Below are 72,089 nucleotides of genomic sequence, written 5' to 3' on the forward strand. Positions count from 1 at the left end.
GATCACATGGCTGATCATGCTCTGATCACGTGGCTGATCATGCACTGATCACGTTGTTATCATGCACTGATCACATGGCTATCATGCACTGAACACCAGGCTGATCATTCAGTGATCACGTGTCTGATCATGCACTGATTACGTGACTGATCATGCACTGATCACGTTGCGTATCATGCACTGATCACATGACGGCGCATGAACTGATCACGTGGGTATTATACACTGATCAAGTGACAGATCATGCACTAATCACGTGACTGATCATGCACTGATCACATGGTTGATCATGCACTGATCACGTGTCTTATCATGCACTGATCACACGGCTGATCATGCACTGATCACGAGGCTGATCATGCACTGATCACGTGGCTGATCATGCACTGATCACCTGGCTGATCATGCATTGATCACGTGACTGATTATGCACTGATTGGGTAGTTGTCATGCACTGATCACATGACTGCACATGCCATGATCACATGACTGATCATGCACTGATCACGTTGCGTATCATGCACTGATCACATGACGGCGCATGAACTGATCACGTGGATATTATACACTGATCAAGTGACAGATCATGCACTAATCACGTGACTGATCATGCACTGATCCCGTGGCTATCATGCACTGATCGCATGGGTGATCATGCACTGATCTCGAGACTGATCATGCACTGGTCACGTGGCTATCATGCACTGATCACTTGGCTGATCATATACTGATCACGTGACTGATCATGCACTGATCACGAAGCTGATCATACACTGATCACGTGACTGTGCATGCACTGATCACATGGCTGATCATGCACTGATCACGTGGCTGATAATGCGCTGATCACGTGGCTAATCATGCACTAATCACGTGCTTACCATGCACTGATTAGGTGGCTATCATGCACTAATCACGTGGCTGATCATACACTGATCACGTGACTGCGCATGCACTGATCACCTGACAGATCATGCACTGATCACATGGCTATCATGCACTGTTCACGTGTCTATCATGCACTGATCAAGTGACTGATTATGCGCTGATTGCGTAGCTGTCATGCACTGATTACATGACTTCGCATGCCATGATCACGTGACTGATCATGCACTGATCACATGGCTGATCATGCACTGACCACGTGGCTGATTATGCATTGATCACGTGACTGATTATGCACTGATTGGGTAGCTGTCATGCACTCATCACATGACTGCACATGCCATGATCACGTGACTGATCATGCACTGATCACTTTGCGTATCATGCACTGATCACATGACGGCGCATGAACTGATCACGTGGATATTATACACTGATCAAGTGACAGATCATGCACTAATCTCGTGACTGATCATGCACTGATCCCATGGCTATCATGCACTGATCGCATGGGTGATCATGCACTGATCTCGAGACTGGTCATGCACTGGTCACGTGGCTATCATGCACTGATCACCTGGCTGATCGTACACTGATCACGTGACTAATCATGCACTGATCACGAAGCTGATCATACACTGATCACGTGACTGATCATGCACTGATCACCTGGCTGATCATACACTGATCACATGGCTGATCATACACTGATCACGTGGCTGATAATGCGCTTATCACGTGGCTAATCATGCACTAATCACATTGCTTACCATGCACTGATCAGGTGGCTATCATGCACTGAACACGTGGCTGATCATACACTGATCACGTGACTGCACATGCACTGATCACCTGACAGATCACGCACTGATCACGTGGCTATCATGCACTGATCACGTGGCTAATCATACATTGATCACGTAACTAATCATGCTCTGATCACGAAGTTGATCATACACTGATCACGTGATGGTGCATGCACGGATCACGTGGCTGATCATGCACTGATCATGTGGCAGATCATGCACTGATTGCGTGGCTGATCATACACTGATGACGTCCCTGATCATGCACTGATCACGTGGCTGATCATACACTAATCACGTGGCTGATCATACACTAACCACGTGGCTGATCCTGCACTTATCACGTTGCCGATCATGCACTGATTACGTGGCCGATCATACACTGATGACGTCGCTGATCATGCCCTGATCACGTGGCTGATCATACACTAATCACGTGGCTGATAATACACTAATCACGTTGCTTATCATGCACTGATCACGTGGCTATCATGCACTGATCACGTTTCTATCATGCACTGAACACGTGGCTGATCATACACTGATCACGTGGCTGCCTATGCACTAATCACGTGACTGCACATTCACTCATCACGTAATTGAAGGCAATAATAATGTGGCTATCATGCACTGAACACATGGCTGATCATACACTGATCACGTGACTGCACATGCACTGATCACGTGGCTGATCATACACGGATCACGTGGCTGATTATGCACTGATTACGTGGCTGATCATGCACTGGTCACGTGGCTATCATGCACTGATCACCTGGCTGTTCATACACTGATCACGTGACTGATCATGCACTGATCACGTGCCTGATCATGCACTGATGTCGTGACTGATCATGCACTGATCACGTGGCTGATCATGCACTGATCACGAAGCTGATCATACACTGATCACGTGACTGTGCATGCACTGATCACATGGCTGATCATGCACTGATCACGTGGCTGATCATGCACTGATCACGAAGCTGATCATACACTGATCACGTGACTGCATGCACTGATCACATGGCTGATCATGCTCTGATCACGTGGCTGATCATGCACTGATCACGTTGTTATCATGCACTGATCACATGGCTATCATGCACTGAACACCAGGCTGATCATTCAGTGATCACGTGTCTGATCATGCACTGATTACGTGACTGATCATGCACTGATCACGTTGCGTATCATGCACTGATCACATGACGGCGCATGAACTGATCACGTGGGTATTATACACTGATCAAGTGACAGATCATGCACTAATCACGTGACTGATCATGCACTGATCACATGGTTGATCATGCACTGATCACGTGTCTTATCATGCACTGATCACACGGCTGATCATGCACTGATCACGAGGCTGATCATGCACTGATCACGTGGCTGATCATGCACTGATCACCTGGCTGATCATGCATTGATCACGTGACTGATTATGCACTGATTGGGTAGTTGTCATGCACTGATCACATGACTGCACATGCCATGATCACATGACTGATCATGCACTGATCACGTTGCGTATCATGCACTGATCACATGACGGCGCATGAACTGATCACGTGGATATTATACACTGATCAAGTGACAGATCATGCACTAATCACGTGACTGATCATGCACTGATCCCGTGGCTATCATGCACTGATCGCATGGGTGATCATGCACTGATCTCGAGACTGATCATGCACTGGTCACGTGGCTATCATGCACTGATCACTTGGCTGATCATATACTGATCACGTGACTGATCATGCACTGATCACGAAGCTGATCATACACTGATCACGTGACTGTGCATGCACTGATCACATGGCTGATCATGCACTGATCACGTGGCTGATAATGCGCTGATCACGTGGCTAATCATGCACTAATCACGTGCTTACCATGCACTGATTAGGTGGCTATCATGCACTAATCACGTGGCTGATCATACACTGATCACGTGACTGCGCATGCACTGATCACCTGACAGATCATGCACTGATCACATGGCTATCATGCACTGTTCACGTGTCTATCATGCACTGATCAAGTGACTGATTATGCGCTGATTGCGTAGCTGTCATGCACTGATTACATGACTTCGCATGCCATGATCACGTGACTGATCATGCACTGATCACATGGCTGATCATGCACTGACCACGTGGCTGATTATGCATTGATCACGTGACTGATTATGCACTGATTGGGTAGCTGTCATGCACTCATCACATGACTGCACATGCCATGATCACGTGACTGATCATGCACTGATCACTTTGCGTATCATGCACTGATCACATGACGGCGCATGAACTGATCACGTGGATATTATACACTGATCAAGTGACAGATCATGCACTAATCTCGTGACTGATCATGCACTGATCCCATGGCTATCATGCACTGATCGCATGGGTGATCATGCACTGATCTCGAGACTGGTCATGCACTGGTCACGTGGCTATCATGCACTGATCACCTGGCTGATCGTACACTGATCACGTGACTAATCATGCACTGATCACGAAGCTGATCATACACTGATCACGTGACTGATCATGCACTGATCACCTGGCTGATCATACACTGATCACATGGCTGATCATACACTGATCACGTGGCTGATAATGCGCTTATCACGTGGCTAATCATGCACTAATCACATTGCTTACCATGCACTGATCAGGTGGCTATCATGCACTGAACACGTGGCTGATCATACACTGATCACGTGACTGCACATGCACTGATCACCTGACAGATCACGCACTGATCACGTGGCTATCATGCACTGATCACGTGGCTAATCATACATTGATCACGTAACTAATCATGCTCTGATCACGAAGTTGATCATACACTGATCACGTGATGGTGCATGCACGGATCACGTGGCTGATCATGCACTGATCATGTGGCAGATCATGCACTGATTGCGTGGCTGATCATACACTGATGACGTCCCTGATCATGCACTGATCACGTGGCTGATCATACACTAATCACGTGGCTGATCATACACTAACCACGTGGCTGATCCTGCACTTATCACGTTGCCGATCATGCACTGATTACGTGGCCGATCATACACTGATGACGTCGCTGATCATGCCCTGATCACGTGGCTGATCATACACTAATCACGTGGCTGATAATACACTAATCACGTTGCTTATCATGCACTGATCACGTGGCTATCATGCACTGATCACGTTTCTATCATGCACTGAACACGTGGCTGATCATACACTGATCACGTGGCTGCCTATGCACTAATCACGTGACTGCACATTCACTCATCACGTAATTGAAGGCAATAATAATGTGGCTATCATGCACTGAACACATGGCTGATCATACACTGATCACGTGACTGCACATGCACTGATCACGTGGCTGATCATACACGGATCACGTGGCTGATTATGCACTGATTACGTGGCTGATCATGCACTGGTCACGTGGCTATCATGCACTGATCACCTGGCTGTTCATACACTGATCACGTGACTGATCATGCACTGATCACGTGCCTGATCATGCACTGATGTCGTGACTGATCATGCACTGATCACGTGGCTGATCATGCACTGATCACGAAGCTGATTATACACTGATCACGTGACTGCATGCACTGATCACATGGCTGATCATGCTCTGATCATGTGGCTGATCATGCACTGATCACGAAGCTGATTATACACTGATCACGTGACTGCATGCACTGATCACATGGCTGATCATGCTCTGATCACGTGGCTGATCATGCACTGATCACGTTGTTATCATGCACTGATCACATGGCTATCATGCACTGAACACCAGGCTGATCATTCAGTGATCACGTGTCTGATCATGCACTGATTACGTGACTGATCATGCACTGATCACGTTGCGTATCATGCACTGATCACATGACGGCGCATGAACTGATCACGTGGGTATTATACACTGATCAAGTGACAGATCATGCACTAATCACGTGACTGATCATGCACTGATCACATGGTTGATCATGCACTGATCACGTGTCTTATGCACTGATCACACGGCTGATCATGCACTGATCACGAGGCTGATCATGCACTGATCACGTGGCTGATCATGCACTGATCACCTGGCTGATCATGCATTGATCACGTGACTGATTATGCACTGATTGGGTAGTTGTCATGCACTGATCACATGACTGCACATGCCATGATCACATGACTGATCATGCACTGATCACGTTGCGTATCATGCACTGATCACATGACGGCACATGAACTGATCACGTGGATATTATACACTGATCAAGTGACAGATCATGCACTAATCACGTGACTGATCATGCACTGATCCCGTGGCTATCATGCACTGATCGCATGGGTGATCATGCACTGATCTCGAGACTGATCATGCACTGGTCACGTGGCTATCATGCACTGATCACTTGGCTGATCATATACTGATCACGTGACTGATCATGCACTGATCACGAAGCTGATCATACACTGATCACGTGACTGTGCATGCACTGATCACATGGCTGATCATGCACTGATCACGTGGCTGATAATGCGCTGATCACGTGGCTAATCATGCACTAATCACGTGCTTACCATGCACTGATTAGGTGGCTATCATGCACTAATCACGTGGCTGATCATACACTGATCACGTGACTGCGCATGCACTGATCACCTGACAGATCATGCACTGATCACATGGCTATCATGCACTGTTCACGTGTCTATCATGCACTGATCAAGTGACTGATTATGCGCTGATTGCGTAGCTGTCATGCACTGATTACATGACTTCGCATGCCATGATCACGTGACTGATCATGCACTGATCACATGGCTGATCATGCACTGACCACGTGGCTGATTATGCATTGATCACGTGACTGATTATGCACTGATTGGGTAGCTGTCATGCACTCATCACATGACTGCACATGCCATGATCACGTGACTGATCATGCACTGATCACTTTGCGTATCATGCACTGATCACATGACGGCGCATGAACTGATCACGTGGATATTATACACTGATCAAGTGACAGATCATGCACTAATCTCGTGACTGATCATGCACTGATCCCATGGCTATCATGCACTGATCGCATGGGTGATCATGCACTGATCTCGAGACTGGTCATGCACTGGTCACGTGGCTATCATGCACTGATCACCTGGCTGATCGTACACTGATCACGTGACTAATCATGCACTGATCACGAAGCTGATCATACACTGATCACGTGACTGATCATGCACTGATCACCTGGCTGATCATACACTGATCACATGGCTGATCATACACTGATCACGTGGCTGATAATGCGCTTATCACGTGGCTAATCATGCACTAATCACATTGCTTACCATGCACTGATCAGGTGGCTATCATGCACTGAACACGTGGCTGATCATACACTGATCACGTGACTGCACATGCACTGATCACCTGACAGATCACGCACTGATCACGTGGCTATCATGCACTGATCACGTGGCTAATCATACATTGATCACGTAACTAATCATGCTCTGATCACGAAGTTGATCATACACTGATCACGTGATGGTGCATGCACGGATCACGTGGCTGATCATGCACTGATCATGTGGCAGATCATGCACTGATTGCGTGGCTGATCATACACTGATGACGTCCCTGATCATGCACTGATCACGTGGCTGATCATACACTAATCACGTGGCTGATCATACACTAACCACGTGGCTGATCCTGCACTTATCACGTTGCCGATCATGCACTGATTACGTGGCCGATCATACACTGATGACGTCGCTGATCATGCCCTGATCACGTGGCTGATCATACACTAATCACGTGGCTGATAATACACTAATCACGTTGCTTATCATGCACTGATCACGTGGCTATCATGCACTGATCACGTTTCTATCATGCACTGAACACGTGGCTGATCATACACTGATCACGTGGCTGCCTATGCACTAATCACGTGACTGCACATTCACTCATCACGTAATTGAAGGCAATAATAATGTGGCTATCATGCACTGAACACATGGCTGATCATACACTGATCACGTGACTGCACATGCACTGATCACGTGGCTGATCATACACGGATCACGTGGCTGATTATGCACTGATTACGTGGCTGATCATGCACTGGTCACGTGGCTATCATGCACTGATCACCTGGCTGTTCATACACTGATCACGTGACTGATCATGCACTGATCACGTGCCTGATCATGCACTGATGTCGTGACTGATCATGCACGGATCACGTGGCTGATCATGCACTGATCACGAAGCTGATTATACACTGATCACGTGACTGCATGCACTGATCACATGGCTGATCATGCTCTGATCACGTGGCTGATCATGCACTGATCACGTTGTTATCATGCACTGATCACATGGCTATCATGCACTGAACACCAGGCTGATCATTCAGTGATCACGTGTCTGATCATGCACTGATTACGTGACTGATCATGCACTGATCACGTTGCGTATCATGCACTGATCACATGACGGCGCATGAACTGATCACGTGGGTATTATACACTGATCAAGTGACAGATCATGCACTAATCACGTGACTGATCATGCACTGATCACATGGTTGATCATGCACTGATCACGTGTCTTATCATGCACTGATCACACGGCTGATCATGCACTGATCACGAGGCTGATCATGCACTGATCACGTGGCTGATCATGCACTGATCACCTGGCTGATCATGCATTGATCACGTGACTGATTATGCACTGATTGGGTAGTTGTCATGCACTGATCACATGACTGCACATGCCATGATCACATGACTGATCATGCACTGATCACGTTGCGTATCATGCACTGATCACATGACGGCGCATGAACTGATCACGTGGATATTATACACTGATCAAGTGACAGATCATGCACTAATCACGTGACTGATCATGCACTGATCCCGTGGCTATCATGCACTGATCGCATGGGTGATCATGCACTGATCTCGAGACTGATCATGCACTGGTCACGTGGCTATCATGCACTGATCACTTGGCTGATCATATACTGATCACGTGACTGATCATGCACTGATCACGAAGCTGATCATACACTGATCACGTGACTGTGCATGCACTGATCACATGGCTGATCATGCACTGATCACGTGGCTGATAATGCGCTGATCACGTGGCTAATCATGCACTAATCACGTGCTTACCATGCACTGATTAGGTGGCTATCATGCACTAATCACGTGGCTGATCATACACTGATCACGTGACTGCGCATGCACTGATCACCTGACAGATCATGCACTGATCACATGGCTATCATGCACTGTTCACGTGTCTATCATGCACTGATCAAGTGACTGATTATGCGCTGATTGCGTAGCTGTCATGCACTGATTACATGACTTCGCATGCCATGATCACGTGACTGATCATGCACTGATCACATGGCTGATCATGCACTGACCACGTGGCTGATTATGCATTGATCACGTGACTGATTATGCACTGATTGGGTAGCTGTCATGCACTCATCACATGACTGCACATGCCATGATCACGTGACTGATCATGCACTGATCACTTTGCGTATCATGCACTGATCACATGACGGCGCATGAACTGATCACGTGGATATTATACACTGATCAAGTGACAGATCATGCACTAATCTCGTGACTGATCATGCACTGATCCCATGGCTATCATGCACTGATCGCATGGGTGATCATGCACTGATCTCGAGACTGGTCATGCACTGGTCACGTGGCTATCATGCACTGATCACCTGGCTGATCGTACACTGATCACGTGACTAATCATGCACTGATCACGAAGCTGATCATACACTGATCACGTGACTGATCATGCACTGATCACCTGGCTGATCATACACTGATCACATGGCTGATCATACACTGATCACGTGGCTGATAATGCGCTTATCACGTGGCTAATCATGCACTAATCACATTGCTTACCATGCACTGATCAGGTGGCTATCATGCACTGAACACGTGGCTGATCATACACTGATCACGTGACTGCACATGCACTGATCACCTGACAGATCACGCACTGATCACGTGGCTATCATGCACTGATCACGTGGCTAATCATACATTGATCACGTAACTAATCATGCTCTGATCACGAAGTTGATCATACACTGATCACGTGATGGTGCATGCACGGATCACGTGGCTGATCATGCACTGATCATGTGGCAGATCATGCACTGATTGCGTGGCTGATCATACACTGATGACGTCCCTGATCATGCACTGATCACGTGGCTGATCATACACTAATCACGTGGCTGATCATACACTAACCACGTGGCTGATCCTGCACTTATCACGTTGCCGATCATGCACTGATTACGTGGCCGATCATACACTGATGACGTCGCTGATCATGCCCTGATCACGTGGCTGATCATACACTAATCACGTGGCTGATAATACACTAATCACGTTGCTTATCATGCACTGATCACGTGGCTATCATGCACTGATCACGTTTCTATCATGCACTGAACACGTGGCTGATCATACACTGATCACGTGGCTGCCTATGCACTAATCACGTGACTGCACATTCACTCATCACGTAATTGAAGGCAATAATAATGTGGCTATCATGCACTGAACACATGGCTGATCATACACTGATCACGTGACTGCACATGCACTGATCACGTGGCTGATCATACACGGATCACGTGGCTGATTATGCACTGATTACGTGGCTGATCATGCACTGGTCACGTGGCTATCATGCACTGATCACCTGGCTGTTCATACACTGATCACGTGACTGATCATGCACTGATCACGTGCCTGATCATGCACTGATGTCGTGACTGATCATGCACTGATCACGTGGCTGATCATGCACTGATCACGAAGCTGATTATACACTGATCACGTGACTGCATGCACTGATCACATGGCTGATCATGCTCTGATCACGTGGCTGATCATGCACTGATCACGAAGCTGATTATACACTGATCACGTGACTGCATGCACTGATCACATGGCTGATCATGCTCTGATCACGTGGCTGATCATGCACTGATCACGTTGTTATCATGCACTGATCACATGGCTATCATGCACTGAACACCAGGCTGATCATTCAGTGATCACGTGTCTGATCATGCACTGATTACGTGACTGATCATGCACTGATCACGTTGCGTATCATGCACTGATCACATGACGGCGCATGAACTGATCACGTGGGTATTATACACTGATCAAGTGACAGATCATGCACTAATCACGTGACTGATCATGCACTGATCACATGGTTGATCATGCACTGATCACGTGTCTTATCATGCACTGATCACACGGCTGATCATGCACTGATCACGAGGCTGATCATGCACTGATCACGTGGCTGATCATGCACTGATCACCTGGCTGATCATGCATTGATCACGTGACTGATTATGCACTGATTGGGTAGTTGTCATGCACTGATCACATGACTGCACATTCCATGATCACATGACTGATCATGCACTGATCACGTTGCGTATCATGCACTGATCACATGACGGCGCATGAACTGATCACGTGGATATTATACACTGATCAAGTGACAGATCATGCACTAATCACGTGACTGATCATGCACTGATCCCGTGGCTATCATGCACTGATCGCATGGGTGATCATGCACTGATCTCGAGACTGATCATGCACTGGTCACGTGGCTATCATGCACTGATCACTTGGCTGATCATATACTGATCACGTGACTGATCATGCACTGATCACGAAGCTGATCATACACTGATCACGTGACTGTGCATGCACTGATCACATGGCTGATCATGCACTGATCACGTGGCTGATAATGCGCTGATCACGTGGCTAATCATGCACTAATCACGTGCTTACCATGCACTGATTAGGTGGCTATCATGCACTAATCACGTGGCTGATCATACACTGATCACGTGACTGCGCATGCACTGATCACCTGACAGATCATGCACTGATCACATGGCTATCATGCACTGTTCACGTGTCTATCATGCACTGATCAAGTGACTGATTATGCGCTGATTGCGTAGCTGTCATGCACTGATTACATGACTTCGCATGCCATGATCACGTGACTGATCATGCACTGATCACATGGCTGATCATTGCACTGACCACGTGGCTGATTAATGCATTGATCACGTGACTGATTATGCACTGATTGGGTACTGTCATGCACTCATCACATGACTGCACAATGCCATGATTCACGTGACTGATCATGCACTGATCACTTTGCGTATCATGCACTGATCACATGACGGCGCATGAACTGATCACGTGGATATTAATACACTGATCAAGTGACAGATCATGCACTAATCTCGTGACTGATCATGCACTGATCCCATGTCTATCAGTGCACTGATCGCATTGGGTGATCATGCAACTGATCTCGAGACTGGTCATAGCACTGTCACGTGGCTATCATGCACTGATCAACTGGCTGATCATACACTGATCACGTGACTAATCATGCCCTGATCACGAAGCTGATCATACACTGAGTCACGTGACTGATCATGCACTGATCACCTGGCTGATCATACACTGATCACATGGCTGATCATACACTGATCACGTGCTGATAATGCGCTTATCACGTGGCTAATCATGCACTAATCACATTGCTTACCATGCACTGATCAGGTGGCTATCATGCACTGAACACGTGGCTGATCATACACTGATCACGTAACTGCACATGCACTGATCACCTGACAGATCATGCACTGATCACGTGGCTATCATGCACTGATCACGTGGCTAATCATACATTGATCACGTAACTAATCATGCTCTGATCACGAAGTTGATCATACACTGATCACGTGATGGTGCATGCACGGATCACGTGGCTGATCATGCACTGATCATGTGGCAGATCATGCACTGATTGCGTGGCTGATCATACACTGATGACGTCCCTGATCATGCACTGATCACGTGGCTGATCATACACTAATCACGTGGCTGATCATACACTAACCACGTGGCTGATCCTGCACTTATCACGTTGCCGATCATGCACTGATTACGTGGCCGATCATACACTGATGACGTCGCTGATCATGCCCTGATCACGTGGCTGATCATACACTAATCACGTGGCTGATAATACACTAATCACGTTGCTTATCATGCACTGATCACGTGGCTATCATGCACTGATCACGTTTCTATCATGCACTGAACACGTGGCTGATCATACACTGATCACGTGGCTGCCTATGCACTAATCACGTGACTGCACATTCACTCATCACGTAATTGAAGGCAATAATAATGTGGCTATCATGCACTGAACACATGGCTGATCATACACTGATCACGTGACTGCACATGCACTGATCACGTGGCTGATCATACACGGATCACGTGGCTGATTATGCACTGATTACGTGGCTGATCATGCACTGGTCACGTGGCTATCATGCACTGATCACCTGGCTGTTCATACACTGATCACGTGACTGATCATGCACTGATCACGTGCCTGATCATGCACTGATGTCGTGACTGATCATGCACTGATCACGTGGCTGATCATGCACTGATCACGAAGCTGATTATACACTGATCACGTGACTGCATGCACTGATCACATGGCTGATCATGCTCTGATCACGTGGCTGATCATGCACTGATCACGTTGTTATCATGCACTGATCACATGGCTATCATGCACTGAACACCAGGCTGATCATTCAGTGATCACGTGTCTGATCATGCACTGATTACGTGACTGATCATGCACTGATCACGTTGCGTATCATGCACTGATCACATGACGGCGCATGAACTGATCACGTGGGTATTATACACTGATCAAGTGACAGATCATGCACTAATCACGTGACTGATCATGCACTGATCACATGGTTGATCATGCACTGATCACGTGTCTTATCATGCACTGATCACACGGCTGATCATGCACTGATCACGAGGCTGATCATGCACTGATCACGTGGCTGATCATGCACTGATCACCTGGCTGATCATGCATTGATCACGTGACTGATTATGCACTGATTGGGTAGTTGTCATGCACTGATCACATGACTGCACATGCCATGATCACATGACTGATCATGCACTGATCACGTTGCGTATCATGCACTGATCACATGACGGCACATGAACTGATCACGTGGATATTATACACTGATCAAGTGACAGATCATGCACTAATCACGTGACTGATCATGCACTGATCCCGTGGCTATCATGCACTGATCGCATGGGTGATCATGCACTGATCTCGAGACTGATCATGCACTGGTCACGTGGCTATCATGCACTGATCACTTGGCTGATCATATACTGATCACGTGACTGATCATGCACTGATCACGAAGCTGATCATACACTGATCACGTGACTGTGCATGCACTGATCACATGGCTGATCATGCACTGATCACGTGGCTGATAATGCGCTGATCACGTGGCTAATCATGCACTAATCACGTGCTTACCATGCACTGATTAGGTGGCTATCATGCACTAATCACGTGGCTGATCATACACTGATCACGTGACTGCGCATGCACTGATCACCTACAGATCATGCACTGATCACATGGCTATCATGCACTGTTCACTGTGTCTATCATGCACTGATCAAGTGACTGATTATGCGCTGATTGCGTAGCTGTCATGCACTGATTACATGACTTCGCATGCCATGATCACGTGACTGATCATGCACTGATCACATGGCTGATCATGCACTGACCACGTGGCTGATTATGCATTGATCACGTGACTGATTATGCACTGATTGGGTAGCTGTCATGCACTCATCACATGACTGCACATGCCATGATCACGTGACTGATCATGCACTGATCACTTTGCGTATCATGCACTGATCACATGACGGCGCATGAACTGATCACGTGGATATTATACACTGATCAAGTGACAGATCATGCACTAATCTCGTGACTGATCATGCACTGATCCCATGGCTATCATGCACTGATCGCATGGGTGATCATGCACTGATCTCGAGACTGGTCATGCACTGGTCACGTGGCTATCATGCACTGATCACCTGGCTGATCGTACACTGATCACGTGACTAATCATGCACTGATCACGAAGCTGATCATACACTGATCACGTGACTGATCATGCACTGATCACCTGGCTGATCATACACTGATCACATGGCTGATCATACACTGATCACGTGGCTGATAATGCGCTTATCACGTGGCTAATCATGCACTAATCACATTGCTTACCATGCACTGATCAGGTGGCTATCATGCACTGAACACGTGGCTGATCATACACTGATCACGTGACCTGCACATGCACTGATCACCTGACAGATCACGCACTGATCACGTGGCTATCATGCACTGATCACGTGGCTAATCATACATTGATCACGTAACTAATCATGCTCTGATCACGAAGTTGATCATACACTGATCACGTGATGGTGCATGCACGGATCACGTGGCTGATCATGCACTGATCATGTGGCAGATCATGCACTGATTGCGTGGCTGATCATACACTGATGACGTCCTGATCATGCACTGATCACGTGGCTGATCATACACTAATCACGTGGCTGATCATACACTAACCACGTGCTGATCCTGCACTTATCACGTTGCCGATCATGCACTGATTACGTGGCCGATCATACACTGATGACGTCGCTGATCATGCCCTGATCACGTGGCTGATCATACACTAATCACGTGGCTGATAATACACTAATCACGTTGCTTATCATGCACTGATCACGTGGCTATCATGCACTGATCACGTTTTCTATCATGCACTGAACACGTGGCTGATCATACACTGATCACGTGGCTGCCTATGCACTAATCACGTGACTGCACATCACTCATCACATAATTGAAGGCAATAATAATGTGGCTATCATGCACTGAACACATGGCTGATCATACACTGATCACGTTACTGCACATGCACTGATCACGTGGCTGATCATACAACGATCACGTGGCTGATCATGCACTGATTACGTGGCTGATCATGCACTGGTCACGTGGCTATCATGCACTGATCACCTGGCTGTTCATACACTGATCACGTGACTGATTCATGCACTGATCACGTGCCTGATCATGCACTGATGTCGTGACTGATCATGCACTGATCACTGTGGCTGATCATGCACTGATAACGAGCTTGGATTATACACTGATCACGTGACTGCTTGCACTGATCTCGATGGCTGATCAGGCTCTGATCACGTGGCTGATCAGTGGCACTGATCACGTTTGGTTATCGAGCACTGATCACATGGCTATCATGCACATGAACACCAGGCTGATCATTCAGTGATCATCGTGTCTGATCATGCACTGATTGACGTGACTGATCATTGCACTGATCACGTTGCGTACGTCATGCACTGATCACATGACGCGCATGAACTGATCACGTGGGTACTATACATCTGCATCAAGTGACCAGATCATGCACCTAATCACGTGACTGATCATGCACTGATCCCGTGGCTATCATGCACTGATCGCATGGGTGAATCATGCACTGATCTCGAGACTGATCATGCACTGGTCACGTGGCTATCATGCACTGATCACTTGGCTGATCATATACTGATCACGTGACTGATCATGCACTGATCACGAAGCTGATCATACACTGATCACGTGACTGTGCATGCACTGATCACATGGCTGATCATGCACTGATCACGTGGCTGATAATGCGCTGATCACGTGGCTAATCATGCACTAATCACGTGCTTACCATGCACTGATTAGGTGGCTATCATGCACTAATCACGTGGCTGATCATACACTGATCACGTGACTGCGCATGCACTGATCACCTGACAGATCATGCACTGATCACATGGCTATCATGCACTGTTCACGTGTCTATCATGCACTGATCAAGTGACTGATTATGCGCTGATTGCGTAGCTCTCATGCACTGATTACATGACTTCGCATGCCATGATCACGTGACTGATCATGCACTGATCACATGGCTGATCATGCACTGACCACGTGGCTGATTATGCATTGATCACGTGACTGATTATGCACTGATTGGGTAGCTGTCATGCACTCATCACATGACTGCACATGCCATGATCACGTGACTGATCATGCACTGATCACTTTGCGTATCATGCACTGATCACATGACGGCGCATGAACTGATCACGTGGATATTATACACTGATCAAGTGACAGATCATGCACTAATCTCGTGACTGATCATGCACTGATCCCATGGCTATCATGCACTGATCGCATGGGTGATCATGCACTGATCTCGAGACTGGTCATGCACTGGTCACGTGGCTATCATGCACTGATCACCTGGCTGATCGTACACTGATCACGTGACTAATCATGCACTGATCACGAAGCTGATCATACACTGATCACGTGACTGATCATGCACTGATCACCTGGCTGATCATACACTGATCACATGGCTGATCATACACTGATCACGTGGCTGATAATGCGCTTATCACGTGGCTAATCATGCACTAATCACATTGCTTACCATGCACTGATCAGGTGGCTATCATGCACTGAACACGTGGCTGATCATACACTGATCACGTGACTGCACATGCACTGATCACCTGACAGATCACGCACTGATCACGTGGCTATCATGCACTGATCACGTGGCTAATCATACATTGATCACGTAACTAATCATGCTCTGATCACGAAGTTGATCATACACTGATCACGTGATGGTGCATGCACGGATCACGTGGCTGATCATGCACTGATCATGTGGCAGATCATGCACTGATTGCGTGGCTGATCATACACTGATGACGTCCCTGATCATGCACTGATCACGTGGCTGATCATACACTAATCACGTGGCTGATCATACACTAACCACGTGGCTGATCCTGCACTTATCACGTTGCCGATCATGCACTGATTACGTGGCTGATCATACACTGATGACGTCGCTGATCATGCCCTGATCACGTGGCTGATCATTACACTAATCACGTGGCTGATAATACACTAATCACGTTGCTTATCATGCACTGATCACGTGGCTATCATGCACTGATCACGTTTCTATCATGCACTGAACACGTGGCTGATCATACACTGATCACGTGGCTGCCTATGCACTAATCACGTGACTGCACATTCACTCATCACGTAATTGAAGGCAATAATAATGTGGCTATCATGCACTGAACACATGGCTGATCATACACTGATCACGTGACTGCACATGCACTGATCACGTGGCTGATCATACACGGATCACGTGGCTGATTATGCACTGATTACGTGGCTGATCATGCACTGGTCACGTGGCTATCATGCACTGATCACCTGGCTGTTCATACACTGATCACGTGACTGATCATGCACTGATCACGTGCCTGATCATGCACTGATGTCGTGACTGATCATGCACGGATCACGTGGCTGATCATGCACTGATCACGAAGCTGATTATACACTGATCACGTGACTGCATGCACTGATCACATGGCTGATCATGCTCTGATCACGTGGCTGATCATGCACTGATCACGTTGTTATCATGCACTGATCACATGGCTATCATGCACTGAACACCAGGCTGATCATTCAGTGATCACGTGTCTGATCATGCACTGATTACGTGACTGATCATGCACTGATCACGTTGCGTATCATGCACTGATCACATGACGGCGCATGAACTGATCACGTGGGTATTATACACTGATCAAGTGACAGATCATGCACTAATCACGTGACTGATCATGCACTGATCATCATGGTTGATCATGCACTGATCACGTGTCTTATCATGCACTGATCACACGGCTGATCATGCACTGATCACGAGGCTGATCATGCACTGATCACGTGGCTGATCATGCACTGATCACCTGGCTGATCATGCATTGATCACGTGACTGATTATGCACTGATTGGGTAGTTGTCATGCACTGATCACATGACTGCACATTCCATGATCACATGACTGATCATGCACTGATCACGTTGCGTATCATGCACTGATCACATGACGGCGCATGAACTGATCACGTGGATATTATACACTGATCAAGTGACAGATCATGCACTAATCACGTGACTGATCATGCACTGATCCCGTGGCTATCATGCACTGATCGCATGGGTGATCATGCACTGATCTCGAGACTGATCATGCACTGGTCACGTGGCTATCATGCACTGATCACTTGGCTGATCATATACTGATCACGATGACTGATCATGCACTGATCACGAAGCTGATCATACACTGATCACGTGACTGTGCATGCACTGATCACATGGCTGATCATGCACTGATCACGTGGCTGATAATGCGCTGATCACGTGGCTAATCATGCACTAATCACGTGCTTACCATGCACTGATTAGGTGGCTATCATGCACTAATCACGTGGCTGATCATACACTGATCACGTGACTGCGCATGCACTGATCACCTGACAGATCATGCACTGATCACATGGCTATCATGCACTGTTCACGGTGTCTATCATGCACTGATCAAGTGACTGAATTATGCGCTGATTGCGTAGCTCTCATGCACTGATTACATGACTTCGCATGCCATGATCACGTGACTGATCATGCACTGATCACATGGCTGATCATGCACTGACCACGTGGCTGATTATGCATTGATCACGTGACTGATTATGCACTGATTGGGTAGCTGTCATGCACTCATCACATGACTGCACATGCCATGATCACGTGACTGATCATGCACTGATCACTTTGCGTATCATGCACTGATCACATGACGGCGCATGAACTGATCACGTGGATATTATACACTGATCAAGTGACAGATCATGCACTAATCTCGTGACTGATCATGCACTGATCCCATGGCTATCATGCACTGATCGCATGGGTGATCATGCACTGATCTCGAGACTGGTCATGCACTGGTCACGTGGCTATCATGCACTGATCACCTGGCTGATCGTACACTGATCACGTGACTAATCATGCACTGATCACGAAGCTGATCATACACTGATCACGTGACTGATCATGCACTGATCACCTGGCTGATCATACACTGATCACATGGCTGATCATACACTGATCACGTGGCTGATAATGCGCTTATCACGTGGCTAATCATGCACTAATCACATTGCTTACCATGCACTGATCAGGTGGCTATCATGCACTGAACACGTGGCTGATCATACACTGATCACGTGACTGCACATGCACTGATCACCTGACAGATCACGCACTGATCACGTGGCTATCATGCACTGATCACGTGGCTAATCATACATTGATCACGTAACTAATCATGCTCTGATCACGAAGTTGATCATACACTGATCACGTGATGGTGCATGCACGGATCACGTGGCTGATCATGCACTGATCATGTGGCAGATCATGCACTGATTGCGTGGCTGATCATACACTGATGACGTCCCTGATCATGCACTGATCACGTGGCTGATCATACACTAATCACGTGGCTGATCATACACTAACCACGTGGCTGATCCTGCACTTATCACGTTGCCGATCATGCACTGATTACGTGGCCGATCATACACTGATGACGTCGCTGATCATGCCCTGATCACGTGGCTGATCATACACTAATCACGTGGCTGATAATACACTAATCACGTTGCTTATCATGCACTGATCACGTGGCTATCATGCACTGATCACGTTTCTATCATGCACTGAACACGTGGCTGATCATACACTGATCACGTGGCTGCCTATGCACTAATCACGTGACTGCACATTCACTCATCACGTAATTGAAGGCAATAATAATGTGGCTATCATGCACTGAACACATGGCTGATCATACACTGATCACGTGACTGCACATGCACTGATCACGTGGCTGATCATACACGGATCACGTGGCTGATTATGCACTGATTACGTGGCTGATCATGCACTGGTCACGTGGCTATCATGCACTGATCACCTGGCTGTTCATACACTGATCACGTGACTGATCATGCACTGATCACGTGCCTGATCATGCACTGATGTCGTGACTGATCATGCACTGATCACGTGGCTGATCATGCACTGATCACGAAGCTGATTATACACTGATCACGTGACTGCATGCACTGATCACATGGCTGATCATGCTCTGATCACGTGCTGATCATGCACTGATCACGTTGTTATCATGCACTGATCACATGGCTATCATGCACTGAACACCAGGCTGATCATTCAGTGATCACGTGTCTGATCATGCACTGATTACGTGACTGATCATGCACTGATCACGTTGCGTATCATGCACTGATCACATGACGGCGCATGAACTGATCACGTGGGTATTATACACTGATCAAGTGACAGATCATGCACTAATCACGTGACTGATCATGCACTGATCACCATGCACTGATCACATCATGCACTGATCATGATCATGCACTGAACGTGATCATGCACTGATCTGATCATGCACTCAGTGATCATGCACACGTGACTGATCACTGATCATGCACTGATTGACTGTGATCACATGACTGATCATGCACTGATCACGTTGCGTATCATGCACTGATCACATGACGGCGCATGAACTGATCACGTGGATATTATACACTGATCAAGTGACAGATCATGCACTAATCACGTGACTGATCATGCACTGATCCCGTGGCTATCATGCACTGATCGCATGGGTGATCATGCACTGATCTCGAGACTGATCATGCACTGGTCACGTGGCTATCATGCACTGATCACTTGGCTGATCATATACTGATCACGTGACTGATCATGCACTGATCACGAAGCTGATCATACACTGATCACGTGACTGTGCATGCACTGATCACATGGCTGATCATGCACTGATCACGTGGCTGATAATGCGCTGATCACGTGGCTAATCATGCACTAATCACGTGCTTACCATGCACTGATTAGGTGGCTATCATGCACTAATCACGTGGCTGATCATACACTGATCACGTGACTGCGCATGCACTGATCACCTGACAGATCATGCACTGATCACATGGCTATCATGCACTGTTCACGTGTCTATCATGCACTGATCAAGTGACTGATTATGCGCTGATTGCGTAGCTCTCATGCACTGATTACATGACTTCGCATGCCATGATCACGTGACTGATCATGCACTGATCACATGGCTGATCATGCACTGACCACGTGGCTGATTATGCATTGATCACGTGACTGATTATGCACTGATTGGGTAGCTGTCATGCACTCATCACATGACTGCACATGCCATGATCACGTGACTGATCATGCACTGATCACTTTGCGTATCATGCACTGATCACATGACGGCGCATGAACTGATCACGTGGATATTATACACTGATCAAGTGACAGATCATGCACTAATCTCGTGACTGATCATGCACTGATCCCATGGCTATCATGCACTGATCGCATGGGTGATCATGCACTGATCTCGAGACTGGTCATGCACTGGTCACGTGGCTATCATGCACTGATCACCTGGCTGATCGTACACTGATCACGTGACTAATCATGCACTGATCACGAAGCTGATCATACACTGATCACGTGACTGATCATGCACTGATCACCTGGCTGATCATACACTGATCACATGGCTGATCATACACTGATCACGTGGCTGATAATGCGCTTATCACGTGGCTAATCATGCACTAATCACATTGCTTACCATGCACTGATCAGGTGGCTATCATGCACTGAACACGTGGCTGATCATACACTGATCACGTGACTGCACATGCACTGATCACCTGACAGATCACGCACTGATCACGTGGCTATCATGCACTGATCACGTGGCTAATCATACATTGATCACGTAACTAATCATGCTCTGATCACGAAGTTGATCATACACTGATCACGTGATGGTGCATGCACGGATCACGTGGCTGATCATGCACTGATCATGTGGCAGATCATGCACTGATTGCGTGGCTGATCATACACTGATGACGTCCCTGATCATGCACTGATCACGTGGCTGATCATACACTAATCACGTGGCTGATCATACACTAACCACGTGGCTGATCCTGCACTTATCACGTTGCCGATCATGCACTGATTACGTGGCTGATCATACACTGATGACGTCGCTGATCATGCCCTGATCACGTGGCTGATCATACACTAATCACGTGGCTGATAATACACTAATCACGTTGCTTATCATGCACTGATCACGTGGCTATCATGCACTGATCACGTTTCTATCATGCACTGAACACGTGGCTGATCATACACTGATCACGTGGCTGCCTATGCACTAATCACGTGACTGCACATTCACTCATCACGTAATTGAAGGCAATAATAATGTGGCTATCATGCACTGAACACATGGCTGATCATACACTGATCACGTGACTGCACATGCACTGATCACGTGGCTGATCATACACGGATCACGTGGCTGATTATGCACTGATTACGTGGCTGATCATGCACTGGTCACGTGGCTATCATGCACTGATCACCTGGCTGTTCATACACTGATCACGTGACTGATCATGCACTGATCACGTGCCTGATCATGCACTGATGTCGTGACTGATCATGCACTGATCACGTGGCTGATCATGCACTGATCACGAAGCTGATTATACACTGATCACGTGACTGCATGCACTGATCACATGGCTGATCATGCTCTGATCACGTGGCTGATCATGCACTGATCACGTTGTTATCATGCACTGATCACATGGCTATCATGCACTGAACACCAGGCTGATCATTCAGTGATCACGTGTCTGATCATGCACTGATTACGTGACTGATCATGCACTGATCACGTTGCGTATCATGCACTGATCACATGACGGCGCATGAACTGATCACGTGGGTATTATACACTGATCAAGTGACAGATCATGCACTAATCACGTGACTGATCATGCACTGATCACATACATGGTTGATCATGCACTGATCACGTGTCTTATCATGCACTGATCACACGGCTGATCATGCACTGATCACGAGGCTGATCATGCACTGATCACGTGGCTGATCATGCACTGATCACCTGGCTGATCATGCATTGATCACGTGACTGATTATGCACTGATTGGGTAGTTGTCATGCACTGATCACATGACTGCACATTCCATGATCACATGACTGATAATGCACTGATCACGTTGCGTATCATGCACTGATCACATGACGGCGCATGAACTGATCACGTGGATATTATACACTGATCAAGTGACAGATCATGCACTAATCACGTGACTGATCATGCACTGATCCCGTGGCTATCATGCACTGATCGCATGGGTGATCATGCACTGATCTCGAGACTGATCATGCACTGGTCACGTGGCTATCATGCACTGATCACTTGGCTGATCATATACTGATCACGTGACTGATCATGCACTGATCACGAAGCTGATCATACACTGATCACGTGACTGTGCATGCACTGATCACATGGCTGATCATGCACTGATCACGTGGCTGATAATGCGCTGATCACGTGGCTAATCATGCACTAATCACGTGCTTACCATGCACTGATTAGGTGGCTATCATGCACTAATCACGTGGCTGATCATACACTGATCACGTGACTGCGCATGCACTGATCACCTGACAGATCATGCACTGATCACATGGCTATCATGCACTGTTCACGTGTCTATCATGCACTGATCAAGTGACTGATTATGCGCTGATTGCGTAGCTGTCATGCACTGATTACATGACTTCGCATGCCATGATCACGTGACTGATCATGCACTGATCACATGGCTGATCATGCACTGACCACGTGGCTGATTATGCATTGATCACGTGACTGATTATGCACTGATTGGGTAGCTGTCATGCACTCATCACATGACTGCACATGCCATGATCACGTGACTGATCATGCACTGATCACTTTGCGTATCATGCACTGATCACATGACGGCGCATGAACTGATCACGTGGATATTATACACTGATCAAGTGACAGATCATGCACTAATCTCGTGACTGATCATGCACTGATCCCATGGCTATCATGCACTGATCGCATGGGTGATCATGCACTGATCTCGAGACTGGTCATGCACTGGTCACGTGGCTATCATGCACTGATCACCTGGCTGATCGTACACTGATCACGTGACTAATCATGCACTGATCACGAAGCTGATCATACACTGATCACGTGACTGATCATGCACTGATCACCTGGCTGATCATACACTGATCACATGGCTGATCATACACTGATCACGTGGCTGATAATGCGCTTATCACGTGGCTAATCATGCACTAATCACATTGCTTACCATGCACTGATCAGGTGGCTATCATGCACTGAACACGTGGCTGATCATACACTGATCACGTGACTGCACATGCACTGATCACCTGACAGATCACGCACTGATCACGTGGCTATCATGCACTGATCACGTGGCTAATCATACATTGATCACGTAACTAATCATGCTCTGATCACGAAGTTGATCATACACTGATCACGTGATGGTGCATGCACGGATCACGTGGCTGATCATGCACTGATCATGTGGCAGATCATGCACTGATTGCGTGGCTGATCATACACTGATGACGTCCCTGATCATGCACTGATCACGTGGCTGATCATACACTAATCACGTGGCTGATCATACACTAACCACGTGGCTGATCCTGCACTTATCACGTTGCCGATCATGCACTGATTACGTGGCTGATCATACACTGATGACGTCGCTGATCATGCCCTGATCACGTGGCTGATCATACACTAATCACGTGGCTGATAATACACTAATCACGTTGCTTATCATGCACTGATCACGTGGCTATCATGCACTGATCACGTTTCTATCATGCACTGAACACGTGGCTGATCATACACTGATCACGTGGCTGCCTATGCACTAATCACGTGACTGCACATTCACTCATCACGTAATTGAAGGCAATAATAATGTGGCTATCATGCACTGAACACATGGCTGATCATACACTGATCACGTGACTGCACATGCACTGATCACGTGGCTGATCATACACAGATCACGTGGCTGATTACGCACTGATTACGTGGCTGATCATGCACTGGTCACGTGGCTATCATGCACTGATCACCTGGCTGTTCATACACTGATCACGTGACTGATCATGCACTGATCACGTGCCTGATCATGCACTGATGTCGTGACTGATCATGCACTGATCACGTGGCTGATCATGCACTGATCACGAAGCTGATTATACACTGATCACGTGACTGCATGCACTGATCACATGGCTGATCATGCTCTGATCACGTGGCTGATCATGCACTGATCACGTTGTTATCATGCACTGATCACATGGCTATCATGCACTGAACACCAGGCTGATCATTCAGTGATCACGTGTCTGATCATGCACTGATTACGTGACTGATCATGCACTGATCACGTTGCGTATCATGCACTGATCACATGACGGCGCATGAACTGATCACGTGGGTATTATACACTGATCAAGTGACAGATCATGCACTAATCACGTGACTGATCATGCACTGATCACATGGTTGATCATGCACTGATCACGTGTCTTATCATGCACTGATCACACGGCTGATCATGCACTGATCACGAGGCTGATCATGCACTGATCACGTGGCTGATCATGCACTGATCACCTGGCTGATCATGCATTGATCACGTGACTGATTATGCACTGATTGGGTAGTTGTCATGCACTGATCACATGACTGCACATGCCATGATCACATGACTGATCATGCACTGATCACGTTGCATATCATGCACTGATCACATGACGGCGCATGAACTGATCACGTGGATATTATACACTGATCAAGTGACAGATCATGCACTAATCACGTGACTGATCATGCACTGATCCCGTGGCTATCATGCACTGATCGCATGGGTGATCATGCACTGATCTCGAGACTGATCATGCACTGGTCACGTGGCTATCATGCACTGATCACTTGGCTGATCATATACTGATCACGTGACTGATCATGCACTGATCACGAAGCTGATCATACACTGATCACGTGACTGTGCATGCACTGATCACATGGCTGATCATGCACTGATCACGTGGCTGATAATGCGCTGATCACGTGGCTAATCATGCACTAATCACGTGCTTACCATGCACTGATTAGGTGGCTATCATGCACTAATCACGTGGCTGATCATACACTGATCACGTGACTGCGCATGCACTGATCACCTGACAGATCATGCACTGATCACATGGCTATCATGCACTGTTCACGTGTCTATCATGCACTGATCAAGTGACTGATTATGCGCTGATTGCGTAGCTGTCATGCACTGATTACATGACTTCGCATGCCATGATCACGTGACTGATCATGCACTGATCACATGGCTGATCATGCACTGACCACGTGGCTGATTATGCATTGATCACGTGACTGATTATGCACTGATTGGGTAGCTGTCATGCACTCATCACATGACTGCACATGCCATGATCACGTGACTGATCATGCACTGATCACTTTGCGTATCATGCACTGATCACATGACGGCGCATGAACTGATCACGTGGATATTATACACTGATCAAGTGACAGATCATGCACTAATCTCGTGACTGATCATGCACTGATCCCATGGCTATCATGCACTGATCGCATGGGTGATCATGCACTGATCTCGAGACTGGTCATGCACTGGTCACGTGGCTATCATGCACTGATCACCTGGCTGATCGTACACTGATCACGTGACTAATCATGCACTGATCACGAAGCTGATCATACACTGATCACGTGACTGATCATGCACTGATCACCTGGCTGATCATACACTGATCACATGGCTGATCATACACTGATCACGTGGCTGATAATGCGCTTATCACGTGGCTAATCATGCACTAATCACATTGCTTACCATGCACTGATCAGGTGGCTATCATGCACTGAACACGTGGCTGATCATACACTGATCACGTGACTGCACATGCACTGATCACCTGACAGATCACGCACTGATCACGTGGCTATCATGCACTGATCACGTGGCTAATCATACATTGATCACGTAACTAATCATGCTCTGATCACGAAGTTGATCATACACTGATCACGTGATGGTGCATGCACGGATCACGTGGCTGATCATGCACTGATCATGTGGCAGATCATGCACTGATTGCGTGGCTGATCATACACTGATGACGTCCCTGATCATGCACTGATCACGTGGCTGATCATACACTAATCACGTGGCTGATCATACACTAACCACGTGGCTGATCCTGCACTTATCACGTTGCCGATCATGCACTGATTACGTGGCCGATCATACACTGATGACGTCGCTGATCATGCCCTGATCACGTGGCTGATCATACACTAATCACGTGGCTGATAATACACTAATCACGTTGCTTATCATGCACTGATCACGTGGCTATCATGCACTGATCACGTTTCTATCATGCACTGAACACGTGGCTGATCATACACTGATCACGTGGCTGCCTATGCACTAATCACGTGACTGCACATTCACTCATCACGTAATTGAAGGCAATAATAATGTGGCTATCATGCACTGAACACATGGCTGATCATACACTGATCACGTGACTGCACATGCACTGATCACGTGGCTGATCATACACGGATCACGTGGCTGATTATGCACTGATTACGTGGCTGATCATGCACTGGTCACGTGGCTATCATGCACTGATCACCTGGCTGTTCATACACTGATCACGTGACTGATCATGCACTGATCACGTGCCTGATCATGCACTGATGTCGTGACTGATCATGCACTGATCACGTGGCTGATCATGCACTGATCACGAAGCTGATTATACACTGATCACGTGACTGCATGCACTGATCACATGGCTGATCATGCTCTGATCACGTGGCTGATCATGCACTGATCACGTTGTTATCATGCACTGATCACATGGCTATCATGCACTGAACACCAGGCTGATCATTCAGTGATCACGTGTCTGATCATGCACTGATTACGTGACTGATCATGCACTGATCACGTTGCGTATCATGCACTGATCACATGACGGCGCATGAACTGATCACGTGGGTATTATACACTGATCAAGTGACAGATCATGCACTAATCACGTGACTGATCATGCACTGATCCCGTGGCTATCATGCACTGATCGCATGGGTGATCATGCACTGATCTCGAGACTGATCATGCACTGGTCACGTGGCTATCATGCACTGATCACTTGGCTGATCATATACTGATCACGTGACTGATCATGCACTGATCACGAAGCTGATCATACACTGATCACGTGACTGTGCATGCACTGAACACATGGCTGATCATGCACTGATCACGTGGCTGATAATGCGCTGATCACGTGGCTAATCATGCACTAATCACGTGCTTACCATGCACTGATTAGGTGGCTATCATGCACTAATCACGTGGCTGATCATACACTGATCACGTGACTGCGCATGCACTGATCACCTGACAGATCATGCACTGATCACATGGCTATCATGCACTGTTCACGTGTCTATCATGCACTGATCAAGTGACTGATTATGCGCTGATTGCGTAGCTCTCATGCACTGATTACATGACTTCGCATGCCATGATCACGTGACTGATCATGCACTGATCACATGGCTGATCATGCACTGACCACGTGGCTGATTATGCATTGATCACGTGACTGATTATGCACTGATTGGGTAGCTGTCATGCACTCATCACATGACTGCACATGCCATGATCACGTGACTGATCATGCACTGATCACTTTGCGTATCATGCACTGATCACATGACGGCGCATGAACTGATCACGTGGATATTATACACTGATCAAGTGACAGATCATGCACTAATCTCGTGACTGATCATGCACTGATCCCATGGCTATCATGCACTGATCGCATGGGTGATCATGCACTGATCTCGAGACTGGTCATGCACTGGTCACGTGGCTATCATGCACTGATCACCTGGCTGATCGTACACTGATCACGTGACTAATCATGCACTGATCACGAAGCTGATCATACACTGATCACGTGACTGATCATGCACTGATCACCTGGCTGATCATACACTGATCACATGGCTGATCATACACTGATCACGTGGCTGATAATGCGCTTATCACGTGGCTAATCATGCACTAATCACATTGCTTACCATGCACTGATCAGGTGGCTATCATGCACTGAACACGTGGCTGATCATACACTGATCACGTGACTGCACATGCACTGATCACCTGACAGATCACGCACTGATCACGTGGCTATCATGCACTGATCACGTGGCTAATCATACATTGATCACGTAACTAATCATGCTCTGATCACGAAGTTGATCATACACTGATCACGTGATGGTGCATGCACGGATCACGTGGCTGATCATGCACTGATCATGTGGCAGATCATGCACTGATTGCGTGGCTGATCATACACTGATGACGTCCCTGATCATGCACTGATCACGTGGCTGATCATACACTAATCACGTGGCTGATCATACACTAACCACGTGGCTGATCCTGCACTTATCACGTTGCCGATCATGCACTGATTACGTGGCTGATCATACACTGATGACGTCGCTGATCATGCCCTGATCACGTGGCTGATCATACACTAATCACGTGGCTGATAATACACTAATCACGTTGCTTATCATGCACTGATCACGTGGCTATCATGCACTGATCACGTTTCTATCATGCACTGAACACGTGGCTGATCATACACTGATCACGTGGCTGCCTATGCACTAATCACGTGACTGCACATTCACTCATCACGTAATTGAAGGCAATAATAATGTGGCTATCATGCACTGAACACATGGCTGATCATACACTGATCACGTGACTGCACATGCACTGATCACGTGGCTGATCATACACGGATCACGTGGCTGATTATGCACTGATTACGTGGCTGATCATGCACTGGTCACGTGGCTATCATGCACTGATCACCTGGCTGTTCATACACTGATCACATGACTGATCATGCACTGATCACGTGCCTGATCATGCACTGATGTCGTGACTGATCATGCACTGATCACGTGGCTGATCATGCACTGATCACGAAGCTGATTATACACTGATCACGTGACTGCATGCACTGATCACATGGCTGATCATGCTCTGATCACGTGGCTGATCATGCACTGATCACGTTGTTATCATGCACTGATCACATGGCTATCATGCACTGAACACCAGGCTGATCATTCAGTGATCACGTGTCTGATCATGCACTGATTACGTGACTGATCATGCACTGATCACGTTGCGTATCATGCACTGATCACATGACGGCGCATGAACTGATCACGTGGGTATTATACACTGATCAAGTGACAGATCATGCACTAATCACGTGACTGATCATGCACTGATCACATACATGGTTGATCATGCACTGATCACGTGTCTTATCATGCACTGATCACACGGCTGATCATGCACTGATCACGAGGCTGATCATGCACTGATCACGTGGCTGATCATGCACTGATCACCTGGCTGATCATGCATTGATCACGTGACTGATTATGCACTGATTGGGTAGTTGTCATGCACTGATCACATGACTGCACATTCCATGATCACATGACTGATAATGCACTGATCACGTTGCGTATCATGCACTGATCACATGACGGCGCATGAACTGATCACGTGGATATTATACACTGATCAAGTGACAGATCATGCACTAATCACGTGACTGATCATGCACTGATCCCGTGGCTATCATGCACTGACGCATGGGTGATCATGCACTGATCTCGAGACTGATCATGCACTGGTCACGTGGCTATCATGCACTGATCACTGGCTGATCATATACTGATCACGTGACTGATCATGCACTGATCACGAAGCTGTCATACACTGATCACGTGACTGTGCATGCACTGATCACATGGCTGATCATGCCACTGATCACGTGGCTGATAATGCGCTGATCACGTGGCTAATCATGCACTAATCACGTGCTTACCATGCACTGATTAGGTGGCTATCATGCACTAATCACGTGGCTGATCATACACTGATCACGTGACTGCGCATGCACTGATCACCTGACAGATCATGCACTGATCACATGGCTATCATGCACTGTTCACGTGTCTATCATGCACTGATCAAGTGACTGATTATGCGCTGATTGCGTAGCTGTCATGCACTGATTACATGACTTCGCATGCCATGATCACGTGACTGATCATGCACTGATCACATGGCTGATCATGCACTGACCACGTGGCTGATTATGCATTGATCACGTGACTGATTATGCACTGATTGGGTAGCTGTCATGCACTCATCACATGACTGCACATGCCATGATCACGTGACTGATCATGCACTGATCACTTTGCGTATCATGCACTGATCACATGACGGCGCATGAACTGATCACGTGGATATTATACACTGATCAAGTGACAGATCATGCACTAATCTCGTGACTGATCATGCACTGATCCCATGGCTATCATGCACTGATCGCATGGGTGATCATGCACTGATCTCGAGACTGGTCATGCACTGGTCACGTGGCTATCATGCACTGATCACCTGGCTGATCGTACACTGATCACGTGACTAATCATGCACTGATCACGAAGCTGATCATACACTGATCACGTGACTGATCATGCACTGATCACCTGGCTGATCATACACTGATCACATGGCTGATCATACACTGATCACGTGGCTGATAATGCGCTTATCACGTGGCTAATCATGCACTAATCACATTGCTTACCATGCACTGATCAGGTGGCTATCATGCACTGAACACGTGGCTGATCATACACTGATCACGTGACTGCACATGCACTGATCACCTGACAGATCACGCACTGATCACGTGGCTATCATGCACTGATCACGTGGCTAATCATACATTGATCACGTAACTAATCATGCTCTGATCACGAAGTTGATCATACACTGATCACGTGATGGTGCATGCACGGATCACGTGGCTGATCATGCACTGATCATGTGGCAGATCATGCACTGATTGCGTGGCTGATCATACACTGATGACGTCCCTGATCATGCACTGATCACGTGGCTGATCATACACTAATCACGTGGCTGATCATACACTAACCACGTGGCTGATCCTGCACTTATCACGTTGCCGATCATGCACTGATTACGTGGCTGATCATACACTGATGACGTCGCTGATCATGCCCTGATCACGTGGCTGATCATACACTAATCACGTGGCTGATAATACACTAATCACGTTGCTTATCATGCACTGATCACGTGGCTATCATGCACTGATCACGTTTCTATCATGCACTGAACACGTGGCTGATCATACACTGATCACGTGGCTGCCTATGCACTAATCACGTGACTGCACATTCACTCATCACGTAATTGAAGGCAATAATAATGTGGCTATCATGCACTGAACACATGGCTGATCATACACTGATCACGTGACTGCACATGCACTGATCACGTGGCTGATCATACACAGATCACGTGGCTGATTACGCACTGATTACGTGGCTGATCATGCACTGGTCACGTGGCTATCATGCACTGATCACCTGGCTGTTCATACACTGATCACGTGACTGATCATGCACTGATCACGTGCCTGATCATGCACTGATGTCGTGACTGATCATGCACTGATCACGTGGCTGATCATGCACTGATCACGAAGCTGATTATACACTGATCACGTGACTGCATGCACTGATCACATGGCTGATCATGCTCTGATCACGTGGCTGATCATGCACTGATCACGTTGTTATCATGCACTGATCACATGGCTATCATGCACTGAACACCAGGCTGATCATTCAGTGATCACGTGTCTGATCATGCACTGATTACGTGACTGATCATGCACTGATCACGTTGCGTATCATGCACTGATCACATGACGGCGCATGAACTGATCACGTGGGTATTATACACTGATCAAGTGACAGATCATGCACTAATCACGTGACTGATCATGCACTGATCACATGGTTGATCATGCACTGATCACGTGTCTTATCATGCACTGATCACACGGCTGATCATGCACTGATCACGAGGCTGATCATGCACTGATCACGTGGCTGATCATGCACTGATCACCTGGCTGATCATGCATTGATCACGTGACTGATTATGCACTGATTGGGTAGTTGTCATGCACTGATCACATGACTGCACATGCCATGATCACATGACTGATCATGCACTGATCACGTTGCGTATCATGCACTGATCACATGACGGCGCATGAACTGATCACGTGGATATTATACACTGATCAAGTGACAGATCATGCACTAATCACGTGACTGATCATGCACTGATCCCGTGGCTATCATGCACTGATCGCATGGGTGATCATGCACTGATCTCGAGACTGATCATGCACTGGTCACGTGGCTATCATGCACTGATCACTTGGCTGATCATATACTGATCACGTGACTGATCATGCACTGATCACGAAGCTGATCATACACTGATCACGTGACTGTGCATGCACTGATCACATGGCTGATCATGCACTGATCACGTGGCTGATAATGCGCTGATCACGTGGCTAATCATGCACTAATCACGTGCTTACCATGCACTGATTAGGTGGCTATCATGCACTAATCACGTGGCTGATCATACACTGATCACGTGACTGCACATGCACTGATCACCTGACAGATCATGCACTGATCACATGGCTATCATGCACTGTTCACGTGTCTATCATGCACTGATCAAGTGACTGATTATGCGCTAATTGCGTAGCTGTCATGCACTGATTACATGACTTCGCATGCCATGATCACGTGACTGATCATGCACTGATCACATGGCTGATCATGCACTGACCACGTGGCTGATTATGCATTGATCACGTGACTGATTATGCACTGATTGGGTAGCTGTCATGCACTCATCACATGACTGCACATGCCATGATCACGTGACTGATCATGCACTGATCACTTTGCGTATCATGCACTGATCACATGACGGCGCATGAACTGATCACGTGGATATTATACACTGATCAAGTGACAGATCATGCACTAATCTCGTGACTGATCATGCACTGATCCCATGGCTATCATGCACTGATCGCATGGGTGATCATGCACTGATCTCGAGACTGGTCATGCACTGGTCACATGGCTATCATGCACTGATCACCTGGCTGATCGTACACTGATCACGTGACTAATCATGCACTGATCACGAAGCTGATCATACACTGATCACATGGCTGATCATACACTGATCACGTGGCTGATCATACACTGATCACATGGCTGATCATACACTGATCACGTGGCTGATAATGCGATTATCACGTGGCTAATCATGCACTAATCACATTGCTTACCATGCACTGATCACGTGGCTGATAATGCGCTTATCACGTGGCTAATCATGCACTAATCACATTGCTTACCATGCACTGATCAGGGGGCTATCATGCACTGAACACGTGGCTGATCATACACTGATCACGTGACTAATCATGCACTGATCACCTGGCTGATCATACACTGATCACATGGCTGATCATACACTGATCACGTGACTGATCATGCACTGATCACCTGGCTGATCATACACTGATCACATGGCTGATCATACACTGATCACGTGGCTGATAATGCGCTTATCACATGGCTGATCATGCACTGATCACGTGGCTGATAATGCGCTGATCACGTGGCTAATCATGCACTAATCACGTGCTTACCATGCACTGATTAGGTGGCTATCATGCACTAATCACGTGGCTGATCATACACTGATCACGTGACTGCACATGCACTGATCACCTGACAGATCATGCACTGATCACATGGCTATCATGCACTGTTCACGTGTCTATCATGCACTGATCAAGTGACTGATTATGCGCTGATTGCGTAGCTGTCATGCACTGATTACATGACTTCGCATGCCATGATCACGTGACTGATCATGCACTGATCACATGGCTGATCATGCACTGACCACGTGGCTGATTATGCATTGATCACGTGACTGATTATGCACTGATTGGGTAGCTGTCATGCACTCATCACATGACTGCACATGCCATGATCACGTGACTGATCATGCACTGATCACTTTGCGTATCATGCACTGATCACATGACGGCGCATGAACTGATCACGTGGATATTATACACTGATCAAGTGACAGATCATGCACTAATCTCGTGACTGATCATGCACTGATCCCATGGCTATCATGCACTGATCGCATGGGTGATCATGCACTGATCTCGAGACTGGTCATGCACTGGTCACATGGCTATCATGCACTGATCACCTGGCTGATCGTACACTGATCACGTGACTAATCATGCACTGATCACGAAGCTGATCATACACTGATCACATGGCTGATCATACACTGATCACGTGGCTGATCATACACTGATCACATGGCTGATCATACACTGATCACGTGGCTGATAATGCGATTATCACGTGGCTAATCATGCACTAATCACATTGCTTACCATGCACTGATCACGTGGCTGATAATGCGCTTATCACGTGGCTAATCATGCACTAATCACATTGCTTACCATGCACTGATCAGGGGGCTATCATGCACTGAACACGTGGCTGATCATACACTGATCACGTGACTAATCATGCACTGATCACCTGGCTGATCATACACTGATCACATGGCTGATCATACACTGATCACGTGACTGATCATGCACTGATCACCTGGCTGATCATACACTGATCACATGGCTGATCATACACTGATCACGTGGCTGATAATGCGCTTATCACGTGGCTAATCATGCACTAATCACATTGCTTACCATGCACTGATCACGTGGCTGATAATGCGCTTATCACGTGGCTAATCATGCACTAATCACATTGCTTACCATGCACTGATCAGGTAGCTATCATGCACTGAACACGTGGCTGATCATACACTGATCACGTGACTGCACATGCACTGATCACCTGACAGATCACGCACTGATCACGTGGCTATCATGCACTGATCACGTGGCTAATCATACATTGATCACGTAACTAATCATGCTCTGATCACGAAGTTGATCATACACTGATCACGTGATGGTGCATGCACGGATCACGTGGCTGATCATGCACTGATCATGTGGCAGATCATGCACTGATTGCGTGGCTGATCATACACTGATGACGTCCCTGATCATGCACTGATCACGTGGCTGATCATACACTAATCACGTGGCTGATCATACACTAACCACGTGGCTGATCCTGCACTTATCACGTTGCCGATCATGCACTGATTACGTGGCTGATCATACACTGATCACGTTGCTGATCATGCACTGATCACGTGGCTGATCATACACTAATCACGTGGCTGATCATGCACTAATCACGTTGCTTATCATGCACTGATCACGTGGCTATCATGCACTGATCACGTGTCTATCATGCACTGAACACGTGGCTGATCATACACTGATCACGTGGCTGCCTATGCACTAATCACGTGACTGCACATTCACTCATCACGTAATTGAAGGCAATAATAATGTGGCTATCATGCACTGAACACATGGCTGATCATACACTGATCACGTGACTGCACATGCACTGATCACGTGGCTGATCATACACGGATCACGTGGCTGATTATGCACTGATTACGTGGCTGATCATGCACTGGTCACGTGGCTATCATGCACTGATCACCTGGCTGTTCATGCACTGATGTCGTGACTGATCATGCACTGATCACGTGGCTGATCATGCACTGATCACGAAGCTGATTATACACTGATCACGTGACTGCATGCACTGATCACATGGCTGATCATGCTCTGATCACGTGGCTGATCATGCACTGATCACGTTGTTATCATGCACTGATCACATGGCTATCATGCACTGAACACCAGGCTGATCATTCAGTGATCACGTGTCTGATCATGCACTGATTACGTGACTGATCATGCACTGATCACGTTGCGTATCATGCACTGATCACATGACGGCGCATGAACTGATCACGTGGGTATTATACACTGATCAAGTGACAGATCATGCACTAATCACGTGACTGATCATGCACTGATCACATGGTTGATCATGCACTGATCACGTGTCTTATCATGCACTGATCACACGGCTGATCATGCACTGATCACGAGGCTGATCATGCACTGATCACGTGGCTGATCATGCACTGATCACCTGGCTGATCATGCATTGATCACGTGACTGATTATGCACTGATTGGGTAGTTGTCATGCACTGATCACATGACTGCACATTCCATGATCACATGACTGATCATGCACTGATCACGTTGCGTATCATGCACTGATCACATGACGGCGCATGAACTGATCACGTGGATATTATACACTGATCAAGTGACAGATCATGCACTAATCACGTGACTGATCATGCACTGATCCCGTGCTATCATGCACTGATCGCATGGGTGATCATGCACTGATCTCGAGACTGATCATGCACTGTCACGTGGCTATCATGCACTGATCACTTGGCTGATCATTTACTGATCACGTGACTGATCATGCACTGATCACGTAGCTGATCATCACTGATCACGTGACCTGAGGCATGCACTGATCACATGGCTGATCAGCACTGATCACGTGGCTGATAATGCCTGATCACGTGGCTAATCATGCACTAATCACGTGCTTACCATGCACTGATTAGGCTGGCTATCATGCACTAATCACGTGGCTGATCATACACTGATCACGTGACTGCTCATTGCACTGATCACCTGACAGATCATGCACTGATCACATGGCTATCATGCACTGTTCACATGTCTATCATGCACTGATCAAGTGACTGATTATGCGCTGATTGCGTAGCTCTCATGCACTGATTACATGACTTCGCATGCCAATGATCACGTGACTGATCATGCACTGATCACATGGCTGATCATGCACTGACCACGTGGCTGATTATGCATTGATCACGTGACTGATTATGCACTGATTGGGTAGCTGTCATGCACTCATCACATGACTGCACATGCCATGATCACGTGACTGATCATGCACTGATCACTTTGCGTATCATGCACTGATCACATGACGGCGCATGAACTGATCACGTGGATATTATACACTGATCAAGTGACAGATCATGCACTAATCTCGTGACTGATCATGCACTGATCCCATGGCTATCATGCACTGATCGCATGGGTGATCATGCACTGATCTCGAGACTGGTCATGCACTGGTCACGTGGCTATCATGCACTGATCACCTGGCTGATCGTACACTGATCACGTGACTAATCATGCACTGATCACCTGGCTGATCATACACTGATCACATGGCTGATCATACACTGATCACGTGGCTGATAATGCGCTTATCACGTGGCTAATCATGCACTAATCACATTGCTTACCATGCACTGATCAGGTGGCTATCATGCACTGAACACGTGGCTGATCATACACTGATCACGTGACTGCACATGCACTGATCACCTGACAGATCACGCACTGATCACGTGGCTATCATGCACTGATCACGTGGCTAATCATACATTGATCACGTAACTAATCATGCTCTGATCACGAAGTTGATCATACACTGATCACGTGATGGTGCATGCACGGATCACGTGGCTGATCATGCACTGATCATGTGGCAGATCATGCACTGATTGCGTGGCTGATCATACACTGATGACGTCCCTGATCATGCACTGATCACGTGGCTGATCATACACTAATCACCTGGCTGATCATACACTAACCACGTGGCTGATCCTGCACTTATCACGTTGCCGATCATGCACTGATTACGTGGCTGATCATACACTGATGACGTCGCTGATCATGCCCTGATCACGTGGCTGATCATACACTAATCACGTGGCTGATAATACACTAATCACGTTGCTTATCATGCACTGATCACGTGGCTATCATGCACTGATCACGTTTCTATCATGCACTGAACACGTGGCTGATCATACACTGATCACGTGGCTGCCTATGCACTAATCACGTGACTGCACATTCACTCATCACGTAATTGAAGGCAATAATAATGTGGCTATCATGCACTGAACACATGGCTGATCATACACTGATCACGTGACTGCACATGCACTGATCACGTGGCTGATCATACACGGATCACGTGGCTGATTATGCACTGATTACGTGGTTGATCATGCACTGGTCACGTGGCTATCATGCACTGATCACCTGGCTGTTCATACACTGATCACGTGACTGATCATGCACTGATCATGTGCCTGATCATGCACTGATGTCGTGACTGATCATGCACTGATCACGTGGCTGATCATGCACTGATCACGAAGCTGATTATACACTGATCACGTGACTGCATGCACTGATCACATGGCTGATCATGCTCTGATCACGTGGCTGATCATGCACTGATCACGAAGCTGATTATACACTGATCACGTGACTGCATGCACTGATCACATGGCTGATCATGCTCTGAACACATGGCTGATCATACACTGATCACGTGACTGCACATGCACTGATCACGTGGCTGATCATACACGGATCACGTGGCTGATTATGCACTGATTACGTGGCTGATCATGCACTGGTCACGTGGCTATCATGCACTGATCACCTGGCTGTTCATACACTGATCACATGACTGATCATGCACTGATCACGTGCCTGATCATGCACTGATGTCGTGACTGATCATGCACTGATCACGTGGCTGATCATGCACTGATCACGAAGCTGATTATACACTGATCACGTGACTGCATGCACTGATCACATGGCTGATCATGCTCTGATCACGTGGCTGATCATGCACTGATCACGTTGTTATCATGCACTGATCACATGGCTATCATGCACTGAACACCAGGCTGATCATTCAGTGATCACGTGTCTGATCATGCACTGATTACGTGACTGATCATGCACTGATCACGTTGCGTATCATGCACTGATCACATGACGGCGCATGAACTGATCACGTGGGTATTATACACTGATCAAGTGACAGATCATGCACTAATCACGTGACTGATCATGCACTGATCACATGGTTGATCATGCACTGATCACGTGTCTTATCATGCACTGATCACACGGCTGATCATGCACTGATCACGAGGCTGATCATGCACTGATCACCTGGCTGATCATGCATTGATCACGTGACTGATTATGCACTGATTGGGTAGTTGTCATGCACTGATCACATGACTGCACATTCCATGATCACATGACTGATCATGCACTGATCACGTTGCGTATCATGCACTGATCACATGACGGCGCATGAACTGATCACGTGGATATTATACACTGATCAAGTGACAGATCATGCACTAATCACGTGACTGATCATGCACTGATCCCGTGGCTATCATGCACTGATCGCATGGGTGATCATGCACTGATCTCGAGACTGATCATGCACTGGTCACGTGGCTATCATGCACTGATCACTTGGCTGATCATATACTGATCACGTGACTGATCATGCACTGATCACGAAGCTGATCATACACTGATCACGTGACTGTGCATGCACTGATCACATGGCTGATCATGCACTGATCACGTGGCTGATAATGCGCTGATCACGTGGCTAATCATGCACTAATCACGTGCTTACCATGCACTGATTAGGTGGCTATCATGCACTAATCACGTGGCTGATCATACACTGATCACGTGACTGCGCATGCACTGATCACCTGACAGATCATGCACTGATCACATGGCTATCATGCACTGTTCACGTGTCTATCATGCACTGATCAAGTGACTGATTATGCGCTGATTGCGTAGCTCTCATGCACTGATTACATGACTTCGCATGCCATGATCACGAGACTGATCATGCACTGATCACATGGCTGATCATGCACTGACCACGTGGCTGATTATGCATTGATCACGTGACTGATTATGCACTGATTGGGTAGCTGTCATGCACTCATCACATGACTGCACATGCCATGATCACGTGACTGATCATGCACTGATCACTTTGCGTATCATGCACTGATCACATGACGGCGCATGAACTGATCACGTGGATATTATACACTGATCAAGTGACAGATCATGCACTAATCTCGTGACTGATCATGCACTGATCCCATGGCTATCATGCACTGATCGCATGGGTGATCATGCACTGATCTCGAGACTGGTCATGCACTGGTCACGTGGCTATCATGCACTGATCACCTGGCTGATCGTACACTGATCACGTGACTAATCATGCACTGATCACGAAGCTGATCATACACTGATCACGTGACTGATCATGCACTGATCACCTGGCTGATCATACACTGATCACATGGCTGATCATACACTGATCACGTGGCTGATAATGCGCTTATCACGTGGCTAATCATGCACTAATCACATTGCTTACCATGCACTGATCAGGTGGCTATCATGCACTGAACACGTGGCTGATCATACACTGATCACGTGACTGCACATGCACTGATCACCTGACAGATCACGCACTGATCACGTGGCTATCATGCACTGATCACGTGGCTAATCATACATTGATCACGTAACTAATCATGCTCTGATCACGAAGTTGATCATACACTGATCACGTGATGGTGCATGCACGGATCACTTGGCTGATCATGCACTGATCATGTGGCAGATCATGCACTGATTGCGTGGCTGATCATACACTGATGACGTCCCTGATCATGCACTGATCACGTGGCTGATCATACACTAATCACGTGGCTGATCATACACTAACCACGTGGCTGATCCTGCACTTATCACGTTGCCGATCATGCACTGATTACGTGGCTGATCATACACTGATGACATCGCTGATCATGCCCTGATCACGTGGCTGATCATACACTAATCACGTGGCTGATAATACACTAATCACGTTGCTTATCATGCACTGATCACGTGGCTATCATGCACTGATCACGTTTCTATCATGCACTGAACACGTGGCTGATCATACACTGATCACGTGGCTGCCTATGCACTAATCACGTGACTGCACATTCACTCATCACGTAATTGAAGGCAATAATAATGTGGCTATCATGCACTGAACACATGGCTGATCATACACTGATCACGTGACTGCACATGCACTGATCACGTGGCTGATCATACACGGATCACGTGGCTGATTATGCACTGATTACGTGGCTGATCATGCACTGGTCACGTGGCTATCATGCACTGATCACCTGGCTGTTCATGCACTGATGTCGTGACTGATCATGCACTGATCACGTGGCTGATCATGCACTGATCACGAAGCTGATTATACACTGATCACGTGACTGCATGCACTGATCACATGGCTGATCATGCTCTGATCACGTGGCTGATCATGCACTGATCACGTTGTTATCATGCACTGATCACATGGCTATCATGCACTGAACACCAGGCTGATCATTCAGTGATCACGTGTCTGATCATGCACTGATTACGTGACTGATCATGCACTGATCACGTTGCGTATCATGCACTGATCACATGACGGCGCATGAACTGATCACGTGGGTATTATACACTGATCAAGTGACAGATCATGCACTAATCACGTGACTGATCATGCACTGATCACATGGTTGATCATGCACTGATCACGTGTCTTATCATGCACTGATCACACGGCTGATCATGCACTGATCACGAGGCTGATCATGCACTGATCACGTGGCTGATCATGCACTGATCACCTGGCTGATCATGCATTGATCACGTGACTGATTATGCACTGATTGGGTAGTTGTCATGCACTGATCACATGACTGCACATTCCATGATCACATGACTGATCATGCACTGATCACGTTGCGTATCATGCACTGATCACATGACGGCGCATGAACTGATCACGTGGATATTATACACTGATCAAGTGACAGATCATGCACTAATCACGTGACTGATCATGCACTGATCCCGTGGCTATCATGCACTGATCGCATGGGTGATCATGCACTGATCTCGAGACTGATCATGCACTGGTCACGTGGCTATCATGCACTGATCACTTGGCTGATCATATACTGATCACGTGACTGATCATGCACTGATCACGAAGCTGATCATACACTGATCACGTGACTGTGCATGCACTGATCACATGGCTGATCATGCACTGATCACGTGGCTGATAATGCGCTGATCACGTGGCTAATCATGCACTAATCACGTGCTTACCATGCACTGATTAGGTGGCTATCATGCACTAATCACGTGGCTGATCATACACTGATCACGTGACTGCGCATGCACTGATCACCTGACAGATCATGCACTGATCACATGGCTATCATGCACTGTTCACGTGTCTATCATGCACTGATCAAGTGACTGATTATGCGCTGATTGCGTAGCTCTCATGCACTGATTACATGACTTCGCATGCCATGATCACGTGACTGATCATGCACTGATCACATGGCTGATCATGCACTGACCACGTGGCTGATTATGCATTGATCACGTGACTGATTATGCACTGATTGGGTAGCTGTCATGCACTCATCACATGACTGCACATGCCATGATCACGTGACTGATCATGCACTGATCACTTTGCGTATCATGCACTGATCACATGACGGCGCATGAACTGATCACGTGGATATTATACACTGATCAAGTGACAGATCATGCACTAATCTCGTGACTGATCATGCACTGATCCCATGGCTATCATGCACTGATCGCATGGGTGATCATGCACTGATCTCGAGACTGGTCATGCACTGGTCACGTGGCTATCATGCACTGATCACCTGGCTGATCGTACACTGATCACGTGACTAATCATGCACTGATCACCTGGCTGATCATACACTGATCACATGGCTGATCATACACTGATCACGTGGCTGATAATGCGCTTATCACGTGGCTAATCATGCACTAATCACATTGCTTACCATGCACTGATCAGGTGGCTATCATGCACTGAACACGTGGCTGATCATACACTGATCACGTGACTGCACATGCACTGATCACCTGACAGATCACGCACTGATCACGTGGCTATCATGCACTGATCACGTGGCTAATCATACATTGATCACGTAACTAATCATGCTCTGATCACGAAGTTGATCATACACTGATCACGTGATGGTGCATGCACGGATCACGTGGCTGATCATGCACTGATCATGTGGCAGATCATGCACTGATTGCGTGGCTGATCATACACTGATGACGTCCCTGATCATGCACTGATCACGTGGCTGATCATACACTAATCACCTGGCTGATCATACACTAACCACGTGGCTGATCCTGCACTTATCACGTTGCCGATCATGCACTGATTACGTGGCTGATCATACACTGATGACGTCGCTGATCATGCCCTGATCACGTGGCTGATCATACACTAATCACGTGGCTGATAATACACTAATCACGTTGCTTATCATGCACTGATCACGTGGCTATCATGCACTGATCACGTTTCTATCATGCACTGAACACGTGGCTGATCATACACTGATCACGTGGCTGCCTATGCACTAATCACGTGACTGCACATTCACTCATCACGTAATTGAAGGCAATAATATGTGGCTATCATGCACTGAACACATGGCTGATCATACACTGATCACGTGACTGCACATGCACTGATCACGTGGCTGATCATACACGGATCACGTGGCTGATTATGCACTGATTACGTGGCTGATCATGCACTGGTCACGTGGCTATCATGCACTGATCACCTGGCTGTTCATACACTGATCACGTGACTGATCATGCACTGATCACGTGCCTGATCATGCACTGATGTCGTGACTGATCATGCACTGATCACGTGGCTGATCATGCACTGATCACGAAGCTGATTATACACTGATCACGTGACTGCATGCACTGATCACATGGCTGATCATGCTCTGATCACGTGGCTGATCATGCACTGATCACGTTGTTATCATGCACTGATCACATGGCTTCATGCACTGAACACCAGGCTGATCATTCAGTGATCACGTGGCTGATCATGCACTGATACGTGACTGCACATGCCCTGATCACGTTGCTGTATCATGCACTGATCACATGACGCGCATGAACTGATCACGTGCACGATGTGACAGATCATGCACTAATCACGTGACTGATCATGCACTGATCACATGGTCATGCACTGATCACGTGTCTTATCATGCACTGATCACACGGCTGATCATGCACTGATCTGATCATGATCACGTGATCACGATGGCTGATCATGCATTGATCACGTGCTGATTATGCACTGATTACATGCACTGATCACATGACTGCACATGATCACATGACTGATCATGCACTGATCACGTTGCGTATCATGCACTGATCACATGACGGCGCATGAACTGATCACGTGGATATTATACACTGATCAAGTGACAGATCATGCACTAATCACGTGACTGATCATGCACTGATCATCATGCACTGATCACATGACAGCGCATGAACTGATCACGTGGTATTACACTGACAAGTGACAGATCACATCACGTGACTGATCATGCACTGATCACGTGGTTGATCATGCACTGATCACGTGTCTTATCATGCACTGATCACACGGCTGATCATGCACTGATCACGAGGCTGATCATGCACTGATCACGTGGCTGATCATGCATTGATCACGTGACTGATTATGCACTGATTGGGTAGTTGTCATGCACTGATCACATGACTGCACATTCCATGATCACATGACTGATCATGCACTGATCACGTTGCGTATCATGCACTGATCACATGACGGCGCATGAACTGATCACGTGGATATTATACACTGATCAAGTGACAGATCATGCACTAATCACGTGACTGATCATGCACTGATCCCGTGGCTATCATGCACTGATCGCATGGGTGATCATGCACTGATCTCGAGACTGATCATGCACTGGTCACGTGGCTATCATGCACTGATCACTTGGCTGATCATATACTGATCACGTGACTGATCATGCACTGATCACGAAGCTGATCATACACTGATCACGTGACTGTGCATGCACTGATCACATGGCTGATCATGCACTGATCACGTGGCTGATAATGCGCTGATCACCGTGGCTAATCATGCACTAATCACGTGCTTACCATGCACTGATTAGGTGGCTATCATGCACTAATCACGTGGCTGATCATACACTGATCACGTGACTGCGCATGCACTGATCACCTGACAGATCATGCACTGATCACATGGCTATCATGCACTGTTCACGTGTCTATCATGCACTGATCAAGTGACTGATTATGCGCTGATTGCGTAGCTCTCATGCACTGATTACATGACTTCGCATGCCATGATCACCTGACTGATCATGCACTGATCACATGGCTGATCATGCACTGACCACGTGGCTGATTATGCATTGATCACGTGACTGATTATGCACTGATTGGGTAGCTGTCATGCACTCATCACATGACTGCACATGCCATGATCACATGACTGATCATGCACTGATCACTTTGCGTATCATGCACTGATCACATGACGGCGCATGAACTGATCACGTGGATATTATACACTGATCAAGTGACAGATCATGCACTAATCTCGTGACTGATCATGCACTGATCCCATGGCTATCATGCACTGATCGCATGGGTGATCATGCACTGATCTCGAGACTGGTCATGCACTGGTCACGTGGCTATCATGCACTGATCACCCTGGCTGATCGTACACTGATCACGTGACTAATCATGCACTGATCACGAAGCTGATCATACACTGATCACGTGACTGATCATGCACTGATCACCTGGCTGATCATACACTGATCACATGGCTGATCATACACTGATCACGTGGCTGATAATGCGCTTATCACGTGGCTAATCATGCACTAATCACATTGCTTACCATGCACTGATCAGGTGGCTATCATGCACTGAACACGTGGCTGATCATACACTGATCACGTGACTGCACATGCACTGATCACCTGACAGATCACGCACTGATCACGTGGCTATCATGCACTGATCACGTGGCTAATCATACATTGATCACGTAACTAATCATGCTCTGATCACGAAGTTGATCATACACTGATCACGTGATGGTGCATGCACGGATCACTTGGCTGATCATGCACTGATCATGTGGCAGATCATGCACTGATTGCGTGGCTGATCATACACTGATGACGTCCCTGATCATGCACTGATCACGTGGCTGATCATACACTAATCACCTTGGCTGATCATACACTAACCACGTGGCTGATCCTGCACTTATCACGTTGCCGATCATGCACTGATTACGTGGCTGATCATACACTGATGACATCGCTGATCATGCCCTGATCACGTGGCTGATCATACACTAATCACGTGGCTGATAATACACTAATCACGTTGCTTATCATGCACTGATCACGTGGCTATCATGCACTGATCACGTTTCTATCATGCACTGAACACGTGGCTGATCATACACTGATCACGTGGCTGCCTATGCACTAATCACGTGACTGCACATTCACTCATCACGTAATTGAAGGCAATAATAATGTGGCTATCATGCACTGAACACATGGCTGATCATACACTGATCACGTGACTGCACATGCACTGATCACGTGGCTGATCATACACGGATCACGTGGCTGATTATGCACTGATTACGTGGCTGATCATGCACTGGTCACGTGGCTATCATGCACTGATCACCTGGCTGTTCATACACTGATCACGTGACTGATCATGCACTGATCACGTGCCTGATCATGCACTGATGTCGTGACTGATCATGCACTGATCACGTGGCTGATCATGCACTGATCACGAAGCTGATTATACACTGATCACGTGACTGCATGCACTGATCACATGGCTGATCATGCTCTGATCACGTGGCTGATCATGCACTGATCACGTTGTTATCATGCACTGATCACATGGCTATCATGCACTGAACACCAGGCTGATCATTCACTGATCACGTGTCTGATCATGCACTGATTACGTGACTGATCATGCACTGATCACGTTGCGTATCATGCACTGATCACATGACGGCGCATGAACTGATCACGTGGATATTATACACTGATCAAGTGACAGATCATGCACTAATCACGTGACTGATCATGCACTGATCACATGGTTGATCATGCACTGATCACGTGTCTTATCATGCACTGATCACACGGCTGATCATGCACTGATCACGAGGCTGATCATGCACTGATCACGTGGCTGATCATGCACTGATCACCTGGCTGATCATGCATTGATCACGTGACTGATTATGCACTGATTGGGTAGTTGTCATGCACTGATCACATGACTGCACATGCCATGATCACATGACTGATCATGCACTGATCACGTTGCGTATCATGCACTGATCACATGACGGCGCATGAACTGATCACGTGGATATTATACACTGATCAAGTGACAGATCATGCACTAATCACGTGACTGATCATGCACTGATCACGTGGCTATCATGCACTGATCGCATGGCTGATCATGCACTGATCTCGAGACTGATCATGCACTGGTCACGTGGCTATCATGCACTGATCACTTGGCTGATCATATACTGATCACGTGACTGATCATGCACTGATCACGAAGCTGATCATACACTGATCACGTGACTGTGCATGCACTGATCACATGGCTTGATCATGCACTGATCACGTGGCTGATAATGCGCTGATCACGTGGCTAATCATGCACTAATCACGTGCTTACCATGCACTGATTAGGTGGCTATCATGCACTAATCACGTGGCTGATCATACACTGATCACGTGACTGCGCATGCACTGATCACCTGACAGATCATGCACTGATCACATGGCTATCATGCACTGTTCACGTGTCTATCATGCACTGATCACGTGACTGATTATGCGCTGATTGCGTAGCTCTCAGCACTGATTACATGACTTCGCATGCCATGATCACGTGACTGATCATGCACTGATCACATGGCTGATCATGCACTGACCACGTGGCTGATTATGCATTGATCACGTGACTGATTATGCACTGATTGGGTAGCTGTCATGCACTCATCACATGACTGCACATGCCATGATCACGTGACTGATCATGCACTGATCACTTTGCGTATCATGCACTGATCACATGACGGCGCATGAACTGATCACGTGGATATTATACACTGATCAAGTGACAGATCATGCACTAATCTCGTGACTGATCATGCACTGATCCCATGGCTATCATGCACTGATCGCATGGGTGATCATGCACTGATCTCGAGACTGGTCATGCACTGGTCACGTGGCTATCATGCACTGATCACCTGGCTGATCGTACACTGATCACGTGACTAATCATGCACTGATCACCTGGCTGATCATACACTGATCACATGGCTGATCATACACTGATCACGTGGCTGATAATGCGCTTATCACGTGGCTAATCATGCACTAATCACATTGCTTACCATGCACTGATCAGGTGGCTATCATGCACTGAACACGTGGCTGATCATACACTGATCACGTGACTGCACATGCACTGATCACCTGACAGATCACGCACTGATCACGTGGCTATCATGCACTGATCACGTGGCTAATCATACATTGATCACGTAACTAATCATGCTCTGATCACGAAGTTGATCATACACTGATCACGTGATGGTGCATGCACGGATCACGTGGCTGATCATGCACTGATCATGTGGCAGATCATGCACTGATTGCGTGGCTGATCATACACTGATGACGTCCCTGATCATGCACTGATCACGTGGCTGATCATACACTAATCACCTGGCTGATCATACACTAACCACGTGGCTGATCCTGCACTTATCACGTTGCCGATCATGCACTGATTACGTGGCTGATCATACACTGATGACGTCGCTGATCATGCCCTGATCACGTGGCTGATCATACACTAATCACGTGGCTGATAATACACTAATCACGTTGCTTATCATGCACTGATCACGTGGCTATCATGCACTGATCACGTTTCTATCATGCACTGAACACGTGGCTGATCATACACTGATCACGTGGCTGCCTATGCACTAATCACGTGACTGCACATTCACTCATCACGTAATTGAAGGCAATAATAATGTGGCTATCATGCACTGAACACATGGCTGATCATACACTGATCACGTGACTGCACATGCACTGATCACGTGGCTGATCATACACAGATCACGTGGCTGATTATGCACTGATTACGTGGCTGATCATGCACTGGTCACGTGGCTATCATGCACTTATCACCTGGCTGTTCATACACTGATCACGTGACTGATCATGCACTGATCATGTGCCTGATCATGCACTGATGTCGTGACTGATCATGCACTGATCACGTGGCTGATCATGCACTGATCACGAAGCTGATTATACACTGATCACATGACTGCATGCACTGATCACATGGCTGATCATGCTCTGATCACGTGGCTGATCAAGCACTGATCACGAAGCTGATTATACACTGATCACGTGACTGCATGCACTGATCACATGGCTGATCATGCACTGAACACGGATGGCTGATCATACACTGATCACGTGACTGCACATGCACTGATCACGTGGATGATCATACACGGATCACGTGGCTGATTATGCACTGATTAAGTGGCTGATCATGCACTGGTCACGTGGCTATCATGCACTGATCACCTGGCTGTTCATACACTGATCACGTGACTGATCATGCACTGATCACGTGCCTGATCATGCAGCTGATGTCGTGACTGATCATGCACTGATCACGTGGCTGATCATGCACTGATCACGAAGCTGATTATACACTGACACGTGACTGTGCATGCACTGATCACATGGCTGATCATGCACTGATCACGTGGCTGATCATGCACTGATCACGTTGTTATCATGCACTGATCACATGGCTATCATGCACTGAACACCAGGCTGATCATTCAGTGATGCACGTGTCTGATCATGCACTGATTACGTGACTGATCATGCACTGATCACGTTGCGTATCATGCACTGATCACATGACGCACATGAACTGATCACGTGGGTATTATACACTGATCAAGTGACAGATCATGCACTAATCACGTGACTGATCATGCACTGATCACATGGTTGATCATGCACTGATCACGTGTCTTATCATGCACTGATCACACGGCTGATCATGCACTGATCACGAGGCTGATCATGCACTGATCACCTGGCTGATCATGCATTGATCACGTGACTGATTATGCACTGATTGGGTAGTTGTCATGCACTGATCACATGACTGCACATTCCATGATCACATGACTGATCATGCACTGATCACGTTGCGTATCATGCACTGATCACATGACGGCGCATGAACTGATCACGTGGATATTATACACTGATCAAGTGACAGATCATGCACTAATCACGTGACTGATCATGCACTGATCCCGTGCTATCATGCACTGATCGCATGGGTGATCATGCACTGATCTCGAGACTGATCATGCACTGGTCACGTGGCTATCATGCACTGATCACTTGGCTGATCATATACTGATCACGTGACTGATCAGCACTGATCACGAAGCTGATCATACACTGATCACGTGACTGTGCATGCACTGATCACATGGCTGATCATGCACTGATCACGTGGCTGATAATGCCTGATCACGTGCTAATCATGCACTAATCACGTGCTTATCATGCACTGATTAGGTGGCTATCATGCACTAATCACGTGGCTGATCATACACTGATCACGTGACTGCGCATGCACTGATCACCTGACAGATCATGCACTGATCACATGGCTATCATGCACTGTTCACTGTGTCTATCATGCACTGATCAAGTGGACTGATTATGCGCTGATTGCGTAGCTCTCATGCACTGATTACATGACTTCGCATGCCATGATCACCTGACTTGATCATGCACTGATCACATGGCTGATCATGCACTGACCACGTGCTGATTATGCATTGATCACGTGACTGATTATGCACTGATTGGGTAGCTGTCATGCACTCATCACATGACTGCACATGCCATGATCACATGACTGATCATGCACTGATCACTTTGCGTATCATGCACTGATCACATGACGGCGCATGAACTGATCACGTGGATATTATACACTGATCAAGTGACAGATCATGCACTAATCTCGTGACTGATCATGCACTGATCCCATGGCTATCATGCACTGATCGCATGGGTGATCATGCACTGATCTCGAGACTGGTCATGCACTGGTCACGTGGCTATCATGCACTGATCACCTGGCTGATCGTACACTGATCACGTGACTAATCATGCACTGATCACGAAGCTGATCATACACTGATCACGTGACTGATCATGCACTGATCACCTGGCTGATCATACACTGATCACATGGCTGATCATACACTGATCACGTGGCTGATAATGCGCTTATCACGTGGCTAATCATGCACTAATCACATTGCTTACCATGCACTGATCAGGTGGCTATCATGCACTGAACACGTGGCTGATCATACACTGATCACGTGACTGCACATGCACTGATCACCTGACAGATCACGCACTGATCACGTGGCTATCATGCACTGATCAAGTGGCTAATCATACATTGATCACGTAACTAATCATGCCCTGATCACGAAGTTGATCATACACTGATCACGTGATGGTGCATGCAACGGATCACGTGGCTGATTCATGCACTGATCATGTGGCAGATCATGCACTGATTGCGTGGCTGATCATACACTGATGACGTCCCTGATCATGCACTGATCACGTGGCTGATCATACACTAATCACGTGGCTGATCATACACTAACCACGTGGCTGATCCTGCACTTATCACGTTGCCGATCATGCACTGATTACGTGGCTGATCATACACTGATGACGTCGCTGATCATGCCCTGATCACGTGGCTGATCATACACTAATCACGTGCTGATAATACACTAATCACGTTGCTTATCATGCACTGATCACGTGGCTATCATGCACTGATCACGTTACTATCATGCACTGAACACGTGGCTGATCATACACTGATCACGTGGGCTGCCTATGCACTAATCACGTGACTGCACATTCAACTCATCACGTAATTGAAGGCAATAATAATGTGGCTATCATGCACTGAACACATGGCTGATCATACACTGATCACGTGACTGCACATGCACTGATCACGTGGCTGATCATACACGGATCACGTGGCTGATTATGCACTGATTACGTGGGCTGATCATGCACTGGTCACGTGGCTATCATGCACTGATCACCTGGCTGTTCATACACTGATCACGTGACTGATCATGCACTGATCACGTGCCTGATCATGCACTGATGTCGTGACTGATCATGCACTGATCACGTGGCTGATCATGCACTGATCACGAAGCTGATTATACACTGAGTCACGTGACTGCATGCACTGATCACATGGCTGATCATGCTCTGATCACGTGGCTGATCATGCACTGATCACGTTGTTATCATGCACTGATCACATGGCTATCATGCACTGAACACCAGGCTGATCATTCAGTGATCACGTGTCTGATCATGCACTGATTACGTGACTGATCATGCACTGATCACGTTGCGTATCATGCACTGATCACATGACGGCGCATGAACTGATCACGTGGGTATTATACACTGATCAAGTGACAGATCATGCACTAATCACGTGACTGATCATGCACTGATCACATGGTTGATCATGCACTGATCACGTGTCTTATCATGCACTGATCACACGGCTGATCATGCACTGATCACGAGGCTGATCATGCACTGATCACGTGGCTGATCATGGCACTGATCACCTGGGCTGATCATGCATTGATCACGTGACTGATTATGCACTGATTGGGTAGTTGTCATGCACTGATCACATGACTGCACATTCCATGATCACATGACTGATCATGCACTGATCACGTTGCGTATCATGCACTGATCACATGACGCGCATGAACTGATCACGTGGATATTATACACTGATCAAGTGACAGATCATGCACTAATCACGTGACTGATCATGCACTGATCCCGTGGCTATCATGCACTGATCGCATGGGTGATCATGCACTGATCTCGAGACTGATCATGCACTGGTCACGTGGCTATCATGCACTGATCACTTGGCTGATCATATACTGATCACGTGACTGATCATGCACTGATCACGAAGCTGATCATACACTGATCACGTGACTGTGCATGCACTGATCACATGGCTGATCATGCACTGATCACGTGGCTGATAATGCGCTGATCACGTGGCTAATCATGCACTAATCACGTGCTTACCATGCACTGATTAGGTGGCTATCATGCACTAATCACGTGGCTGATCATACACTGATCACGTGACTGCGCATGCACTGATCACCTGACAGATCATGCACTGATCACATGGCTATCATGCACTGTTCACGTGTCTATCATGCACTGATCAAGTGACTGATTATGCGCTGATTGCGTAGCTCTCATGCACTGATTACATGACTTCGCATGCCATGATCACGTGACTGATCATGCACTGATCACATGGCTGATCATGCACTGACCACGTGGCTGATTATGCATTGATCACGTGACTGATTATGCACTGATTGGGTAGCTGTCATGCACTCATCACATGACTGCACATGCCATGATCACGTGACTGATCATGCACTGATCACTTTGCGTATCATGCACTGATCACATGACGGCGCATGAACTGATCACGTGGATATTATACACTGATCAAGTGACAGATCATGCACTAATCTCGTGACTGATCATGCACTGATCCCATGGCTATCATGCACTGATCGCATGGGTGATCATGCACTGATCTCGAGACTGGTCATGCACTGGTCACGTGGCTATCATGCACTGATCACCTGGCTGATCGTACACTGATCACGTGACTAATCATGCACTGATCACCTGGCTGATCATACACTGATCACATGGCTGATCATACACTGATCACGTGGCTGATAATGTGCTTATCACGTGGCTAATCATGCACTAATCACATTGCTTACCATGCACTGATCAGGTGGCTATCATGCACTGAACACGTGGCTGATCATACACTGATCACGTGACTGCACATGCACTGATCACCTGACAGATCACGCACTGATCACGTGGCTATCATGCACTGATCACGTGGCTAATCATACATTGATCACGTAACTAATCATGCTCTGATCACGAAGTTGATCATACACTGATCACGTGATGGTGCATGCACGGATCACGTGGCTGATCATGCACTGATCATGTGGCAGATCATGCACTGATTGCGTGGCTGATCATACACTGATGACGTCCCTGATCATGCACTGATCACGTGGCTGATCATACACTAATCACCTGGCTGATCATACACTAACCACGTGGCTGATCCTGCACTTATCACGTTGCCGATCATGCACTGATTACGTGGCTGATCATACACTGATGACGTCGCTGATCATGCCCTGATCACGTGGCTGATCATACACTAATCACGTGGCTGATAATACACTAATCACGTTGCTTATCATGCACTGATCACGTGGCTATCATGCACTGATCACGTTTCTATCATGCACTGAACACGTGGCTGATCATACACTGATCACGTGGCTGCCTATGCACTAATCACGTGACTGCACATTCACTCATCACGTAATTGAAGGCAATAATAATGTGGCTATCATGCACTGAACACATGGCTGATCATACACTGATCACGTGACTGCACATGCACTGATCACGTGGCTGATCATACACGGATCACGTGGCTGATTATGCACTGATTACGTGGCTGATCATGCACTGGTCACGTGGCTATCATGCACTGATCACCTGGCTGTTCATACACTGATCACGTGACTGATCATGCACTGATCACGTGCCTGATCATGCACTGATGTCGTGACTGATCATGCACTGATCACGTGGCTGATCATGCACTGATCACGAAGCTGATTATACACTGATCACGTGACTGCATGCACTGATCACATGGCTGATCATGCTCTGATCACGTGGCTGATCATGCACTGATCACGTTGTTATCATGCACTGATCACATGGCTATCATGCACTGAACACCAGGCTGATCATTCAGTGATCACGTGTCTGATCATGCACTGATTACGTGACTGATCATGCATTGATCACGTTGCGTATCATGCACTGATCACATGACGGCGCATGAACTGATCACGTGGGTATTATACACTGATCAAGTGACAGATCATGCACTAATCACGTGACTGATCATGCACTGATCACATGGTCGATCATGCACTGATCACGTGTCTTATCATGCACTGATCACACGGCTGATCATGCACTGATCACGAGGCTGATCATGCACTGATCACGTGGCTGATCATGCACTGATCACCTGGCTGATCATGCATTGATCACGTGACTGATTATGCACTGATTGGGTAGTTGTCATGCACTGATCACATGACTGCACATGCCATGATCACATGACTGATCATGCACTGATCACGTTGCGTATCATGCACTGATCACATGACGGCGCATGAACTGATCACGTGGATATTATACACTGATCAAGTGACAGATCATGCACTAATCACGTGACTGATCATGCACTGATCCCGTGGCTATCATGCACTGATCGCATGGGTGATCATGCACTGATCTCGAGACTGATCATGCACTGGTCACGTGGCTATCATGCACTGATCACTTGGCTGATCATATACTGATCACGTGACTGATCATGCACTGATCACGAAGCTGATCATACACTGATCACGTGACTGTGCATGCACTGATCACATGGCTGATCATGCACTGATCACGTGGCTGATAATGCGCTGATCACGTGGCTAATCATGCACTAATCACGTGCTTACCATGCACTGATTAGGTGGCTATCATGCACTAATCACGTGGCTGATCATACACTGATCACGTGACTGCGCATGCACTGATCACCTGACAGATCATGCACTGATCACATGGCTATCATGCACTGTTCACGTGTCTATCATGCACTGATCAAGTGACTGATTATGCGCTGATTGCGTAGCTCTCATGCACTGATTTCATGACTTCGCATGCCATGATCACGTGACTGATCATGCACTGATCACATGGCTGATCATGCACTGACCACGTGGCTGATTATGCATTGATCACGTGACTGATTATGCACTGATTGGGTAGCTGTCATGCACTCATCACATGACTGCACATGCCATGATCACGTGACTGATCATGCACTGATCACTTTGCGTATCATGCACTGATCACATGACGGCGCATGAACTGATCACGTGGATATTATACACTGATCAAGTGACAGATCATGCACTAATCTCGTGACTGATCATGCACTGATCCCATGGCTATCATGCACTGATCGCATGGGTGATCATGCACTGATCTCGAGACTGGTCATGCACTGGTCACGTGGCTATCATGCACTGATCACCTGGCTGATCGTACACTGATCACGTGACTAATCATGCACTGATCACGAAGCTGATCATACACTGATCACGTGACTGATCATGCACTGATCACCTGGCTGATCATACACTGATCACATGGCTGATCATACACTGATCACGTGGCTGATAATGCGCTTATCACGTGGCTAATCATGCACTAATCACATTGCTTACCATGCACTGATCAGGTGGCTATCATGCACTGAACACGTGGCTGATCATACACTGATCACGTGACTGCACATGCACTGATCACCTGACAGATCACGCACTGATCACGTGGCTATCATGCACTGATCACGTGGCTAATCATACATTGATCACGTAACTAATCATGCTCTGATCACGAAGTTGATCATACACTGATCACGTGATGGTGCATGCACGGATCACGTGGCTGATCATGCACTGATCATGTGGCAGATCATGCACTGATTGCGTGGCTGATCATACACTGATGACGTCCCTGATCATGCACTGATCACGTGGCTGATCATACACTAATCACGTGGCTGATCATACACTAACCACGTGGCTGATCCTGCACTTATCACGTTGCCGATCATGCACTGATTACGTGGCTGATCATACACTGATGACGTCGCTGATCATGCCCTGATCACGTGGCTGATCATACACTAATCACGTGGCTGATAATACACTAATCACGTTGCTTATCATGCACTGATCACGTGGCTATCATGCACTGATCACGTTTCTATCATGCACTGAACACGTGGCTGATCATACACTGATCACGTGGCTGCCTATGCACTAATCACGTGACTGCACATTCACTCATCACGTAATTGAAGGCAATAATAATGTGGCTATCATGCACTGAACACATGGCTGATCATACACTGATCACGTGACTGCACATGCACTGATCACGTGGCTGATCATACACGGATCACGTGGCTGATTATGCACTGATTACGTGGCTGATCATGCACTGGTCACGTGGCTATCATGCACTGATCACCTGGCTGTTCATACACTGATCACGTGACTGATCATGCACTGATCACGTGCCTGATCATGCACTGATGTCGTGACTGATCATGCACTGATCACGTGGCTGATCATGCACTGATCACGAAGCTGATTATACACTGATCACGTGACTGCATGCACTGATCACATGGCTGATCATGCTCTGATCACGTGGCTGATCATGCACTGATCACGTTGTTATCATGCACTGATCACATGGCTATCATGCACTGAACACCAGGCTGATCATTCAGTGATCACGTGTCTGATCATGCACTGATTACGTGACTGATCATGCACTGATCACGTTGCGTATCATGCACTGATCACATGACGGCGCATGAACTGATCACGTGGGTATTATACACTGATCAAGTGACAGATCATGCACTAATCACGTGACTGATCATGCACTGATCACATGGTTGATCATGCACTGATCACGTGTCTTATCATGCACTGATCACACGGCTGATCATGCACTGATCACGAGGCTGATCATGCACTGATCACGTGGCTGATCATGCACTGATCACCTGGCTGATCATGCATTGATCACGTGACTGATTATGCACTGATTGGGTAGTTGTCATGCACTGATCACATGACTGCACATTCCATGATCACATGACTGATCATGCACTGATCACGTTGCGTATCATGCACTGATCACATGACGGCGCATGAACTGATCACGTGGATATTATACACTGATCAAGTGACAGATCATGCACTAATCACGTGACTGATCATGCACTGATCCCGTGGCTATCATGCACTGATCGCATGGGTGATCATGCACTGATCTCGAGACAGATCATGCACTGGTCACGTGGCTATCATGCACTGATCACTTGGCTGATCATATACTGATCACGTGACTGATCATGCACTGATCACGAAGCTGATCATACACTGATCACGTGACTGTGCATGCACTGATCACATGGCTGATCATGCACTGATCACGTGGCTGATAATGCGCTGATCACGTGGCTAATCATGCACTAATCACGTGCTTACCATGCACTGATTAGGTGGCTATCATGCACTAATCACGTGGCTGATCATACACTGATCACGTGACTGCGCATGCACTGATCACCTGACAGATCATGCACTGATCACATGGCTATCATGCACTGTTCACGTGTCTATCATGCACTGATCAAGTGACTGATTATGCGCTGATTGCGTAGCTCTCATGCACTGATTACATGACTTCGCATGCCATGATCACGTGACTGATCATGCACTGACCACGTGGCTGATTATGCATTGATCACGTGACTGATTATGCACTGATTGGGTAGCTGTCATGCACTCATCACATGACTGCACATGCCATGATCACGTGACTGATCATGCACTGATAACTTTGCGTATCATGCACTGATCACATGACGGCGCATGAACTGATCACGTGGATATTATACACTGATCAAGTGACAGATCATGCACTAATCTCGTGACTGATCATGCACTGATCCCATGGCTATCATGCACTGATCGCATGGGTGATCATGCACTGATCTCGAGACTGGTCATGCACTGGTCACGTGGCTATCATGCACTGATCACCTGGCTGATCGTACACTGATCACGTGACTAATCATGCACTGATCACGAAGCTGATCATACACTGATCACGTGACTGATCATGCACTGATCACCTGGCTGATCATACACTGATCACATGGCTGATCATACACTGATCACGTGGCTGATAATGCGCTTATCACGTGGCTAATCATGCACTAATCACATTGCTTACCATGCACTGATCAGGTGGCTATCATGCACTGAACACGTGGCTGATCATACACTGATCACGTGACTGCACATGCACTGATCACCTGACAGATCACGCACTGATCACGTGGCTATCATGCACTGATCACGTGGCTAATCATACATTGATCACGTAACTAATCATGCTCTGATCACGAAGTTGATCATACACTGATCACGTGATGGTGCATGCACGGATCACGTGGCTGATCATGCACTGATCATGTGGCAGATCATGCACTGATTGCGTGGCTGATCATACACTGATGACGTCCCTGATCATGCACTGATCACGTGGCTGATCATACACTAATCACGTGGCTGATCATACACTAACCACGTGGCTGATCCTGCACTTATCACGTTGCCGATCATGCACTGATTACGTGGCTGATCATACACTGATGACGTCGCTGATCATGCCCTGATCACGTGGCTGATCATACACTAATCACGTGGCTGATAATACACTAATCACGTTGCTTATCATGCACTGATCACGTGGCTATCATGCACTGATCACGTTTCTATCATGCACTGAACACGTGGCTGATCATACACTGATCACGTGGCTGCCTATGCACTAATCACGTGACTGCACATTCACTCATCACGTAATTGAAGGCAATAATAATGTGGCTATCATGCACTGAACACATGGCTGATCATACACTGATCACGTGACTGCACATGCACTGATCACGTGGCTGATCATACACGGATCACGTGGCTGATTATGCACTGATTACGTGGCTGATCATGCACTGGTCACGTGGCTATCATGCACTGATCACCTGGCTGTTCATACACTGATCACGTGACTGATCATGCACTGATCACGTGCCTGATCATGCACTGATGTCGTGACTGATCATGCACTGATCACGTGGCTGATCATGCACTGATCACGAAGCTGATTATACACTGATCACGTGACTGCATGCACTGATCACATGGCTGATCATGCTCTGATCACGTGGCTGATCATGCACTGATCACGTTGTTATCATGCACTGATCACATGGCTATCATGCACTGAACACCAAGCTGATCATTCAGTGATCACGTGTCTGATCATGCACTGATTACGTGACTGATCATGCACTGATCACGTTGCGTATCATGCACTGATCACATGACGGCGCATGAACTGATCACGTGGGTATTATACACTGATCAAGTGACAGATCATGCACTAATCACGTGACTGATCATGCACTGATCACATGGTTGATCATGCACTGATCACGTGTCTTATCATGCACTGATCACACGGCTGATCATGCACTGATCACGAGGCTGATCATGCACTGATCACGTGGCTGATCATGCACTGATCACCTGGCTGATCATGCATTGATCACGTGACTGATTATGCACTGATTGGGTAGTTGTCATGCACTGATCACATGACTGCACATTCCATGATCACATGACTGATCATGCACTGATCACGTTGCGTATCATGCACTGATCACATGACGGCGCATGAACTGATCACGTGGATATTATACACTGATCAAGTGACAGATCATGCACTAATCACGTGACTGATCATGCACTGATCCCGTGGCTATCATGCACTGATCGCATGGGTGATCATGCACTGATCTCGAGACTGATCATGCACTGGTCACGTGGCTATCATGCACTGATCACTTGGCTGATCATATACTGATCACGTGACTGATCATGCACTGATCACGAAGCTGATCATACACTGATCACGTGACTGTGCATGCACTGATCACATGGCTGATCATGCACTGATCACGTGGCTGATAATGCGCTGATCACGTGGCTAATCATGCACTAATCACGTGCTTACCATGCACTGATTAGGTGGCTATCATGCACTAATCACGTGGCTGATCATACACTGATCACGTGACTGCGCATGCACTGATCACCTGACAGATCATGCACTGATCACATGGCTATCATGCACTGTTCACGTGTCTATCATGCACTGATCAAGTGACTGATTATGCGCTGATTGCGTAGCTCTCATGCACTGATTACATGACTTCGCATGCCATGACCACGTGACTGATCATGCACTGATCACATGGCTGATCATGCACTGACCACGTGGCTGATTATGCATTGATCACGTGACTGATTATGCACTGATTGGGTAGCTGTCATGCACTCATCACATGACTGCACATGCCATGATCACGTGACTGATCATGCACTGATAACTTTGCGTATCATGCACTGATCACATGACGGCGCATGAACTGATCACGTGGATATTATACACTGATCAAGTGACAGATCATGCACTAATCTCGTGACTGATCATGCACTGATCCCATGGCTATCATGCACTGATCGCATGGGTGATCATGCACTGATCTCGAGACTGGTCATGCACTGGTCACGTGGCTATCATGCACTGATCACCTGGCTGATCGTACACTGATCACGTGACTAATCATGCACTGATCACGAAGCTGATCATACACTGATCACGTGACTGATCATGCACTGATCACCTGGCTGATCATACACTGATCACATGGCTGATCATACACTGATCACGTGGCTGATAATGCGCTTATCACGTGGCTAATCATGCACTAATCACATTGCTTACCATGCACTGATCAGGTGGCTATCATGCACTGAACACGTGGCTGATCATACACTGATCACGTGACTGCACATGCACTGATCACCTGACAGATCACGCACTGATCACGTGGCTATCATGCACTGATCACGTGGCTAATCATACATTGATCACGTAACTAATCATGCTCTGATCACGAAGTTGATCATACACTGATCACGTGATGGTGCATGCACGGATCACGTGGCTGATCATGCACTGATCATGTGGCAGATCATGCACTGATTGCGTGGCTGATCATACACTGATGACGTCCCTGATCATGCACTGATCACGTGGCTGATCATACACTAATCACGTGGCTGATCATACACTAACCACGTGGCTGATCCTGCACTTATCACGTTGCCGATCATGCACTGATTACGTGGCTGATCATACACTGATGACGTCGCTGATCATGCCCTGATCACGTGGCTGATCATACACTAATCACGTGGCTGATAATACACTAATCACGTTGCTTATCATGCACTGATCACGTGGCTATCATGCACTGATCACGTTTCTATCATGCACTGAACACGTGGCTGATCATACACTGATCACGTGGCTGCCTATGCACTAATCACGTGACTGCACATTCACTCATCACGTAATTGAAGGCAATAATAATGTGGCTATCATGCACTGAACACATGGCTGATCATACACTGATCACGTGACTGCACATGCACTGATCACGTGGCTGATCATACACGGATCACGTGGCTGATTATGCACTGATTACGTGGCTGATCATGCACTGGTCACGTGGCTATCATGCACTGATCACCTGGCTGTTCATACACTGATCACGTGACTGATCATGCACTGATCACGTGCCTGATCATGCACTGATGTCGTGACTGATCATGCACTGATCACGTGGCTGATCATGCACTGATCACGAAGCTGATTATACACTGATCACGTGACTGCATGCACTGATCACATGGCTGATCATGCTCTGATCACGTGGCTGATCATGCACTGATCACGTTGTTATCATGCACTGATCACATGGCTATCATGCACTGAACACCAAGCTGATCATTCAGTGATCACGTGTCTGATCATGCACTGATTACGTGACTGATCATGCACTGATCACGTTGCGTATCATGCACTGATCACATGACGGCGCATGAACTGATCACGTGGGTATTATACACTGATCAAGTGACAGATCATGCACTAATCACGTGACTGATCATGCACTGATCACATGGTTGATCATGCACTGATCACGTGTCTTATCATGCACTGATCACACGGCTGATCATGCACTGATCACGAGGCTGATCATGCACTGATCACGTGGCTGATCATGCACTGATCACCTGGCTGATCATGCATTGATCACGTGACTGATTATGCACTGATTGGGTAGTTGTCATGCACTGATCACATGACTGCACATGCCATGATCACATGACTGATCATGCACTGATCACGTTGCGTATCATGCACTGATCACATGACGGCGCATGAACTGATCACGTGGATATTATACACTGATCAAGTGACAGATCATGCACTAATCACGTGACTGATCATGCACTGATCCCGTGGCTATCATGCACTGATCGCATGGGTGATCATGCACTGATCTCGAGACTGATCATGCACTGGTCACGTGGCTATCATGCACTGATCACTTGGCTGATCATATACTGATCACGTGACTGATCATGCACTGATCACGAAGCTGATCATACACTGATCACGTGACTGTGCATGCACTGATCACATGGCTGATCATGCACTGATCACGTGGCTGATAATGCGCTGATCACGTGGCTAATCATGCACTAATCACGTGCTTACCATGCACTGATTAGGTGGCTATCATGCACTAATCACGTGGCTGATCATACACTGATCACGTGACTGCGCATGCACTGATCACCTGACAGATCATGCACTGATCACATGGCTATCATGCACTGTTCACGTGTCTATCATGCACTGATCAAGTGACTGATTATGCGCTGATTGCGTAGCTCTCATGCACTGATTACATGACTTCGCATGCCATGATCACGTGACTGATCATGCACTGATCACATGGCTGATCATGCACTGACCACGTGGCTGATTATGCATTGATCACGTGACTGATTATGCACTGATTGGGTAGCTGTCATGCACTCATCACATGACTGCACATGCCATGATCACGTGACTGATCATGCACTGATCACTTTGCGTATCATGCACTGATCACATGACGGCGCATGAACTGATCACGTGGATATTATACACTGATCAAGTGACAGATCATGCACTAATCTCGTGACTGATCATGCACTGATCCCATGGCTATCATGCACTGATCGCATGGGTGATCATGCACTGATCTCGAGACTGGTCATGCACTGGTCACGTGGCTATCATGCACTGATCACCTGGCTGATCGTACACTGATCACGTGACTAATCATGCACTGATCGCCTGGCTGATCAAACACTGATCACATGGCTGATCATACACTGATCACGTGGCTGATAATGCGCTTATCACGTGGCTAATCATGCACTAATCACATTGCTTACCATGCACTGATCAGGTGGCTATCATGCACTGAACACGTGGCTGATCATACACTGATCACGTGACTGCACATGCACTGATCACCTGACAGATCACGCACTGATCACGTGGCTATCATGCACTGATCACGTGGCTAATCATACATTGATCACGTAACTAATCATGCTCTGATCACGAAGTTGATCATACACTGATCACGTGATGGTGCATGCACGGATCACGTGGCTGATCATGCACTGATCATGTGGCAGATCATGCACTGATTGCGTGGCTGATCATACACTGATGACGTCCCTGATCATGCACTGATCACGTGGCTGATCATACACTAATCACGTGGCTGATCATACACTAACCACGTGGCTGATCCTGCACTTATCACGTTGCCGATCATGCACTGATTACGTGGCTGATCATACACTGATGACGTCGCTGATCATGCCCTGATCACGTGGCTGATCATACACTAATCACGTGGCTGATAATACACTAATCACGTTGCTTATCATGCACTGATCACGTGGCTATCATGCACTGATCACGTTTCTATCATGCACTGAACACGTGGCTGATCATACACTGATCACGTGGCTGCCTATGCACTAATCACGTGACTGCACATTCACTCATCACGTAATTGAAGGCAATAATAATGTGGCTATCATGCACTGAACACATGGCTGATCATACACTGATCACGTGACTGCACATGCACTGATCACGTGGCTGATCATACACGGATCACGTGGCTGATTATGCACTGATTACGTGGCTGATCATGCACTGGTCACGTGGCTATCATGCACTGATCACCTGGCTGTTCATACACTGATCACGTGACTGATCATGCACTGATCACGTGCCTGATCATGCACTGATGTCGTGACTGATCATGCACTGATCACGTGGCTGATCATGCACTGATCACGAAGCTGATTATACACTGATCACGTGACTGCATGCACTGATCACATGGCTGATCATGCTCTGATCACGTGGCTGATCATGCACTGATCACGTTGTTATCATGCACTGATCACATGGCTATCATGCACTGAACACCAGGCTGATCATTCAGTGATCACGTGTCTGATCATGCACTGATTACGTGACTGATCATGCACTGATCACGTTGCGTATCATGCACTGATCACAGACGGCGCATGAACTGATCACGTGGTATTATACACTGATCAAAGTGACCAGATCATGCACTAATCACGTGACTGATCATGCACTGATCACATGGTTGATCATGCACTGATCACGTGTCTTATCATGCACTGATCACACGGCTGATCATGCACTGATCACGAGGCTGATTCATGCACTGATCACGTGGCTGATCATGCACTGATCACCTGGCTGATCATGCACTGATCACGTGGACTGATTATGCACTGATTGGGTAGTTGTCATGCACTGATCACATGACTGCACATTCCATGATCACATGACTGATCATGCACTGATCACGTTGCGTATCATGCACTGATCACATGACGGCGCATGAACTGATCACGTGGATATTATACACTGATCAAGTGACAGATCATGCACTAATCACGTGACTGATCATGCACTGATCCGTGGCTATCATTGCACTGATCTCATGGGTGATCATGCACTGATCTCGAGACTGATCATGCACTGGTCACGTGGCTATCATGCACTGATCACTTGGCTGATCATATACTGATCACGTGACTGATCATGCACAGATCACGAAGCTGATCATACACAGATCACGTGACTGTGCATGCACTGATCACATGGCTGATCATGCACTGATCACGTGGCTGATAATGCGCTGATCACGTGGCTAATCAGCACTAATCACGTGCTTACCATGCACTGATTAGGTGGCTATCATGCACTAATCACGTGGCTGATCATACACTGATCACGTGACTGCGCATGCACTGATCACCTGACAGATCATGCACTGATCACATGGCTATCATGCACTGTTCACGTGTCTATCATGCACTGATCAAGTGACTGATTATGCGCTGATTGCGTAGCTCTCATGCACTGATTACATGACTTCGCATGCCATGATCACGTGACTGATCATGCACTGATCACATGGCTGATCATGCACTGACCACGTGGCTGATTATGCATTGATCACGTGACTGATTATGCACTGATTGGGTAGCTGTCATGCACTCATCACATGACTGCACATGCCATGATCACGTGACTGATCATGCACTGATCACTTTGCGTATCATGCACTGATCACATGACGGCGCATGAACTGATCACGTGGATATTATACACTGATCAAGTGACAGATCATGCACTAATCTCGTGACTGATCATGCACTGATCCCATGGCTATCATGCACTGATCGCATGGGTGATCATGCACTGATCTCGAGACTGGTCATGCACTGGTCACGTGGCTATCATGCACTGATCACCTGGCTGATCGTACACTGATCACGTGACTAATCATGCACTGATCGCCTGGCTGATCAAACACTGATCACATGGCTGATCATACACTGATCACGTGGCTGATAATGCGCTTATCACGTGGCTAATCATGCACTAATCACATTGCTTACCATGCACTGATCAGGTGGCTATCATGCACTGAACACGTGGCTGATCATACACTGATCACGTGACTGCACATGCACTGATCACCTGACAGATCACGCACTGATCACGTGGCTATCATGCACTGATCACGTGGCTAATCATACATTGATCACGTAACTAATCATGCTCTGATCACGAAGTTGATCATACACTGATCACGTGATGGTGCATGCACGGATCACGTGGCTGATCATGCACTGATCATGTGGCAGATCATGCACTGATTGCGTGGCTGATCATACACTGATGACGTCCCTGATCATGCACTGATCACGTGGCTGATCATACACTAATCACCTGGCTGATCATACACTAACCACGTGGCTGATCCTGCACTTATCACGTTGCCGATCATGCACTGATTACGTGGCTGATCATACACTGATGACGTCGCTGATCATGCCCTGATCACGTGGCTGATCATACACTAATCACGTGGCTGATAATACACTAATCACGTTGCTTATCATGCACTGATCACGTGGCTATCATGCACTGATCACGTTTCTATCATGCACTGAACACGTGGCTGATCATACACTGATCACGTGGCTGCCTATGCACTAATCACGTGACTGCACATTCACTCATCACGTAATTGAAGGCAATAATAATGTGGCTATCATGCACTGAACACATGGCTGATCATACACTGATCACGTGACTGCACATGCACTGATCACGTGGCTGATCATACACGGATCACGTGGCTGATTATGCACTGATTACGTGGCTGATCATGCACTGGTCACGTGGCTATCATGCACTGATCACCTGGCTGTTCATACACTGATCACGTGACTGATCATGCACTGATCACGTGCCTGATCATGCACTGATGTCGTGACTGATCATGCACTGATCACGTGGCTGATCATGCACTGATCACGAAGCTGATTATACACTGATCACGTGACTGCATGCACTGATCACATGGCTGATCATGCTCTGATCACGTGGCTGATCATGCACTGATCACGTTGTTATCATGCACTGATCACATGGCTATCATGCACTGAACACCAGGCTGATCATTCAGTGATCACGTGTCTGATCATGCACTGATTACGTGACTGATCATGCACTGATCACGTTGCGTATCATGCACGATCACATGACGGCGCATGAACTGATCACGTGGGTATTATACACTGATCAAGTGACAGATCATGCACTAATCATGTGACTGATCATGCACTGATCACATGGTTGATCATGCACTGATCACGTGTCTTATCATGCACTGATCACACGGCTGATCATGCACTGATCACGAGGCTGATCATGCACTGATCACGTGGCTGATCATGCACTGATCACCTGGCTGATCATGCATTGATCACGTGACTGATTATGCACTGATTGGGTAGTTGTCATGCACTGATCACATGACTGCACATTCCATGATCACATGACTGATCATGCACTGATCACGTTGCGTATCATGCACTGATCACATGACGGCGCATGAACTGATCACGTGGATATTATACACTGATCAAGTGACAGATCATGCACTAATCACGTGACTGATCATGCACTGATCCCGTGGCTATCATGCACTGATCTCATGGGTGATCATGCACTGATCTCGAGACTGATCATGCACTGGTCACGTGGCTATCATGCACTGATCACTTGGCTGATCATATACTGATCACGTGACTGATCATGCACTGATCACGAAGCTGATCATACACTGATCACGTGACTGTGCATGCACTGATCACATGGCTGATCATGCACTGATCACGTGGCTGATAATGCGCTGATCACGTGGCTAATCATGCACTAATCACGTGCTTACCATGCACTGATTAGGTGGCTATCATGCACTAATCACGTGGCTGATCATACACTGATCACGTGACTGCGCATGCACTGATCACCTGACAGATCATGCACTGATCACATGGCTATCATGCACTGTTCACGTGTCTATCATGCACTGATCAAGTGACTGATTATGCGCTGATTGCGTAGCTCTCATGCACTGATTACATGACTTCGCATGCCATGATCACGTGACTGATCATGCACTGATCACATGGCTGATCATGCACTGACCACGTGGCTGATTATGCATTGATCACGTGACTGATTATGCACTGATTGGGTAGCTGTCATGCACTCATCACATGACTGCACATGCCATGATCACGTGACTGATCATGCACTGATCACTTTGCGTATCATGCACTGATCACATGACGGCGCATGAACTGATCACGTGGATATTATACACTGATCAAGTGACAGATCATGCACTAATCTCGTGACTGATCATGCACTGATCCCATGGCTATCATGCACTGATCGCATGGGTGATCATGCACTGATCTCGAGACTGGTCATGCACTGGTCACGTGGCTATCATGCACTGATCACCTGGCTGATCGTACACTGATCACGTGACTAATCATGCACTGATCGCCTGGCTGATCAAACACTGATCACATGGCTGATCATACACTGATCACGTGGCTGATAATGCGCTTATCACGTGGCTAATCATGCACTAATCACATTGCTTACCATGCACTGATCAGGTGGCTATCATGCACTGAACACGTGGCTGATCATACACTGATCACGTGACTGCACATGCACTGATCACCTGACAGATCACGCACTGATCACGTGGCTATCATGCACTGATCACGTGGCTAATCATACATTGATCACGTAACTAATCATGCTCTGATCACGAAGTTGATCATACACTGATCACGTGATGGTGCATGCACGGATCACGTGGCTGATCATGCACTGATCATGTGGCAGATCATGCACTGATTGCGTGGCTGATCATACACTGATGACGTCCCTGATCATGCACTGATCACGTGGCTGATCATACACTAATCACCTGGCTGATCATACACTAACCACGTGGCTGATCCTGCACTTATCACGTTGCCGATCATGCACTGATTACGTGGCTGATCATACACTGATGACGTCGCTGATCATGCCCTGATCACGTGGCTGATCATACACTAATCACGTGGCTGATAATACACTAATCACGTTGCTTATCATGCACTGATCACGTGGCTATCATGCACTGATCACGTTTCTATCATGCACTGAACACGTGGCTG

Source organism: Bos indicus, chromosome 5, assembly GCF_029378745.1.
Source record: "Bos indicus isolate NIAB-ARS_2022 breed Sahiwal x Tharparkar chromosome 5, NIAB-ARS_B.indTharparkar_mat_pri_1.0, whole genome shotgun sequence".
In the NCBI taxonomy this organism is placed as follows: Eukaryota; Metazoa; Chordata; class Mammalia; order Artiodactyla; family Bovidae; genus Bos; species Bos indicus.